Here is a 72089-nt window from a genome sequence, read left to right as displayed (position 1 = left end):
ATGAGTTCAAGAATCTGCATTTGCTATTTCCATCCCTGGCACTTCTACACAGACCTGTAGTCATCCAATGTCTTTGGAAATACATGTCTTTCTGGTTCACTGATAAATCTCCAGTGCCAAACATCCTGCCTGCTCCTCGATGGCACTGAATAATTATTATTGGGATGAAAGAGATAATTTATGAGTAGCTTTCTCCGTCTTCTGCTTAAGATGCTGTGTTGTTTGGTCTGCCAGTCTTTCTTCAGTTTCATGGCAGTCCTTATTCAACCAAAAATTTAAAAGGTTAATTTTCCAGTTGCCCAGAAACAGGGAACTAATGATGGATTTCCACTACTACACAAACTGGCAGTGCCTTAAATTGTTGTTTGAGAAGAGGCTCCATTCAGTCTTAGCCTTTGCAACCCTCCTTTCCAAACTGCCCAAGTTATTCATATAAGCAAGCTCAAGGGACAACTAAAATAAAGAAACGTTTAAGGCAAAAGTGACCTGATTTCTTTCAACCTTCCAGGGATGATTTTGTCGATAATAATGATAAAGAAGGGGAAAGGTCCACATTGTATTAATGAATGAGTCTACTTAATTGGGTCTTTACTCACATTCTACTATTCGAACAACTCAATGATTTTGAAAACTAGACTGCTTCAATTAAGTGTAGTTTTCCCATAATTGTCTCTTTGATTTGATGTAAAGAAGTGGGCAGTTTAGACTGGTACAATACCTTTACCTTGAAACATCTTAAGATGATTTCTGACGGAGAAAACAAAAAAGGAGGAGGGTAGCTTTGGTGTCAGAGATGAAGTTTACTCTTCTTACAGGAAGACAGATTTTAAACAATAAAGGCAGTTACCATATGAGTGTCAACCATGAACCAGGAAAAGAAGAATTTAGAAAATTCCGAACCCCCTTAGCCTTTTTAGGTCTTGAACTGATGAGAACTTTTGTAGATCATGTAGAATCACTTGCAGCCTACTTCCTGAATTTTAAAATTTATTTTATTTTAAGGGAAGTAAGGATTGAAATGCTTTACTACCCCCCTAGAGACTGTTTGGCTCTTACATAGCCCATAAAAAAGCAATATTTGGATGATTTAAAGGGAAATGAATCAGAAATTTAAAGTTCAGTTTTCCTTGTATAACACAAGATTTTTTTCTCTAGAGTCAGTAGGAATGGCCCTTAGGGTAAAACACGTTTTGGATTTTATTAAAACAAAACAAAAAAAACATTATCTATGCATTGGGGGACATTAATGACTATTCTAAAGTGTTTTTTTTTTTAAAACATTTAGACACTTTGTCTTTCCTATGGGTTAACAAGTGCTTCAACAACTTTTCTGATTCTTGTGGAAGGGACTATCTTCTTTCATAAAACTTGGTCAACTAAATTCTGTATTTCAGAGCTGCATGGAAATGTGATCTCATTTCTCCAGAGGGTGTGTTTATGAGCTTCCTCTCAAAAGTTATTTTAGGCCTCTTAGTTATATACCCTGAAGGGGTGATGACGGTCTAGTTCAGAGTGTCCCTGTAACTTGTTGGCAATATTTTGATTGTGGTTATTAATCATAAATTTAATATTTATTTCTTCTTACATCTAAAAAATATTTTCATCTAGGCCCTGGACTTGTATGAGTATTCAAAGCGGGTTAAGAAAGGGCTTCACCCACTACTGCTGTAAAAGAAATGAGTCAAGAAAGCTGGCTTTCTCTCCAGGCTCAGACATGACCTCCATGGGTGACCCTGGGCAAATTCCATCATGTTTCTGGGCCCCAGTCTCCTTGTCTGTAAATGAGGTTGGTTAGATCATATCTAGGATCCCTTCCACTGCTGATGCACAGTGTTGGCACATAGTAATTATTCATTAATCGGTAACATTTATTTTTATTGATTAGCTTTCTTCATGGTGAATATTGGGATATTTTAATTTTAGATCCCTCTGAGATATCGCATAGGAGCCCTGGTGGCACAGTTGATAAGTGCTTGGCTGCTAACCAAACGGTGGGTGGTTCAAACCCATCAGCCGCTCCTAAGGAGAAGAATGTGGCAGCCTGCTTCCATAAATATTACAGCTTCGGAGACCCTATGGGGACAGTTCTACTCTGTCCTGTACGGTAACTATGAGTCAGAATTGACTCAGTGGTAACAGGTTTGGCTTTTGGAGATATTCCATGTTCAAACAAATCTGGCTAATTATTAATAATCTTTGTACATATCTTCTAGGTGTCAGCACGGCGTGGTGGAAACAACTTAGGGTTCAACTCAAAAGTCTTGGACTTGTGTCCTGCCTCACTATTTATTAGCTGTGTTATCGGGAAATTTTCTCAAGTTTTTGAAGACTGAATTTTTTCATCTGTAAAATGGGAATGAAAATAATACTATTGAGCACAGTTCTTTGTGGCAAATAGGAGAATCTACTCCAGCTCGTTTAGGCAGAAAAGGAATTTGTCAGAAGTATCAAGCAACTTGCAGAATTCTCTGGAGGGTCAGAGAGTCAGACTTAGAAACACTGAAGCCAGGAACAACACCAAACCACAGTGTAGAATCTGCCTCAGTAAAAACGCCCTTGCTGCCAAGGCTTGGCAACAACTCTGCTTCTTACAAAGGCACTGTAGCTTGCATTCATACTTCTCGATCCTGGACGCCAGGAGCTTGGCCACTGAGTCCCTGTGGTCTTATTCACTGGGGATGGAGCCATGCGTGCCTATTCCTGTGTACCACGACCTTCCAATCACATAGGTGCTTCTGATTGGCAAAGCTGAGCTCACATTTGGTGTTAGCAGCAAGACAGCCTGGGTCAGTGTGTTATGTCTTCTACCTTGGAGAGTCACAATACCGGAAACTCTCCAAACTCAGAAAAGATGTTCAAAAGATATTGGGCAGCCTCAAACTACTCTACTCAAGTGAACATTGATGCCACAGGTAAGAGCTCCTAATACTACAAGAATGGTGATTGTTACCTTTTAAACTGTATTTTATTGTTCAAGCAAAAACAAGGTAGATGAAGTTTATAAGTAAAAATTGCCAGGAAATCTAGCAAAATGTGCTTCTTTTTTTATTTTGATTGTAAAATATGTTCTCATCATAAAAAATTCATAAAATACTAAAAAAATTGTAAAGAAGAAATAAATATCACCCCATAACACTACCAGCTAATTACTATTAACATTTTGGTTCATATATATATATGTGTATACATTTTTATATGTATACATATAATAGTTATATATGATTTTGTACTCAATTTTAGAAACAGTATGTTGTGGGCATCTTTCCATGACAGCAGATATTGATCAACATCATTTATAATGGTTGCATATTGCGCTAGTGTATGAATATGTAATCATTTATTTCACTAATCCCCTATTCATTGGTAGTTTCCAAGTTTTAGCTTTTATCAAGAGCCAAAAAAAAAAAAAAAAAAGACCAAACCCACTACTGTCAAGTTGATTGTGACTCATAGCGACCCCATAGGGTTTCCAAGGCTGTAAATCTCTAGGAAAGCAGACTTCCACATCATTCTTCCCCAGAGCTGCTGGTGATTAGGAACTGACCTTTTGGTTAGCAGTCCAGTACTTTAACCACTGAGCCATCAGTCTTCTGTTTTATCCAGAGAGTTATGTTGAATATATATACAGCCAAAAATATACTTGGAGTACCATATTTTTACACAAATAATGCACGCCTTCTATGTTTGTTGGAAACTCTGGTGGGGTACTGGTTAAAAGTTAGGCTGCTAACCAAAGGGTCGACAGTTTAAATCCACCAGACACTCCTTGGAAACTCTATGGAGCAGGGCTACTCTGTCCAATAGGGTCGCTGCTAGTCAGAATGGACTGGACAGAAAAGGGTTTGATTTTTTTTCCCACGTTTGCTTGCCAACCGCTCCCTCCGTCCAAGAGGTATTTCATAAGCGCTGCTATGCCAATTTTTTGTTACAGGTTGTTGTAAAAAATTAGCATAGTGCACTTACAAAAATACCTGGTGGTGGATAGGGGAGTTGGTAAACAAATGCAGAAGAAATACATTATTGGTGTAAAAATATGGTAATTATTTATGATCAACTTTTTTATAGACATAAAACTGCTGTTTCAAAGTTTATATAATTGAAAAGACTTTAGATAGATGCAGTCAAATTGGATTCTGAAAATTTGTACTGATTTATACTTCTATGTGTAATATTTGAGTGTCTTAGCATTACCAACTTTTTTATTTTGGTTAATTTGTTAGGAGAAAATATCTCATTAATGTTTAATTTACATTCCTTAGTTTACATCTTAAACATATTTCATTTGTTTTTATTTTCCACTTAAATTTCTGTATTTGTGAACTGTGTGTTTATGTCATTTGTCCACTAACAGGTTGGCACTTATATTTACTTGTTTTTAGAGCACCTTATATATAAAGATATTAAATATTTGTCATTCATATGTTCTCAAAATACCTTTCCCAAGATTGACATTGACTTTTTTTTGTACATATATGCTCATAGCAGCTTTGTTAATAATGGCCCTAACTGAAAACAATGTAAATACCCATCGACTTGTGAATGGATGAACATATAGTAGGACATCCGCTGATATATGCACGAGGTCCATAGGATGTATCAGACAAAATTCCCGAACCTTGAGGAACATATGTAATAAAAGAGGAAGTCAGACAATAAATGATAAATGTAACAACTAAGCAGATTATGACATTGACTTTTTTACTGAGATAAAACATAAGTGCACAAATCCTAAGAGTACAGCTTGATATGAATACATCACATAACAACCACTCAGATCTAAAAAAGGAATATTTCCAGCATTCCAGAAGGCTCCCTCTTGTTCCTTCTCAACTCAATGCCTGCCTGCAGAGGTAACCAGTATCCTGACACCATGGATTAGTATTATCTGTTCTTGAACTTCATAAATGGAATGCATATATGGAGAGAAGTCTCTGGCTTCTTCTACTCACCATTCTTTCTGGAAACATGATCCCTGTTGATGCATGTAGAGTAGTTCACTTCTCTGAGGCACAATTTACCCATTGGTAAAGTGGGGATAATAACAGTACTTCCCTCATACGGTGGTTGTGGAGAAAACTGAGTTAATGCAAGTAAAGCACTTAGAACAGTGCTTGGCCTTTGGTAAATAATACTTAATAAAATGATAATAAATACTTAATAAAATTAAAAAACCCAAGCCCTTTGAGGTCGAGTTGATTTCGACTTATAGCGACCCTATACCCTACAGGGTATATACCCTATGCCCTTTTAAATAAAATAATAGTTAATAAACGTTAGCTACTATTATTTCATGCTGCATTAGATTTACTAATTTTTTATTTAGAGTTTTGAGATCAATATTCATAAAATAAGTTTAAGTCATGCTTTCGCATTTGTTTGTGTATGTGTTAGTCTCGTCATGTTTTGGTATTGGGTTATGCTAATAAATGGTGCCTTCCTCCACCCAGTTGTTCATTCCAGAAGTTGTGGAATGAATCCTTACCACTCACATTTATCTGAGAATACTATCAAATCTGCCTCTTAGATGTAGCTCAGATCTGCTGACTTCTCCACTCAAATCCATGCCTCCGTCATCCTTCCTCGCATCCCCTGCCATAGTCATCTAACTGGTCTCCTGATTCCTAAACATATGCCACTACCTGTTGCACTTAGGAGGCTCTGCGTTATGTGTTATGGCTCTGCCTATACCTCCATCCCCATCTTGCACCAGGCTCCCTCTCACTCCAATGTCCTGGTCACATTCCCTGTTCAACAACACTCTCCCCCTACTCTCAGCTTAGCCAATCCCTATTCATTCTTCCTTGCTGAGAACTTTCCTGATGCCACAGTATCAAACAGATCTCCCTGTGTGATTGCTCATTTTATCATTTTTTTTTTCCCTTTCTTAGCACTCACAACATGTATAATTATGCATTTATTGGTGTGTTTGCTTAATATCTGCCTCTCATCCCTATGGGGTATTATTTTGTTTGCCACTTTATCTACCAAAATGCTAGGTAAATGCATATGAGAGGAGCTCGATATATATTTAGTGAGTGAAAGACAACCAAAGACACAAGGGAAAGATTAGTCCAAAGGACTAATGGACCACAGCTCCCACAGCCTCCACCAGACTGAATCCACCACAACTGGAAGGTGCCCAGCTACCAACACCAACTGCTCTGATAGGGATCAAAATAGAGAGTCCCAACAGAGCTAGAAAAAAATGTAGAACAAAATTCTAACTCATAAAAAAGTACCAGACTTACTGGTCTGACAGAGACTGGAGAAACCTCAAGAGTATGGCCCCCAGACACGCTTTTAGCTCAGCAGTGAGGTCACTCCTAAGGTTCACCTTTCAACCAAAGATTAGACAGGCCCATAAAAAAAAAAAAAATGAGGCTAAATGGGCACACAAGCTGAGGGGCAAGGATGAGAAGGTGGGAAGGGACAGGAAAGCTGGTAATAGGGAACCTAATATCGTGGGATTGGCAACCAACGTCACAAGACAATATGTGCACTGCTTGTTTAATGAGAAGCTAGTTTCTTCTGTACACCTTCATCTAAAGTACAATTTGAAAAAAAGAAAAAATGTATCGAATGAATGAGGGAAGGATGTCCAGTCTAGTGGCAGAGACTGACACATAGTAACAAAGAAAGGAAGAGCCAAAACAGATGTGTGAAATAGATATCTAGAAAGGGGGACACGGAGGAGGCAGAAACAAACTCTGCCAAGGTCACCAAATCGTCCTATTGTTAAGTTACAGAGAGTTGCCTCATTGATGAACTAACCCCCCCCTTGAATGCTGTTCTCTCACGGTTGACATGTTGACGACACTACATTACTGTTTAACGCACAGGGAAGGAGTCGGCCCATACCAAGCATTAGATACTCAAGTCCCAAGGGATTCAACAAGGCAAAAATCTTTCTGTGCTCTTGGCTCACACACACAGCACGAGGGCCGCTCAGAGGGGCAGTCACCCCCTGCACCCACAAGCCCTGTTTATTTTCTCCTTCAGTAGAGGGGGTAGCACAGGTCAGCTGAAATGGTGCATCCTGATTAGTATTTATTGACCCAAAATGTCATGCTGACAGACATGTGGACAGGCAGACAAAGATTTCTGTTTCAGCCGCCTCACATCTCTGCTCCAAGATTCTGACACCGCTGACATTTTCCCGCTCAGGTCCTGACTTCACCAGCTGCTCCTGGGGAGACTGGCGTGTCTCACAGATGGGGGTCATCACAGACAGTGTGGCTGTGTGCTTTCTTGTGATGCTGCCCACACCTCTACCAAATAGTGGTCTCAAGATGTTCATTTCCCCATTCCCCCGGCCCACACTTACACCATCAGCGAGACAGCCTTTATTTCAGTCCCTTCTCCACTAGCTCTTCAATCCCCTCCTTGGTTCCATCTCAAGGGGAGTAAGTGGCCAAATTAATGTACATTTTAAAGAGGAAAGTCCTGGGTCACACCAAGAATCATCTTTGCGTTAAAGAATTGGGTTCTACTTTCACTATAAAAAGTAATTGTGTGGTCACAAATGTGGCCTTTTTCTCTCTTAGTCCTGATATGTTCTCTTCATTTTCTGGTTTTTCTTTCCCATCTCTCCCATCAAAACTAAATTTATTTTTAATACTTTTTTTCTTTTACTTAAAAAAATTTTTTTGTTAAATATAAGTACCAAAGCCATACAAAGCCAATGTGTAAGCAAAAAAAAAAAAAAAAAAAAATTGTTTTAAGCCTAACAATCTTGTAAGCACTACTCATTTTGCCAGTCACTTAGAAACCCTTTATGTGCCCTCCTCTCAAATATAAGTCCTTTCTCCCCACAAAAGGAATCACTGTTTTAGCTTTTATTTTATTTATCATGCTTTAGGTGAAAGTTTACAGCTCAAGTTAATTTCTCATTCAAAAATTTATATACATATTGTTTTGTGACATTGGTTGCAATCCCCACAATGTGACAGCACGCTCCCCCTTTCCACCCTGGTTTCTCTGTGTCCATCCATCCAGTTCCTGTCCCTTCCTGCCTTCTTGTCCTATTTTTGGACAGAGCTACCCATTTAGTCTCATATATTTGTTTGAACTAAGAAGCATGTTCCTCATTTGTATTAACTTTTTGTTTTATAGGCCTGTCTAATCTTTGTCTGAAAAGTGGGCTTCGGGAATGGTTTCAGTTCTGGGTTAGCAGAGTGTCCGGGGGCCATAGTTTCAGGGGTGTGCTAGCATTTATTACAGTCACTTCCTTAGTTTGAGCAGTTTTTAATTGAGATATAATTCATGTACAATAAAATTCACCCATTTAACGTGTACAATTCAGCAGCTTTTAGTATATTCACAAGGTTGTACAGCTATCACCACTATCTAATTCCAAAACATTTTCATCACCCAAAAAAGAAACCATGCACCCCTTAGCAGCCACTGCCCCTTCCTTCCTCCTCCTACCCTGGCAACAATTAATCTTTCTGTCTCTGTGGATTTGCCTATTCTTCATATTTCATATAAATGAAGTCATAAGGACTGTCTTAGTTGTTTAGTGCTGCTATAGCAGAAATACCACAAGTGGGTGGCTTTAACAAACAGAAATTTATTTTCACACAGTTTAGGAGGTTAGAAGTCAGAATTTAGAGCACCAGCTCTAGGGGAAGTCTTTTTTTCCCTGTTAGTTCTGGGGGAAAGTTCTTGTCTCTTTTCAGCTTCTGTTCCTTGGCATCTTGGCGACCATCATGTGGAGTGGCATCCATCTTCCCCCATCGCTGCTTGCTTGCTTAACCTGCTCTTTTATATCTCAAAAGTGGTTGATTTAAGACACATCCCGCATTAATACTGCTTCATTAACATAACAAAGAAACCCATTCCCAAATGGGATTACAACTACAGGTATAGGGAGTTAAGATTTACAACACATATTTTGGGGGGAAACAATTCAATCCATAACAGCGGACTTGCATGTTTCTTTCACTTAGCATAATGTTTTTGAAATTCATCTACATTATAGCATCTATTAGTACTTCATTCCTTTTTATGGCTAAGTAATATTCCGTTGCATGAATATATCATATTTTATCTATTCATCTGTTTATGGACATTTAGGTTGTTTTCACCTTTCAGTTGTTGCAAATAGTGTCACTATGAACATCCATGCAAAAGCATTTGTTTGAAAACCAGTTTTCAATTCTTTGGGGTATATACCTAATAGTGGAATTGCTGAGTCATATGGTAATTCTATGATTAACTTTTTGAGAAACAACCAAACGGTTTTGCACGCAACTATTTGTGTGAATACATGTTTTCAATTCACTTAGGTATATATATCTAGTAGTGAAATTGATGGGTCCTATGATAACTCTGTTTAACTTTTTGAAGAATTGCCCATTTTTTTCCAAAGCAACTACACTATTTTACATTCCCACCAGCAATATAAAAAAAAAAAAAAAAAACCCCAAACCCATTGCTGTCAGGTCAATTCTGACTCATAGCAACCCTATGGGACAGAATAGAACTGCCCCATAGGGTTTCCAAGGAGCAACTGGTGGATTCGAACTGCTGACTTTTTGGTTAGCAGGCATAGCTCTCAATCACTGTGCTACTATGTCTCCACCAGCAATACAAAAACGCTTCAATTTCTCTGCATCTTTGCCAACACTTTTATTGTCTATTTTTCATTATGGCTATCCTATTGAGTGTGAGGTGGTATCTTCTTGTGGTTTTGATTTGCATTTCCTAGTGACTGCATTTTAATGTGTATCTTGAGCTCTTGTATATCTTTAAAGAATCTTCTTTTTTCCCCCCTTTTGTAAATTCTGTACACATTCCTAAAGATATTTTCCTTTTGTTTTTTATCCTCTCTAGTTTTCTTCTTTTGCCTCTCCTCTGCCCCGAGGATACCAGAGACAGCCCTAGAAGGTTCTGCATCCCTGCGTCCTTGATCGCCTCTTTCCGTGGCAAGAACTGAACAGCAGAAGAAGCAGCAGACCAGGGGTAGGAGTGGGGGTGGGAAAAGGGATGGGGTTCTTGGTTGGATAATCTGAAAAAAATTCCCTAAGTTACAGTAAAAGGCAGACACCCAGTGGAAATATTGTCCCAATCTGTTAGTACCAGTCTCTTTCTTCGGGTCCTGTTTTTGAGCAATTCTTCCTGTTATCTATAAGAGGTTGAGAAGTAACTGAAGGTCCTAGAGTTCACATTCCTTTGCCTTGGATACAGGTGTAGGGGAGAACTGAGAGAAGTAGTCTGTGGAAAAGTTGATAAGAAGTTCAAAGCTAGAACTGGCTTCAGTCACCTCTTCTCCTGACTGTTTTCCTCCTTCTCCAGGTCTTCTTCTGCTCTGGCACTGAGAGGGCTTCTGAGTGGCTCTCAAGTACGCTGTCAAAAAAGGACATAATAAACTTCCTAATCTTGTGCCTGAGGGACTCCATCATGTCCCCAAGGGCCATGTATGTTATGAAAAAGGCCGAAATATTACCTATGTTCTTAGCACAGTGCTGGGTGCTGGGGCGAGGGTACAGAAATAATAAACTTGCCCCCCCTTGTATATTCAACATTTTTGAGCACCTTAAGTGCTCAGCTGCTAACTGAAAGGTTGGCAATTTGAACCTACCCATCCTTTCCACAGGAGAAAGAACCCATGACCTGCTCCCTTAAAGATTACAGCCTAGAAAACCCTATGGGACACTTCTACTCTGTCACATTGGGTCGCTACGAGTTGCAATTGACTAGGCAGCACCTAACAACAACAACGCTATGTGCTAGACTCAGTCTTACCTGAAAGAGACCAATTTGGGGGAAAAAAACTAGAATCCAAGTCAACCTTTGATGCATTCCAAGTGGGTGGCCCCCATATGAAGTAGGTCCCAGAAAAGAAGAGGCAAATGGAGTACTGAAGTCATGTCCCCTTGAGGTACAGCTCCCCACCACTGGTCAAAGATTCTTAGACAGAAAACCTCAAGACCAGAGAGGGAGGAACATCGTTACTGTGATGTGGAGGTGAAAACAATGTTTTTGAGCTGTTGTACATTTTCGAAAAGTTCTCAGATCATACCATACAGGAGGCTATCTTATTCCACATGTTAGTAATATGTAGGCAACAAATAAACTTAATCCATCACCAACTGCTAAGAGGGTATTAACACTTTATAAAATAATCTTATTAAGCTCCGTGTACATTTTGCTTGCCGTTTCCTTTTTAGCCATCGTCAATTAGTTCTCCATTGCTGGTTTTAGTTTTCTACTTGATAAGCAAAGATTTTGAATCCATCTTGATTAAAGCAGAGAGGCCCCAGCTCCATCCTGCCAGCTTCCTTTGAAGTTCATGCAAACTCTATATTCAGATCAGCTGCCCAGGACACAGAGAAAGATGAGCTATGAGCTGTGACAACATGAGGGCGCCAGGCCAGATGCTTCAAGGCAGTTAGCTTCCTTCTGGGAATAGAACTGCTAGAGAATTTCATCTCTCTGGAATGGTTTAGGTGTGGTTGAGAGGAAAAAAATGAGATGATTTCTCAGGTCTCTTCCAGCCACTTATGTTAAACTACAGTCTCCAAATTAGACTACGATGTACTTATTGAAGCTGGTGGCAGGCTTTCCAGGGCTCAGGATGGCCCAGAAGTCTGGATTCTTCCAAGATGTCCTATTTGGAAAACTGGAGGATCTGTTCATTATGCAGAGGATATCAACAAAAGGGAAGCATAGGATATTGTTACATTTATACCTTGGTTTTTGTGGGTTTTTTTTCATATTTGTGCAACATCTATTCTGTCTTCTGCCTTTTTACGGGATTGCCCTCTTCTTTGATTTTTCTTCTCTCTCTCCCCTGCCCCTTCTGTCTCTGCTAAACCAATATTTGCCCTCCTTGCCTCTTCCTTTTCCACTTATTTTTCCTCTCTATTCACAATTTCACGTAGAAATCCTGGCTCTGATATTAACATATTTTAAACAAGACAGTTTACCTTTTGGGGGGAACAATTTTTCTTCTGCAAAATATGATTCTTCAATTTCCCTCTAATTCCATAATTCTGTGGTGCTTTGAAATACCTGTTTTATTCAAAAAACCAAACCTTTTCCTCAGCCCCCTAAAATCCGTGGAAGGTGACCACCTTGTGGCTGCCAGACCACGTGATAGCTCAACCCCGTTTCCTTTCTCTTTGAGGAGTCTTTTACCCTGTGTCAATATTGGAAAGTTAAATGCAGTCTTTGGCACTCCCCTTCCTTCCTTCCAGCTCCTACCCTGGTCCTAGAAGCCTGGGGATAACAGTGGTGTGTCTCTGCAGCAGCAGCTTCAGAAATTCCATCAGCATCGGAAAGCTCAGATCTAGGAAAGAAGGATAAAAAAGAGGAGAAAGTTGGAAAACACAATTAAAAAAAGAATGATTTTTTTATGAGGCTTGAACTCCCCCAAATTATTATATTAAGCTCAGATTGCATGCCCTATTTTCTATGTCATGTATTTTCACGCTATTTCCTGGATAGAATATCTGAGAGTTCCCCTCCTCCCACCACCAAAGGAGAATAAGCTTTTGTTTCCATATGGTACACGCTAGCAATCCTGGCATTTAACCACATTTATGTAAACATGCAGAGATACCTATAAATTATTGAGCTTATCCCAGTTTGGATGTTTTAGCTATGTATTATAATCATTACAGCTGTTCTTACTTTAGCCTCAGAAGATATTTTGGTCCATTTACATGGCTGATTAGTCATTTAGACTGTACACTACATTTATTAAATTGTTTTAGGGTAGGAAACATAATAGATAGTCACTGGAGACACCAAACATCTACATATAAGCCAACAGGTCTGCAAACTGAGCACTCACGCCCCAAGTACAAGCTGACCCACAGTCACCCAGGGCCACCAGATGACTTCAGGAGGAACTGGGCTCTCCCCACAGAGTATCTGATTGAGGAGAAAGAGAAGCCAGGAGAACTACCAGTCTCACTTTTTTACATCTGAGCCTTATCCAACAGATCTAACACTTGTGGGTAGTGAAGGGTCCCCAGTGGGCCTTAATAATTGTGTTGTAGGAACGTTGGCAGTAAAGTCTAAACTGGGCTTTCTCAACTCCCCTTACCCCCACTCCAGGTCTCACTGGTTAGTCTGGGCTAAGAGCAGATCCCCTGAAGCTCCCAAGGAGCAGGAAATGCTGGGCTGTATGTAGCCTGGTACCAGGAATCCCTGGGTGGTGCAAAGGGTTTATGTGCTCTGCTGCTAACTGAAGGGTTGGGAGTTCAAGTCCATCCACAGACACCTCAGAAGAAAGGCCTGGCAATCTACTTTAGAAAATCAGCCATTGAAAACCATATGGAGCACAGTTCTACTTTGACACACGTGGGGCACCATGAGTTGCAATTGACTCAATGGCCACTGGTAGCCTGGTACAAACATCTGGGCCATCCTGCAAGGGGTGCCCTAAAGCAGCTGGTGCCTCCCAGAGCCCTTTCACTCTGATACCTGGGGGAGTTATTCAATTAATATTATTTATAATTAACTATGCAGTTTATTCACACAGTATCTTAAGCTTTGGGCACTTCCCTCTCCCCCCTCCAATTGTGTGTGTGAGTAATTTTTTTTTTTTTTTATCCTCACAACCACCAAGTGAGGTAGCCTGTATAATAAAGTGAAATGATTTTACTAAGTTTAGGTGTGGAATCACGATAGAGGCTGGGTTAGAAGCCAAGCACCTTGGTTCCTAATCTCCTAATCCTGTGCTCATTTGACAAGAGTGCTTTACAATGAGGATAATAATAAACAGAAAACACTTCTGCTATCCCTTTTATTTTCATTTTCCTCTTTAAAATTTTGACATGTTTTATTTATGTCAGTTCTGCAGAGATCAGTTTTCATGAAACTCTAGCATTTTACTGGCTGTCCTCCATGCTTAAACAATGTTGGGTAAAATCTCCAGTCTTGTTCTGATTTATTCAGCAGATGGAGAGTTATTATCAATATTTCTTCGGAGTTTGAGGGGGTAGTTTTGGATGATAAAGTTAGTTTCCATTTATCATCATTTTATCCCCAGTGCTGGCTTTGGGGGCTCTTATTTTTGTTGTATGGATGTGAACCGTGAGGTTGCATTAAACTTGGTCTGTTTTCAAAGCCAGAAGAATGGAGGCCAGAATGCAGAGATATATGGTGGCCTTTGGCAACTTGGTGGAAATTTCTACTTAAAGGAAAACCAGCATAGACTTCAGGTCTTTATTCTTGCCTCTTTAGAACTGGAAGAGGTCATATAGAACATTATTAATTGTAGTTCATGGCTCTTGTTTTCACTGATGCAGAAAATGAAACTCAGAGATGTCGGGAGATTTGTCCGAGAACACACAACTACTTGGTTGGCAACGTTAAGACTAGACGTCAGGTCATTTGTTCCAGGTCTGAGGCACATTCTCTGAAACCACAGGGCATTTACCTCCCAGGATTTCATACCTGAGAAACTTTGAGGGGATTCCATGTGATTAATTCATTTCAGCTTAACACTCCTTGAGGCCATCGTGGGGAAAACCCAGTTAGATGTTGTGTGGAGCCCTACGCAACTTTAAAGGGCTGACTGGCAAGCCAAGCAACCTCCATTCTCTCCTCAGTTTTGTTCTGAAGGGCTCGAGGATCAGGCCTGGGATGTTGCGATAAAAACCTGTTGCTATCAAGTCAATTCTGACTCACAGCGATCCTGTAGGACAGAGTAAAACTGCCCCATAAGGTTTCCAAGGAGTGGCTGGTGGATTCAAAATGCTGACCACTTGGTTAACAGCCTGAACTCTTAACCACTGCTCCACCAGATCTCTCGATGTTGCAATGTCTGCGTTGAAAAATCCACATTAAAGGGTAAAATCCTCAATTTGAATGGATGGGGCTCACTTTTCCCTTATTTCCTATGGTGAAAAAAAAGGAAGGACATAGAGAGGCTTTCCTACCAAACCACAGGAAGATTAAAGGACTACAGGAGAAGGAACATGCTTTGGATGTGGAAGCCGGAAAGTTCTTGGGCCCAGAAAGGAGGCTTCTCATTATTAATGGTGGCTGTGCCGCAGCCTTGGCTTAGAAATGAGAAAGACCGCCAGAGGTGGGAGAGATCCATTGTGGGTCTGTGTTGCTCTGACCACAAGCGTGTGCTTTGGAGACCGTACCCACCGACAGTTGGGCAGGAGCAGGAATCCTCTTTGCCCAAGCTCACTGCACCCAGGTCTGACAAGATTCCCTGTTGGGCACCTTCTCCCTGGCTCAGAGGCAGTGATCATGGTGGGGGAGGGGAGTTGAAATTGCTAAGAATAGCCATAGTCTTTGAGACTTGCTCTTTTCAAGGAATCAGTGGAATTAGAAATGAGATATTAGCTCTAATCAGTCACATATGTTTGGGTTCTTAGCTCCTAGAAAGGAATTTCTGACAGCAGCGCCTTACCCATGGGGCAAATGCATGCTAGCAACATGGACGGGCAGCAACACCTGTGGATCTAGCAGGCCCCTCTTCTGTCCTCTGAAGGGTCCAGGACAAAAGGACACCTTAGCGTACACTTTCCGTCTGTCATCTGGTCTGATCTAAAGTGGCCAGCTTCTGACTAATCATCTCTTATATGGCTTTTCAACAAATAAAGAAGTATTTCAATGCCAGCATAGACCCAGATTGAGCTCAGAATTGGGGATTAGAGGAGAGTTTCACCCCTTTTGTCTGATTTGTCTATGTTTCTGAGATGTGGGGGTGTTTTCAGAATTACACACATAATGAGAGGGTGGGCAGTTTTGTTTGACTTTTTATTTTGTAAAAAATGTAAACCAAACAAGTAAGTTGTAAGAATTGTCAAATGAATGCCCGTGTGCCGTTCATGTAGATTCAGGATTGGTCAGCAGGTTTGAGCCAAGCATCTTGTTGATGTGGTCCCCTGACCACCTACAGCAAATTCACCCCTAGACCTCTTCACTCAGAACCTCAGGCAGCCTGGGATGCTGCACTTTGCAAACTATGCCGATACTATGAACCACAGCTCCTTCTTGAGCCTCACACTGGGCCAGCTGTCTAGTCCTTTACCCTGTGTTCTTAGTGTTACCAACTCTACAAACTCCCAGTGAATTATCAGAATACAGTGTTAATTGATAGTCCACTGTTTACAGCTCAAAAAAAAAAAAAAAAAAACTCAAAGAAAATCAGCCCCCCTTCTTGTTCTAAAACAGAACTCCTAGCTACTATGCATGACCCGTATTCAAACTCAACAGACCTGCAATAAAAGTAAAACCTCATGCTCAGGTCCTTGCCAACTTTTTAATACTTAAGTTTAATTTACGATTCACATTGAAGGTTGGTTTTATAGTCCTGGGCCTGTTCTTAACTAGGAATGTCCTCTGTGAATTTATTTGTGTCTGGGTAATGGGCGTGAATACATGCACATACACACAAAACACTAGTAGAAATTCTAAATGTCAACATTTAAGTATTCCAAAGGGAGCAAAGAACAAAGATAAATTTCTGGAGAGGCTCAAGCTACAAGGCCTAATCTACAGTTGTTTATGTTTTGTGGTCTGCATTACGTCACTCAAAACAAAAGGAGCTAAGGAAACAGGGATGGGCGAGATGGAGAAGGACAGGGATTGGTGCTCAGGGAGTGTACAGCAGATTAGGTGTTGGCACGTTAAAACATAGTCAAGCAGCAGAGTCAAGGCCAAAAAAAAAGTTGCACCCCATTCCCATATGCTCTTTTAGGTCAGCGAACGTTTCTCATACATATTTGTATTCCTTACGGCATCATGCACAAGGCTTTGCACAGAGCAGGTGCTTGACATTTGCTGCATGCTCATATGAAAGCCGTCTCTCATCTTTGCTTTTGAAGGTCTCTGACACCTGACAATTTCAAGGCGTGTTCTCTCATAGACTAGGAGGCTAGGAGTCCAAATTCAGGGTGGCTGTGTTGGCTCTGGGGGAAGGTTCTTATCGTCAATCTTTCCCTGGTCTAGGAGCTTCTCAGCACAGGTACCCAGGTCCAAAGGACATGCTATGCTCCTAGCGCTCCTTTCGTGGTGGTATGAGGTCTTTATGTCTCTCTTCTTCCTTCTCTCTTTTATATCTCAAAAAAGATTGACTTAAAACACAACCTAATCTTGTAGACTGAGTCCTACCTCATTAACATAACTGCCGCTAATTTCACCTCATTAACATCATAGAGGTAGGATTTGCAACACACAGGAAAATCATGTCAGATGACAAATGGTGGACAATCACACAATATGGGTAATCATGGCCTAGTTAAGTTGACACCCAATTTTTGAGGGGACACAATTCAATCTATAACATATGGTGTGAATGGAGACGCCAGAGTCATGCAAGGGACAGTTCTCATTGTGCCTTAGATGCCTTCTGAAAGGACTGCTGTGGCCACCCTGAGCACAGCCTTCCTGGGTTAGCAGGTTGGATTGCTGGCACTTACATTTGTCCTCCCATTGTTGTCGCACACACAAATGCTACTCTTCCATACCTTTATGGTGCTTTCCAAGAGAAGCCTAGGGGCCACTTTCCTGTAGGAAGTTGGCCCTCCTCATCCTCCTCAATACACTTCATTGTCTGCATTTTATGCCCATCCTGTAAATATAACAGAAGTTGGAAGTATTTGGGACCCTGTGTAAGCTGAAGACATTTACTTTATTGAGGCTCTAACAGGAGGCCTTAGAGTTATGGCTCTTGTAGAAATGCAGGATAAATATGATATTTTGGGCACACACTTTTTCAATTATGGGCAGCTCAAACCCAGTATTGCTCCTCATCCATCTCAATCTGAAGGCTGGTGGGGAGGCTGCTCCTAAACATCTTTGCACACTTAATCTCAAAACCTACTCATGCAGCTTCTAAATTTTGAAGAATTAATCAAATCTAAGCCTTGCAGAAGTGCACACTCTGATTTATATGAGTTTTGGCAAACAGGCATACCAAATAAAAATCTTCTTAGTTGGAAATGACAGACCTAGGGGAATGAGGGCTGGAGAATCATACCAGGCAATCCTGTTTGGATGAGCAGGTGGCAGGCAGCTCCTAGAACTCAGGGAACTCTAAATTTGGTGTCCTATTAAAACAGGAACCTCTAGATAAGATGGCAAGGATTGGTGTGTTTTCTGTGATGAAGGGAGACTCCAGAAAGTCTTGTCTCAGAGGAAATGGCACCAAGCTGTGCAGAAGGCTCTATCAAAGGGACTAGAAGCAAAAGACAGGAAGCTGAATTGGGGCTGGCTTGGGAGCTTATCTTCTAGGAAGATGCCCAGTTGACCAATGATCAGAGCCCAAAGAGGCCAGTGAATTCAGACTTGAGCAAAGCCATCACTATCCAAGAAGGCCCAGTATAATGAGTCAATGTGGCAGCAATCAGTATTGGATAGTAACACAAAGTTAGGCCTAGTGACAGAGTCGTGGCTCTGGGTTACTATTCTGTTGTAAGCATTTCCCTACAGTGAGTTAACTTCTGCCTTGGCCTTAAGCTTGAGCACACCTAAGCTTGCCCCATAAGAGCACTGAAAGCAGAGGCCTTCTGGCTGGCAGTACCGGGGGCAAAGCCATCCTCCCCCTGCTCCCCTGACATGGGAGGGAGACTGATAAGACTCAGACAGGCTGCCAGAGCCTTTGCTAAGTAGGCTGGGGCTCAGGGAAGAGTTTCAACCTCACAGGAAAGTACTCAATAGGAAACTGAGGCTGAAGCCCAATCATACAAGTTAGGCTGACTGATGGGAGATAAGGATAGCTATGGCTTGTCAGGTTCAACAGCAGGTACACCAGATATGGTGGTATAGCAATAATACTGGCCTGAGTCAGGCTGGCTTCAGAACTGGGCAGGGCTGGGCTCAGCAGATACCTGGGAGGAGGAACTCTTCCTTTCTAGGACATATTGTCCAAAGAAGCAGCTTCCTCTGTTGATGCAGAGGGGTATTTTAAAATCAGCCAAAACCCAAACCCATTGCTGTCGAGTCAATTCTGAGTTAGCAACCCTATAGAACGGTCCCATAAGGTTTCCAAGGCTATAATCTTTACAGAAACAGACTTCCACATCTTTCTTCCTCCGAGCAGCTGGTGGGTTTGAACCACGGACCTTTCAGTTAGAAGCCAAGCATTTTAACCATTGCGCCACCAGGGATCCTTTTAAAATTAAGCCTAGGAAATACTATTTTAAAATATATATTTTAACAATACCTGGTATGCTTTGCTTTACATTTTCTTTTAAGATCTTTTATAATAAATAACTTGATTCTCTTAACCCATACCATTGTTGTTGTTACTTGCTGACCCCATGTGTGCAGAGTAGAACTGCTCCATAGGGTTTTCAAGGATGGGACCTGAAATTTTTCGTTAAGAGACAAAGAAACACGAGAGTGAAATCATGCACCCCCTTCTATAGTTGTCAACAGGAATTCAGAGCATGGTTCAACCTTGTGTGCTAGGTGTCTGCCTGCCTTCACTAAGTTCATTGCTCTCTGAAAAACAAGATTAATATGCATGAAATGACAGGGATGCATATAACCCAAAGCAATAGCTTTTATGGATCAGATGGTGTATGAGGATTCAGAGGAATGAATGCTAAATGAGGCTCCTGGTCTTTGGGAAAGGCATAAAGGACCCAAGTGTGTGTAGGTTATGATTGGCAGAGAGACAACAAGGGTACCCACAGTCAGAAAGGCACAACTGCTCACGAGATGTTAATGGGATGGCCTGCAGCAGAAGGAGGATAGAGTGGGGATGGATGGAAAAGAAAGGAGGGAACTTTCCTCTTTAATCTTTCGCTTTATCCAACCCAGAAGACTCATCAGAGACTTGGAATATTTCTTAAACCACTTCTGAGGCTTCATATCCACTCAAAGGAAAAATTGAGGAGACAGAATGATTGCAGTGTTTGCGTCTGGTCATTAAATCCAGGTCAGTAAAACAAAATGGCTTTGGTCTAGAATTTGGTTGATGTTGGCAAAGTTTTTGCATTTGTCTCCTGACAGTTCCATGTTGCTCTATCATTAAAAACAACAATGACAATAATAAGCAAACCTTTACTCTGTGTGCCAGGCACTGATTCAGGCTCTTCCAATATATCAACTCATTTAATCCTCACATCAACCTGATGAAGTAGGTACAATCGTTATTTCTTTTTCATAGATGAGAAAACTGGGGCACAGACAAGTTAAATAATTCTGAGCTCACACAGGCTGACCTGAGTTCATGCTCTTAACCGCTATTCTTTCTGCCTCTCATAAGTTACCAGCAGGGTGACGACTGGATGATACAATGTTCAGGCTTCAGATACCAAGGCCCAGCTCACAAGTGTTTTATTCTGCTTTGTTTATTATCACGTGTTCTTATGGGGACCTTGGGCTGTCTTGAAGGAATGATTTGAAGCTGTCACCTAGTCAGAGCACCGCTTCCCTCCTGGCATGGTTGGAGGTCATAGATGGTGAGCTGCAGAGCCTGATGACCTTTCTGCACTGGACTTTGCATTCCATAATTGACCCCACATCCAATTACAAGCTATGTGACCTTGAGCAATTTATTTAATTTATATTCATTTGCTTTAGCTGTAAGAGGAGGCTTACACATGTATCAATCTCACAGGGTTGCTTTGAGAACTGAAGCAAACAATACTTGTGGAAAATAGTTTTTTTTTTTTTTTTGCAGTAAAGCACTGTGCAAATGTTAATTACTCATATTACTTGATGTCAAAAAGACAGATACTGAAATAGTACCTGTGTGTTTAATACTTGCTCTTTGTGTTGTAGAAAATTCCTGGTATCCAGCAATCCAAATGCTAATGAATGGCTTGTTTTCTACATGTCGTGAAAGCCCTCATTTGATATGATACTTCTAAACTTGACATATAGCCTTGTGTGATGATTAAGGTTGTCTGTCAACATGGCTGGGCCATGCTTCTCAGTGGTTTGGCAGTTATGATGTAGTTTGGCAGTTATGTAATGATGTAATCCCCTCCAAGATAGAATCTGCTGTGAGTAGCCAGTCAGTTGAAGGGAAGTTTCCTTGGGGGTGTGGCCTGCATCCAACATATGTGGACTTTCTGACAAAGCTCGGTGACTTTTTCTCTACTGTGGATCCTGCATTTGACTCGTCATCATCGGATCTTCGGTTCTTAGGACTTCAGCCAGCAGCCTACCAACTGACCTGCCAAACTTGGGTTCGTCAGCCACTGCGGTTAAGGGAGTCAGGAGAAGCCTCCAACCTGACGCCTGACTCATGGACTTAGGACTTGCCAACCTCTACAACTGCATAATTGGTTTCCTTGATATAAATCTCTGTCTCTCTCTCTCTCTACATACATACACTTAACTGGTTTCACATCTCTAGAGAACCCAGCCTGAGAGGCCTTGTATACAAGAGTAAAAGGAAACTTAACACTTATTGAGTAACTTCTTATGCCAAACACTTGACATTGTCCCATTTAATCTTCACAGCCCAGTTTGAGGTAGTTATTGTCCCCATTCTACAGATCAGGAAATAAAAACAGTGTTAACTTGTCCAGAGCCAATTAATTGCTAAGTGACAGAACTTGGATTTGAGTGACGTGTCCAGTCTGACTCTCATGCCCATGCTTTGTTCCACCACCCTACACTGTAGAGCACATAGTTTGGTCCTTAAATGAAACAGGTTTTGGGGTTGCTGCCTTGTTTTCATTTATTTTCTCTGGTAACTTCCTCAACCTACTGCCTTTGATGAAGGGCCGAACTGAGATGGCCATGCTTATAACATGTGACTGCCTGACCACAGCTAATTCCACTGAGCCTGATCTAAGCTTGACCAGGCAGATTCCTCTTTCAGAAAAGTGAATTGGGATGCTCAGTGCTTCAGCCAATCATCTGTGGGAAACAGGCTGAAAGGACAAGTAGAGCCAGGGCCTGAGCCCATGACATAGCAAGCCAAATTCAGAGGCAGGCTTGAGAATGGGGGAGCAGCCCCCACAAGTCAGGAGAAGAACCTGATGTCCTGGGAGGAGAATGGAGCCACAACAGAATCAAAGATTAGGGACCCTGTGGCTCAGACAGATTGAGGCAGGAGAAGAGGTATCTCAGCCGCTTGTGACCTCCCAGTTCCCAGCTCCAACCCACATGAGATCTTGATATGCTCAGAACAAACTCCTTTATTTAAACTAGATGGGCCCTACCGTCAAATACCCTTGACCAAAACAGCACACATTCAGTAAATAACTGCCGAATGATTGGCTGGTTGGTTTATCTTTTATCACATCACTAGGTGTCTCCATCTGGAGGTACCGCTTACCACTCTCTACTGATTTCAGTGTGATTCTTTGATCTGTAGGTCCTTCTTGCCGGCTGGGTCCTTTGGCCATTGTTTTGCATAGATGGCCAAGTGATATTTTAAAATCAATCATTCACCCAAGAACACTGGCCAGATGCTGGAGCAGAGGTATTTGAGAAACATGTATGGAAGTTTTAGGGTAAATATTTTAGGTGGTCTGAATACCTGTGAATAAATCATATACTGACATACCCACCCCAAAAACCATATACTTTATTTCTGTTTAATTAAAAAATTAAATTTTGTTATAGGCTGGAATTTTTTTGTTCCATTTTTGGGTTTTTTATTTTGAACAGTAACAACAAAACAAATTTTTTTGTTTTGTTTATTTGCTTTTTTTACATAAACCAGAAAGGAGTGGACAGAAAAGTAAAGAACAATCTTTCTTGGGATTAGCAAAAAAGCAGAGACAAATTACAGGCTTCCTTAGAGGAAAAGTGGATTTTAAGTGTCAGGGAGATGAATACATTATTACCTTCATACTGTAGAAAAGAGCAATTAAGTATTGCCTTTTAAAGCAGTGTAGGGAAAAGAGGAAAAGCTTGACTCTAGGAGGTTAACTCGTCTCTATTTTTAACTCAGTTAAAACACCCATGCTTATTGCAGCTCTGTTTACAATAGCAAAAAGCTGGAAGCAACCATGGTTTCCATCAACAGATGAATGGTTAAATAAATTGTGGTATATTCACACAATGGAATACTACGCATCGATAAAGAACAGTAATGAATCTGTGAAACATTTCATAACATGGAGGAACCTGGAAGGCATTATGCTGAGTGAAACTAGTCAGAGGCAAAAGGACAAATATTGTATAAGACCACTATTATAAGATCTTGAGAAATAGTATAAACTGAGAAGAACACATACTTTTGTGATTACGAGGGGGGAAGGGAGGGAGGGAGGGTGGGAGAGGGTTATTTGCTGATTAGTTAGTAGATAAGAACTACTTTAGGTGAAGGGAAGGACAATATTCAATACATGGAAGGTCAGCTCAACTGGACTGGACCAAAAGCAAAGAAGTTTCCGGGATAAACTGAATGCTTCAAAGGTCAGCGGAGCAAGGGCAGGGATTTGGGGACTATGGCTTAAGGGGACTTCTAAGTCAACTGGAAAAATAATTCTATTATGAAAACATTCTGCACCCCACTTTGAAATGTGGCGTCTGGGGTCTTAAATGCTAACAAGCGGCCATCTAAGATGCATCAATGGGTCTCAACCCACCTGGATCAAAGGAGAATGAACACCAAGGTCACACGATAACTATGAGCCCAAGAGACAGAAAGGGCCACATGAACCAGAGACTTACATCATCCTGAGACCAGAAGAACTAGATGGTGCCCGGCCACAACCCAACCGATGACTACCCTGACAGGGAGCACAACGGAGAACCCCTGAGGGAGCAGGAGACCAGTGGGATGCAGACCCCAAATTCTCATAAAAAGACCAGACTTAATGGTCTGACTGAGACTAGAGGAATCCCGGCGGTCATGGTCCCCAAACCTTCTGTTGGCCCAGGATGGGAACCATTCCCAAAGACAACTCATCAGACATGGAAGGGACTGGACAATGGGTAGGAGAGAGAAGCTGATGAAGAGTGAGCTACTTGTATCAGGTGGACACTTGAGACTGTGTTGGCATCTCCTGTCTGGAGGGGAGATAGGAGGGTAGAGAGGGTTAGAAACTGGCAAAATTGTCACGAAAGGAGAGACTGGAAGGGCTGACTCATTAGGAGGAGAGTAAGTGAGAGTATGGAGTAAGGTGTATATAAGCTTATAAGTGACAGACTGACTTGATTTGCAAACGCTCACTTAAAGCTCAATAGAAATTATTAAAAAAAAAAAAAGGCTTTTGCCAGCAAAGCACCTACAGAAATAATCTCCAACTAATCTGTAACTGAATTAGGGATTTTTTACCTTTACACTTTTTAATACAAACTAATATGTAAACTCATCCTCGATGTAAACATTTTAAATAATACAAATAAAGTGAAAATCCCCCTTGGAAAAAAAAAACTTGGGGGGAAAAAAAAAGTCTTGCTCCAAATTTTATTTGCTAGTCTTTTAAATGTTAATTTATGTTAATGAAAGTAAATCTTCTGTGTTATTACTGAATAAATGTTTTATTTTTGTGAATGGAAAGCCATATCATTAGGAGAGTGTGTTAAAGACTCTCCATGTCTCGGTTACTCAGGCCCAAGGCGATCCAGAGTGTTTGGACGTCACGGCTGAAATCCAGGTGGCAGGTTCCAAAGTCAGCGCCTGGGCAGGAAAGGAGCATCACCTTTGGAAGACAAGTCGTGTTGACCCATACCAGTAAAATGATGGCAGAGATCACAATGCCACTTTCCAACACGTCGAATTTACTTCCAGTGTGAATTTTGAGAAGGCAGGATTGCCAGCTGTGGAGAAATGGAAAGTGCATTGAACTTGGGGGCCAGAGAACTGGGTTGCCTTTTGTCATTCCTTTGCTGTGTGATCTTGGGCAAGCCATTTAATTTCTGTAAGTCACATTTTCCTCATCAGTAAAATAGTAATGACAGGACAGAAATTTTTTAAGAGTCTTCATTTTTTAGGAGTGTGGAATTGAATTTTCTAGAGAGGTTGTGGATTGAATTAGTAAAACCGTATGTTTGAATTTGTTGAGCTTAATTCCTGGAAGTCCCTGGGTGGTGCAAATGGTTAACACACTCAGATGCTAACCAAAAGGTTAGAGGTTCAAGTCCACCCAGAGGTGCCTCAGAAGAAAGGCCTGGTGATCTACTTCCAAAAATTCAGCCATTGAAAATCTTACAGTAAAAGCGTTTGATAAAATTCAACACTCTTTCTTTTTTTTTTTGTCCTTTAGATGAAGATTTACAGAGCAAACTAGTTTCTCGTTAAACAGTGATTAAACATACTGTCTTGTGACATTCGTTGCCAATCCCACGACGTATCAACACTCTCCCTTCTCTACCTTGGCTTCCCCATTACCGACTTTCCTGTCCCCGCCTGCCTTCTAGTCCTTGCCCCTGGGCTGGTGCGCCCCTTTAGTCTCTTTTTGTTTTATGGGCCTGTCTAATCTTTGGCTGAAGGGTCAACATCAGGAGTGACTTCTCTACTGAGTTAAAAGAGTATCTGGGGCCTTATTCTCGAGGTGTCTGCAGTCCCTGACAGACCAGTAAATCTGGTCTTTTTTTTTTTTTTTTTTTGGTGAGTTAGAATTTTGTTCTACATTTTTCTCCAGCTCTGCCTGCAACCCTTTTCTGTGATCCCTGTCAGAGAAGTCAGTGTTAGTAGCCAGGGACCATCTAGTTGTGCTGGACTCAGTCTGGTAGAGGCTTTGGTAGTTGTGGCCCATCAGTCCTTTGGACTAATCTTTCTATTGTGTCTTTGGTTTTCTTCATTCTCCCTTGCTCCAGATGGGGTGACACCAGTGGAGTATCTTAGAAGGCCACTCACAAGCTTTTAAGAACCCAGACACTATTCACCGAAGTTGAATGTAAAACATTTTCTTTATAAACTCTGTTATGCCAGTTGAGCTAGGTGGTCCCAGAGACCATGGTTCACAGAGCCTTCAGCCCAATAGTTTGTTCCCTCAGGGTGTTTGGATGTTCTATTGGAACTTCCTTGATCTTGCCTTGTACAAGTTGTGCTAGCTTCCCCAGTGTTGCGTAGTCTTACCCTTCACCAAAGTTACCATTTATCTACTGTCTATTTAGTGTTTCTCCCTCCCTACCTCTCCCCTCCCTCGTAACCATCAAAGATTTTTTCTTTTTGTGTGTAAATCTTTTCATGAGTTTTTTAAGTAGTAGTCTCATACAATATTTGTCCTTTTGTGATTGAATTATTTCACTCAACATAACGCCCTCCAGATTCATCCATGCCGTGAGATGTTTCGCAGGTTCATCACTGTTCTTTAGCATTGCGTAGTATTCCATTGTGTGTATGTACCATAGTTTGTTTACCCGTCCATCTGTTGATGGGTACCTAGGTTGTTTCCATCTTTTTGCTGTTGTGAACAATGCTGCAATGAACATGGGTGTGCTTATGTCTATTTGTGTTACCACCCTTATTTCTCTAGGATATATTCCTAGGAGTGGGGTTGCTGCATCATATGGTATTTCTATTTCTAGCTTTTTAAGGAAGTGCCATATCATTTTCCAAAATAGTTGTGCCATTTGGCATTCCCACCAGCAGTGCATAGGACTTCCAATCTCCAACATTTGTTATTTTCTGTTTTTTTTGATTCATGCCAGCAATGTCAGGGTGAGATGGCGTCTCCTTGTGGCCTTGATTTGCATTTCTCTAATGCCTAATTACCTTGAGCATTTTCTCATGTGTCTGTTAGCCACTTGACTGTCTCCTTTGAAGAAGTGTCTGTTGCTATCCTTTGGCCATTTTTAAACTGGATTATTTGTCTTTTTGTTGTAGAGGAGATGGATTTTCCTGCAGATTTTAGAGATTAGACTTTTGCCAGATTTGTCCTAGCTAAAAATTTTTTCCAGTCTGTAGTTTCCCTTTTTACTCTTTTGGTGAAGTCTTTTGATGAGCTTAAGTGTTTAATTTTTAGAAGATTCCAGTTGTCTAGCTTATCTTCTGGTGTTTGTGTATTGCTAGTTATGATTTGTATCTTGTTAATGCTGTGTGTCAGGGCCTCTAGCATTGATCCTCTTTTTTCTTCCATGATCTTTATAGTTTTTGGTTTTATATTTAGGGCTTTAATCCATTTTGAATTTTTTTTTTGTATGGTGTGAGGTATGGGTGCTGTTTCTTTCTTTCTTTTTTTTTTTGCAGATGTACACCCAGTTTTGCCAGCACCAATTTGTTAAAGAGGCTGTCTCTTCTCCATTTGATGGAATTTGGGTCTTTGTTGAAGGTCAGGTGACTGTAGGTGGATGGATTTACATCTGGGTTCTCAATTTTGTTGCACCGTCAATATGTCTGTCATTGTACCAGGCTGTTTTGACTACTGTAGCTGTATGGTAGGTTCTGAGGTTAGGTACTGCAGGTTCTCTTACTTATTCTTCTTCTTTGACAGTGCTTTACTTCTGCAGGGTCTCTTCCCTTTCCATATAAAGTTAATGATTAATTTTCCATATCTTTAAAGAATACTGTTAGCATTTGGATTGGGATTGCATTGTATTTGTAGATTGCTTTGGGTAGACTTGACATTTTCACAATGTTAAATCTACCTATCCATGAGTATGCTATGTTTTCCATTTATGTAAGTCTCTTTTAGGAAACCCTGGTGGTGTAGTAGTTAAGTGCTATGTTTGCTAACCAACGGGTTGGCAGTTCGAATCCACCAGGTGCTCTTTGGAAACTCTGCAGGGCAGTTCTACTCCGTCCTGTAGGGTCGCTATGAGTTGGAATCAACTTGACTGCACTGGGTTTGGTTTTTTGATTTGGTAAGTCTCTTTTGGTTTCTTGGCAGTAGTGTTTTGTAGTTTTCTGTGTATAGGTCTTTTATACCCCTGGTTAGATTTATACGTATTTTTTTTTTTAGGGGCTATTATAAATGTATTGTTTTCCTCGTTTCCTTTTCATAGTTCTCATTATTGGTGTGTAGGAATCCAACTGATTTTTGTATATTTATCTCGTATCCTGCTAAATGTTTCTACTAGTTCCAGTGGTTCTCTCATGCAGCCTTTGGGTTTTCTACATATAGTACCATATCATCCACAAAATAGGGTCAGTTTTACTTCTCCCTTACCAATTTGATGCCCTTTATTTCTTTTTTCTTGTCTTATTACTCTAGCTAGGACTTCCAGCACAATGTTAAATGTTGTTGTTGCTGTTAGGTGCCATCAAGTCACTTCCAACTCAGAGCGATCCTATGTACAACAGAATGAAGCACTGCCAGTCCTGTGCCATCCTCACAATCACTGTGACTCTTGAGCCCATTGTTGTAGCCACTATGTCAATCCATCTCTTCCATGGACTTCCTCTTTTTTGCTGACCTTCCACTTTATCAAGCATGATGTCCTTCTCCAGAGACTGATCCCACCTAATAACATGCCCGAAGTATGTGAGATGTAGTCTTGCCATCTTCACTTCTAAGAAGCATTCTGTTGTACTTCTTCTAAGACAGATTTTTTCATTCTTTTGGCAGTCCATGGTATATTCAATATTCTTTACCAACACCACAATTTAAAGGTGTCAATTCTTCTTCGTCCTTCCCTATTAATCATCCAGCTTTCTCATACATATGAGGCAACCGAAAACACCATGGCTTGGTCAGGTGCACCTTAGTCTTCAAGGTGATATCTTAGCTTTTTAACATTTTAAAAAGGTCTTTTGCAGCAGATTTGCCCAATGCAATGCATCTTTTGATTTCTTGACTGCTGCTTCCGTGGGTATTGATTGTAGATCCAAGTAAAATGAAATATTTGACAACCGCAATCTTTTCTCTGTTTATCATGATGTTGCTTGTTTGTCCAGTTGTGAGAACTTTTGTTTTCTTTATGTTGAGGTGTAATCCATACTGAAGGCTGTGGTCTTTGGTCTTTATTAGTAAGTGGTTCAAGCCCTCTTCACTTTCAACAAGCAAGGTTGTGTTATCTGCATAATGCAGGTTATTAGTAAGTCTTTCTCCAATCCTGATGCTCCAATTCTTCATACAGTCCAGCTTCTCTGATTATTCGCTTGGCATACAGATTGAATGAGTATGGTGAAAGGATACAACCCTGACATACACCTTTCCCGACTTTAAACTACACAATATTCCTTTATCTGTTTGAAGGACTGTCTCTTGATCCATGTACAGGTTCCTCGAGAGCATAATTAAGTGTTCTGTAATTCCCATTCTTCTCAATGTTATACATAATTTGTCATGATCCACACAGTCAGATGTCTTTGCATAGTCATTAAAACACAGGTAAACATCTTTCTGGTATTCTCTGCTTTCAGGCACGTTCCATCTGACATCAGCAATGATATCCCTGGTTCCATGTCTTCTTCTGAATCCAGCTTGAATTCCTGGCAGTTCCCTGCTGATACGCTACTGCAGCTGGTTTTAATGATCTTCAGCAAAATTTTACTTGCATGTGATATTAATCATATTGTCTGATAATCTCTACATTTGGTTGGATCACTTTTCTTGGGACTAGGCATAAATATGGATCTTTTTCAGTCAGTTGGCCAGGTAGCCACCTTCCAATTGTCTCCCATAGACAAATGAGCACTTCCAGTGCTGCATCTGTTTGCTGAAACATCTCAACTGCTATTCCATCATTTTCTGGAGCCTTGTTTTCTGACAATGTCTTCAGTGCAGCTTGGACTTTTTCCTTCAGTACTATCGGTTCTTGATCATATGCTACCTCCTGAAATGGTTGAACATTGACCAATTCTTTTTGGTATAGTGACTCTGTGTATTCCGTCCATCTTCTTTAGATGCTTCCTGCACCATTCAATATTTTCAATATTAAATAGGAATGGTGATAAAGGGCATCCTTGTCTTGTTCCTGTTCTCAAGGGAATGTTTTCAGCCTCTCTCCATTAAGAATGATGTTGACCATTGGTTTTGTATAGAAACTCTTTGTTATGTCAAAGAATTTCCCTTTTGGACCTATTTTATTGAGAGTTTTTATCAGGAATGGGTATTGGACTTTGTTGAATGCCTTTTCTGTGTTGATTGAGATGATCATGTTATTCTTTTATTTCATTTATGTGGTGGATTACTTTGACTGATTTTCTAGTGTTGAACCATCCTTGCAAGGGTATGAATCCCACTTGGTCGTGGTGTATTATTATTATTTTTTTAAACGATGCTGAATTCTGTTGGCTAGAATTTTGTTGAGAATTTTTCCATCTATTTCATGAGAGATATTGGTTTCTAAATTTCTTTTTTTGTGGTGACTTTGCCTGGTTTTGGTGTCAGGGTTATTCTGGCTTCGTAGAATGAATTCAGAAGTATCCCTTTCTTTCCTATGTTCTGAAGTAGTTTGAGTAGTGCTGGTGTAATCTCTTCTCTGAATAATTGGTAGAATTCTGCAGTGAAGCCATCGGGGCCAGGGCTTTTTTGGTTTGGAGTTTTTTTTTTTTTTTTTAATTAACTTTTCAATCTCTTCTCTTGTTATGGGTCTATTCATATTATCAACTTCAGTTTGTGTTAGTTCGGGTAGGTGGTATGTTTCTAAAGATTTGTCCATTTCCTCTAGGTTTTCAAATTTGTTGGAGTATAGTTTTTCATAGCACTCTGTTATGATCTTTTGTAATGTCCCCCATTTTATTTCTTATTTGGGTTATTTGCATCCTTTCCTGTTTTTCTTTCGTCAGTTTGGCTGTTGGGCTGTTTTTGCTGCTCTGTTTCTATTTGAGTTATGTAGCTAATGTTTTGATTTTGTCCCTTTCTTTTTTTATGATGTTTGCATCTATTGCTATAAATTGACCTCTGAGCACTGCCTTTGCTGTGTCTCAAAGGTTTTGGCAGGATATGTTTTCATTCTTGTTTGATTCTAGGAATTTTTAAATTTCATCTTTGATTTCTTCCATTATCCAGTGGTTTTTAAACAGAATGTTATTCATTTTCCATGCATTTGATTTTTTTTTTCTTGGTCTTCCTGTTATTAATTTCTACTTCGATGGTGTTGTAATCAGAGAAGATACTTTGTATTATCTCAGTATTTTGGATTTTATTGAGGGTTGCTTTGTGGCCTAAGATGTGGTCTATTCTGGAGAATGTTCCATGTGCATTGGAAAAGAATGTGTACTTTGCTCCTGTTGGGAGGAGTATTCTATATATGTCTATGAGGTTAAGTTGGTTGATAGTGGCCTTTAGATCTTCTGTATCTTTGTTGTGCTTCTTTCTAGTTGTTCTGTCCTTTACCAAGAGTTCTGTGTTGATGTTTCCTACTATTATTGTGAAACTACCACTTTCTCCTTTCAGTGCTATTAGAGTTTGTTTTATGTATTTTGGAGCCCTGTCCATGGGTGCGTAGGTATGCATTATGGTTATGTCTTCATGGTGCATCCCTTTAATCATTATATAATGCCCTTCTTTGTCTTTTATAGTGGATTTTATTTTAAATTCTATTTTATCGGAGATTAGTATCGCCACTCCTACTCTTTTTTGTGTAGCTGTTTGCTTGATATATTTTTCCATCCTTTGACTTTTAATAAATTTATGTCTTCATTTCTAAGGTGTGTCTCTTATAGACAGCATATTGATGAGTTCTATTTTTTATCCATTCTGTCACTCTCTCTTTATGGGTGCATTTAAGCCATTTACGTTCAGTGTGATTATTGATAGGTTTGAGTTTATTGCTGTCATTTTGTAGTGCTTTTTTTTTTTTTTTTTTGTGGTCCTGATGTTTTCTTTGTTCCTCTTTCTTTTCTGTGTTGAATTCCTTTTTTGTGGATTTTTTTGTTTCTTTCATTTTTATAGATTTTGTGTTTATTGAGACTTTATATTTTTCTTCTTTATTTTAATGAGTAGGTCTGTTAACTTTCTTTGTGTTTACCTTCAAATTTACCCCGTCTTCCTAAGTTTAAACCAGTCTTTTAATTCTTGATAATGCCTTGACTTCCTCACCATCTGAAAGTTCTATATCTGTACTCTTTAGTCCCACTTTTATTGTTCCGATGTTGTCATTTACAAATTGACCTCTCTGGTTCCCTTTAGCAAATTTTTTAGTTTTGTTTTCTCCTTGAGAGTTCATTACCTAGGTTGGTATCTTGCTGATCCTATCTTACGTGCTAGATTCAGGTTGTTGTCTGATGTTGTTGGATCTCTAATTGAAGGACTCACTTTAATAATTTTTGTAAGTTTGGTTTGGTTTTTACATATTCCCTTAATTTCTGTTTATCTGGAAATGTCCTAATTTCGACATCATATTTGAGTGAGAGCTTTGCAGGATATATTATTCTTATTTGGCAGTTTTTTTCTTTCTAGATTTTATATATGTCATCTCACTGCCTTCTTGCCTTCATGGTTTCTGCTGAGTAATCAGACCTTAGTCTTGTTGTTTCCCCTTCGAATGTTACTTTTAATTTTTCTCAAGCTGCTCTCAGGATTCTTGCTTTGTCTTCAGTTTTAGCAAGTGTGATTATGATATGTGTTGATGTTTTTCTTTTGGGATCTATCCTGTATGAGGTTTGTTGAGCTTCTTGGATGGCCGGCTTTTCATCTTTCATGATATCAGGGAAGTTTTCTATCAACAAATCTTCAGTGATTCTCTCCCTGTTTTCCATTTTCTCCCCGTTCTGGAACTCTCATCACATGCATATTTTTCCTTTTGATTGAATTCCACGTAGTTCTCAGGGTTTCTTCAGCTTTCTTCATTCTTTTCTCTGATTTTTTCTTAAACAAAGTGATATCCAAGAATTTGTCTTCAATTTTGCTGATCCTGCCTTCCATTGTTTCAAATTTACTCCTGAAACCTTCTATTGCACTGTGCATTTCTGAAATCTTGTTGTTTATCTTTTGGATTTCTAATTGTGGTTTTCATATGGTTTCTAGTTGTGAATTTATTTTGACGTTTTGTTCCTGTACTATTTTCCATGATTTTTGTCTATTTTTTCCTTATGTTTGCCTGCATTTCCCTTCATCTCTTGGAGAACCCTCAATATTAGAGTTTTGAATTCCCTGTCAGGTAGCTCCAGTGCCTTTTCTTCTAGCAGAAGGTCATCTGGTGTTTTATTTTTGTCACTTTCTGGAGCCACCCTGTCATATATATATATATATATATATATATATATATATATATATATATATATATGTTTTGATATTGTGTGCTGTCTCTGGGACATTCAGGAATTATTTTCTTCACTTATTGATTGTAGATTTCATTGTTTTATCCTGCTTTTTGTTTTATTTAGTTACATCTGGGCAGGCAGGCTGGGTGTATATTGTTACTTGCTCACCTGTTGGCACAATACTTCTCACCACCTTGTCCAGGTGGGCAGGGCCAGTCACTCAGCTATGGTGCAGCAGGGTGGGTCCAACAGAGGTGGAGGGTTGGGGATGGGTTGTTTGTAGCACAAACTTGGGGCAACGGGGCAGGGCTTGGGGGGCAGTGCAGGGCAGGGTACAGGGGACTGTATAGGTACTGACAACACCCTTTCTTAATAAAAGTGCTTAACAAGAGAACAATATGATTAAAAGCATTACAAAAAACCAACTGCGACATTATACTCAATGGTAAAAGATTGAGAACTTTTCCCTTACGATTGGCAACAAGACAAGGATGTCCACTCTCACCACTCCTGTTAAATGCTGTATTGGAAGTCCTAGCCAGAGAATTAGGCAAGAAAAAGAAATAAAAGTTATTCATATCAGAAAGAAAGAAGTAAAATTATCTCTATTCATAGATGACACAATCTTATATATAGAAAACCACAAAGAATCCACAAGAAAGTTTCTAGAGCTAATAGAGGAATTTAGGAAAGTTGCAGGGTACAAGATCAACACCCAAAAATCAGCTGGATATCTATATACTAGCAATGAGAAATCTGAAAAGAAATTAAGAAAACAGTTTCATTTACAATAACATCTGAAAGAATAAAATACCTAGGAATGAACTTAACCAGGGATATGAAAGACTTATACAATGAAAATTATAAAATTCTGCTGAAAGAGATTAAAGAAGACTTAATTAAATGGAAAAACACCCATGTTCATGAATTGAGAGACTCGATATTATTAAGATGCCAATACTACTGACCTATAGATTTAATGCAATTCCGATCAAAATTCCAACAACCAATTTTACAGAAATGGAAAAAAAAAATCAATCCTCAGTTTTATATGGAAAGGAAAGAGGTCCAAATAACCAAAGCAATTTTGAAGAAGAACAGCAAAGTAGGAGGGCTCACCCTTTCGATTTTAAAACACACTCTACAGCTATAGTAGTCAAAGCATTCTGGTACTGGTGTAATAATAGACTCATAGACCAATGGAATAGAACTGAGAGTCCAGAAAGAAACCCACACATCTATGATCAACTGACTTTTTATAAGGGTGCTAAGTCCAATCCTTGAGGAAGGGAAAATCTCTTTAATAAATGGTGCTGGTAAAATTGGATTTTTACATGCAGAAGAATGAATCAGATTCATACCTCACACCATACACAAAAACCAATTCCAAGTGGATCAAGGACCTAAATGTGAAAACCAAAACCATAAAATTCTTAGAAGAAAACAAAAAGATGTGTTTGTGGGGCCTAGTGTTTAAAATGGATTATCAGATGTTTTAACAAAAGTAAGAACTGTAAAAGACAAACTAGAAAAATGGTACCTCACGAAAATTAAATACTTTTGTCCATAAAAGGACTTTATCAAAAAAGTGAAGAGAAAACCTACAGACTGGGAGAAAATCTTAGGGAACCATATATCAACAATGGTCTAATATTCAAAATATTTATAAACCTTCTGCATTTAACATCAAAAAGATAAACAACTCAATCAAAAAATGGGCAAAAGATTTGAACAGATATTTCACCAAAGAAGGTATTCGAATGGTCAACAAGCACATGAAAAAATGCTTAAAGTCATTAGCCATTCCAAATTAAATGAACTGCCGTTAAGTTGATTCTGACTCCATTAGGGAGATGTAAATCAAAACCACCATGAGATATCACTTCACTCTCATTAGGATGACTAAGAAAAAAAGAAAACGGAAAATAACAAATGTTGTCGAGGATGTACAGAAATTGGAACTCTTATCTATTGCTAGTGGGAATGAAAACTGGTACGTCCAGTGTGGAAAACAATTTTACCATTCCTTCAGAAAGCTAAATATAGAACTACCATATGACCTAGCAATCCCATGCCTAAGTATATGTACCCAAGAGATCTGAAAGCAGCAATGCAGATGCATACATGTACACCAATGCTTATTGCAGGACTACTCAATAGCCAAAAGGTAGAAACAACCTTAGTGTCCATCAACGGATGAATAGAAAAACAAAATGTGGTACATGCATACAGTGGAATACTACTCACCCATAAAGAGAAATGAAGTTCTGACCCATGCTACATCATGGATGAACCTCAAAAACCTTATGCTCAGTGAAATAAGTCCATCACAAAAAGGACAAATATTGTACAATCTCACCTACATGAAATAACAAAAATAGGCAAATATATAGAGACCAAAGTTTATTAATGGTTACCAAGGATGGGAGGGAGGGGGAAAAGGGGAGCCATTGTTTAGAAAGCAGTGAGTGTTTGCTTATGGTGATGGGAAATGTGGCAACAATGACGCGTGGTGGTTGCACAAGATGATTAATACCACTAAATTGTATACCTGAAAAAAGTTGAACTGGCAAATGTTGTGTTATATAACTTTCACAACAACAACAACAATAAAGAACCCTAAGCAGAAAAAAAAAATCTTACAGAGCATAGTTTTACTGTGACACTAGGAGTTGAATCAACTCGACAGCAACTGGTTAGCATAATGCTAGAAGCAAAATGAGCACTCCAAAAATGCCTGCTCCTTCTTTCATTTGTTCACTCAGTACTGAGCACTGACATGGCTATGATAAGTTAGGCCCTGCCAACACGATCAACAGCATCCCACTGCTGCATCGTAGCTCATCCACCATCTTTCTGCTGCTCAGTGGGTGGAAGAAGGCCCGAATGACTGATGCTACCTGAGCAGGTGAAGACCATGTCTCTTGGGACTTCAGATATGTAGGAAGCAATGGACTCTTCCACATTTGGGTTTCAAACTAAAATCTCTAAACAAGACAAAGCTAATTTAGAGAAAATAAGCTGGAATGATTTAGTGATTCAAAAGATCAGTGTCTGAGAAACAGAAAAAGTCCACTGCACCAGAAATATCTGGAAACGGAGGCACAGAGCTGAGGGTGGGCCTGGTTTGGAGGGTGTCAACACCAGGATGGGGTGTGGAGGTGGTGGGGGGGGGCAGGAAGTAGAGAAGGATGCCTCCACATTCATTTTTCAACTGCAAACTGCTTTGTAAGGGGGATACCCCATTCAGGATCAATAAGCATTTCTCAGCTGATATTCGTTAAAGCACATAAAAGTGTGGAAGCAATCATATCATGGGGGGGTTTCCACGGAGGCTCTGGTGCACTTAAGTGGGAGAATGAAAGCTGCTCTAGAGAACTCAGTAGAGCGATGAAGAGAAAGAGCTGTGAGCATCTCAAGAAGGTAGAAAAACATAATATACACAAATAGGAGGAGAAAAAGAAGAGAAAGAGCAACAGGAAACAGCATATTTCCATTCATTTCACTTCTGAAAACACAATGGTCTTGAAAAAAAAAATCAGGAACTGGCTCACACTGTATGACAATTTGTTTTTAAAAAATGAGTAAATAAGCCGGGTGGCTTTAGCTTTCAACTTAAAAAATACAATTCTCCACTTTTCTTATTCACTGTCTTCACCAATACGGACTTGACAGTAGAGAGTAGATCTACAGAGTTAATACTCTACTGGACAAGTATCATTTAGTACTGTACCCACTGAATTTAATCTGTGTCTAGTTTGGGACCAGATGAAACTGGACAGATTCTGACCCAAAGCTCAGAATATGGGCTGTCTTCCTTCTCCTTTTGCATGGGCTAGAGAAATGATGTTAAGTTCCAATCAAGAAGATAGAAATATATGTTGGGAAACTAAAAGAAAGGTGGCAAAAGAGGATACTACCTGCTGCAAGTTTTGCTGTGTCATCTATTCAATCTTTCTGAGTCTTAGTTTTCTCATCTATAAAACGAGGATAATAATACCTATCTCATAGGTGGTTGTGAAAATAAGATTTCACAAGGACATGGGGCTTGTTGTGTAGTAGGTACTGAGCAACAGTTGGTTCACTTTCTCTGTAAGACCCCTCTGCCCAGTCCCACAGGTGCCACACTGTTCTTTGGTGAAGTGATTATTTAAATATAAAATCTGAAACAATAAAGATCATGGAAGAAAAAATAGGGACAATGTTAGGAGCCCTAATACATGGCATAAACAGTATACAAAACATTATTAGGAATGCAGAAGAAAAACTAGATAACTGGGAGCTCCTAAAAATCAAACACCTATGCTTATCCAAAGACTTCACCAAAAGAGTAAAAAGACTACCCACAGACTGGGAAAAAGTTTTTAGCTATGACATTTCCGATCAGCGCCTGATCTCAAAAATCTACATGATACTGCAAAAACTCAACTACAAAAAAACAAATAACCCAACTAAAAAATGGGCAAAAGATATGAATAGACACTTCACTAAAGAAGACATTCAGGTAGCTAATAGCTGTATGAGGAGATGTTCACAATCATTAGCCATTAGAGAAATGCAGATCAAAACTACAATGACATTTCATCTCACTCCAACAAGGCTGGCATTAATCCAAAAAACACAAAAGAATAAATGTTGGAGAGGCTGTGGAGAGATTGGAACATTTATACGCTGCTGATGGGAATGTAAAATGGTACAACCACTTTGGAAATCAATTTGGCGCTTCCTTAAAAAGCTAGAAATAGAACTACATATGATCCAGCAATCCCACTCCTTTGAATACATCCTAGAGAAATAAGAGCCTTTACAGGAACAGATATATGCACACCCATGTTTATTGCAGCAGTGTTTACAATGGCAAAAAGATGGAAGTAACCAAGGTGCCCATCAATGGATGAATGGATAAATAAATTATGGTATATTCACACAATGGAATACTATGCATCGATAAAGAACAGTGAGGAATCTGTGAAACATTTCATAACATGGAGGAACCTGGAAGGCATTATGCTGAGTGAAATTAGTCAGTTGCAAAAGGACAGATATTGTATAAGACCACTATTATAAGAACTTGAGAAATAGTTTAAACTGAGAAGAAAACATTCTTTTGTGGTTATGAGAGGGGGGAGGGAGGGAAGGTGGGGGAGGGGCATTCACTAATTAGGTAGTAGATAAGAACTACTTTGGGTGAAAGGGAAAAACAACACGGAATACAGGGGAGGTCAGCACGATTGGGCTAATGCAAAAGCAAAAATGTTTCCTGAATAAACTGAATGCTTTGAAGGCCAGCGTAGCAGGGGCAGGGGTCCTGGGGACCATGGTTTCAGGGGACGTCTAAGTCAATTAGCATAATAAAATCTATTAAGAAAAGATTCTGCATCCCACTTTGAAGAGTGGCATCTGGGGTCTTAAACAGTAGCAAGCAGCCATCTAAGATGCATCAATTGGTCGCAACCCACCTGGATCAAAGGAGAATGAAGAACCCCAAGGACACAAGGTAGCCAAGAGACAGAAAGGGCGACATGAACCAGAGACTACATCATCCTGAGACCAGAAGAACTAGATGGTGCCCAGCTACAACTGATGACTGCGCTAACAGGGAACACAACAGAGAACCCCTGAGGGAGCAGGAGAGCAGTGGGATGCAGACCCCAAATTCTCATAAAGCCAGACTTAATGGTCAGACTGAGACTAGAAGGACCTCAGTGGTCACGGCCCCCAGACCTTCTGTTGGCCCAGGAACCATTCCTGAAGCCAACTCTTCAGACATGGATTGGACTGGACAATGGGTTGGAGAGGGATGCTGGTGAGGAGTGAGCTTCTTGGATCAGGTGGACACTTGAGGCTATGTTGGCATCTCCTGCCTGGAGGGGAGATGAGAGGGTGGAGGGGATTAGAAGCTGGTGAAATGGACACGAAAAGAGAGAGTGGAGGGAGAGAGCGGGCTGTCTCATTAGGGGGAGAGTAATTGGGAGTGTGTAGCAAGGTGTATATGGGTTTTTGTGAGAGAGACTGACTTGATTTGTAAACTTCAATTTAAAGCACAATAAAAATTATAAAAATAAAATAAAGGAAAGGAACTGCATTTCATTGACAGGTTTGATTTCTTTGACAGACATGTCTAGGTTGGCCATGAGTATTCGTCTCAGGAGGGGCCAAGTTGTGAAATAATGTTGTTGCTGCTCGGTGCCATTGAGTTGGCTCCAACTCATAGTGAACCTACATACAACAGAATGAAACACTGCCCAGCCCTGCGTCATCCTCACAATCATTGCTATGTGTGAGCCCATTGTTGCATCCACTGTGTCAATCCACCTCCTTGAGGGTGTTCCTCTTTTTCCGCTGACCCTCTACTATGGAATGGTATATAGGAATACTGTTACTCTATATTATTGCCATTCTTACAATAAGAAAAGAAACTGCCACTTCTTAAATACCTGCTGGCTGTGGGCCAGCATTTTACATACACTGCTTCATTTGCTCCCCATAACAATCCTATGGAGTAAATGTTATTTCTTCCGTAGACAAGAAAGTCTCTGGATGGTTAACAGCCTTGTTGAATCTTTCAAGAAGTGGTAAAGAAGAGCTGCATAATGCTGTCTTTTTAATTTTGAAGCATGTGGTCTTTCCCCATCATTATGTTGTTGTAGTTAATTGCCGTTAAGTTAATCCTGACTCATCGCAACTCCATGTGTTAAAGTAGCACCATCCCATAGGGTTTCTTGGCTGTAATTTTAACGGAAGCAGATCACCAGACCTTTCTTCCGTGGTACTGCTGGGTGGGTTCAAACCACCAACATTTTTGTTAGCAGCCAAGCACAAACCATTTGTGCCACCTGGGGACCTTTCACATTGTTACAGGGTGTTTTGAATCATTAATCTTTATGTCAAAATGGGACATAAAGCTAGGGCTCTGAACTTAAAGCCTCAGCTTTCCTAACTGAAAATTTTCCTCTGTAAAGTCAGCTTCCAACCTCCAGCACCCTGGCCCCCGAGATGAATCTATGGGTCAGAGGTAGGAAAGTACTCTCTGTTCCTTCTGAGGCATCTCCCAAGTCTATGGTCCTGCAACCCCAGGGGACTCCCACTGGGCTTAGCCTTGAATCATCCCTTACCCTCCATCATGGATGCTAACAAGGTTGTTGATTCCTCCTTCCTAATATGTCCTGTATTCCCTCCTCTCTGTCTAAGCTCGCTGTCACCTCTCTCCTGTGCTATTTCAATAGCCTCCTAACTTCTCTTTGCCTCCAGGCTTTCCCCCATTATAAAGCCTGCTGGAGATCAATCTTCCCCCAAACATCATTTTGCAAATGTTAACTCTCATTTAAAAACATTCCATTGATATGATGCAGCCATTTAGGCTGATACTGGAGAAGAATATTTAATGACATGATGTGGAAAAAATGTTCAGAGTATGTTATTAAATTAAAAAAAAAATCCAGTTTACAAAATACACCAAAATGTTAATATTGATAAATATGTGTGGTGGAATTACAGAGGACTTTATCTTATTTTTGCTTATCTGTAATTCTTAAAAATTTTTTTTTGCAATAAACATTATCCTTGTAATTAAAGAAAAAAATAGAAGTTACTATAAAAAGAATGAAAAGGCATTCCGGGTAGTGAAAAATAAGACAATAATGATATTCCAATTTTTATCATTCTATCGGCAAAAAAAAACTAAGAGTTATATTAGCCAGTGTTGTCAAGGATGAGGGAAAGGGTATGCTCATACAACGTAGGTGGGAATTTAAATTGAAGAAGTCTTTGTGGAAGATAACATGCAGAATTTATTAAAGCGAAAGGTTTGAATAAGCTTTGACCCAAGAATTCTAATTTTATAGCAAGATGGTTCTCAAAGTCTGGTCAGGACCAGTAGCATCAGCATCACCTGAGAACTTGTTAAAAATGCAAATTCTTTGGCCCTACCCCTGACCTACTGAATCAGGAACTCTGGGGTGGGACGCAGAAATACGTTTTAACGAGCTCTCTGGGTGATTCTGATATGACGCTAGAGTTTGAGAACCTCTGCTATAGAAATGCCCTTCCTAAGGAAATACCCTGTGTGAGCCAGGGTACAAGGGTAGCTGAAAAATGATATACACTGCTACCTTATTTGTAATATTGTAAAATTAAAAACAGTCTATATGTTCAATCTAGAAATAGCGAAATAGATTACTAATGTATCCTGTGAAATACTATGCAATGGTTAAAGAGCAAAAGTATTGGCATGGAAAGATAATTAGGACATATTACACAGTAAAAAAAAAAAAAAAAAAAAGAGGAATTTGCAGAAATATACATCTATAATATTATTAACTACAGTCAAAGAATACTTTATATACTTATGTGCTAATTTTATAAATACATATTCATGTAATAAAAACCTGTTGTTATCCAGTCGATTCCAATTCACAGTGACCCTATAGGACAGAGAAGAACTGCCCCATAGGGTTTCCAAGGCGGTAATCTTAACAGAAGCAGGCTGCCACATCTTTTTTCCTTGAAGCGGCTTGTGAGTTTGAACCACTTACTTTTTGGTTAGCAGCCAAGCACGTAATCACTACTCCACCAGAGCTCCTTATTCATGTAATGCTTATGTAAAATGAAAAATTGTCCCATTGGCTCTGATTGCCTAGAAGGCAGAATCTAAACTTCTTAGCCTGGCAACGAAGGTCCTTCATTATCTTCCTCAAACCTGATTCTCTGTTTCCACCTCAGTATTTCCACCAAGAAATTCTGCTTCTACCAAACTATTCTGAGAATGGCTTATGTTAATATAACAATCATACTCCATGATTTCATATACACTTTCTCATTTAATACTTATTCTTATTTCCACTTGTATTTGAGGAACCAGAGAAATATAAAAGTGACTACTTGCCCATAGTCATATGGACAGTGACAGGAAGCCTTTGAACCTGAGGTCCAGGTCCCCTTGTTCCAACTCTGGTGCTCATCATTTTACTTCTTCACAACTCATGTCAATTGTTCCCCCCCAAACTCAGAATAATCCCACTTCTTTGCTTTTGTTCATGCCATTGTTCTTAATTAGCATGCTCTGAATCAAGTCTTCTGTCCTCCATGAAGCCTTCCTTGGGAGCCCTAGTCATAGGAGATCATCCTGAGTCCCAACACCTTGTAGTTAAACCCTCTCATCAGATGCTGACATCACCACCACTCATCTGCCAGTTTTTCTTACTGTTGTGGCTTGTGTGTTGCTGTGATGTTGGAAGCTATGCCACTGGTATTTCAGATGAGAGTGGGTCACCCATGGTGGACAGGTTTCAGCAGAACTTCCAGACTAAGAAAGAATAGGAAGGACCTGGCAGTTTACTTCTGAATTTGAAAGAGGATGTGGAACAAATGATATCATTGCTGATATCAGATGGATCCTGGCTGAAAGCAGAGAATACCAGAAGGATGTTTACCTGTGTTTTATTGACTATGCAAAAGCATTCAGCTGTGTGGATTGTAACAAATTATGGGTAACATTGCAAAGAATGGGAATTCCAGGACACTTAATTGTGCTCATGCAGGATCTGTACATAGACCAAGAGGCAACTGTTTGAACAGAACAAGGAGATACTGAATAGTTTAAAACCAGGAAAGGTATGCATCAGTGTTGTATCCTTTCACTATACTTATTCAATCTGTATGCTGAGCAAATAATCCGGGAAGCTGGCCTATATGAAACAGGACTGAAGGAAGACTCATTAACAACCTTTGATATGCAGATGACACAACCTTGTGAAGAGGACTTGAAGCACTTACTGATGAAGATCAAAGATATGAAGATCAAAGACTACAGCCTTCAGTATGGATTATACCTTAACATAACCAAACCAAAAACCAAGGAGAGCCTGGTGGATTCGAGCTGCCAACCCTTTGGTTAGCAGCCATAGCACTTAACCACTGCACCACCAGGGTTTCTACCTCAACATAAAGAAAACAAAAATCCTCACAACTGGACCAATATAAACAGCATTGTGATAAATGGAGAAAAGATTGATGTTATCAAGGATTTCATTTAACTTGGATCCACAATCAATGCCCATGGAAGCAGCAATCAAGAAATCCAATGACATGTTGCATTGGGCAAATCTGCTGCAAAAGTCCTCTTTAAAGTGTTAAAAAGCAAAGATGTCACTTTGAGGATTAAGGTGCACCTAATCAAGCCATGGTATTTTCAATCACCTCATTGTGCGTGCAAAAGCTGGGTAAATGAATAACGAAGACAGAAGAAGAATTGATGCCTTTGAATTATGGCGTTGGCAAAGAATATTGAATATACTATGGACTGCCAGAAGAATGAGAAAATCTGTCTTGGAAGAAGTACAGCCAGAATGCTCCTTGGAAGCAAGGATGGCAAGACTTTGTCTCACATACTTTGGGTATGTTATTAGGAGGGACTGGTCCCTGGAGAAGGGCATCATCCTTGGTAAAATAGAGGGTCAATAAAAGAGAGGAAGACTCTCAACGAGATGGATTGACACAGTGGCTGCAACAATGGGCTGAAGCATAGCAACCATTGTGAGAATGGCGTGGGACTGGGCAGTGTTTTGTTCTGTTGTACATAGGGTCACTATGAATCAGAACTGACTCGATGGCACCTAAGAACAACAACAACATCAGATGATGAACCTCAATCACCTATACTGCTCTGTAGCACTTCCAGTGTATCCCCCAGAGAGACTGTGAACACCTTGTGGACAGGGACCACTCTGTTCTCAGTATTTAACATACAGTAAATGGCTGCAGTTAATGGAAATGATCATAAATTTCCACTAACACACAATTTGCTATCACTGTGCCAAAGATTTGACTTACATATCAGCGGTGACAGCAATCAGAGCAGCAGGCTCCAGCAGACCAGTCCTTGGAGCTCAGAAGTTGGGATGGGGTGGGAATGAGACTTCTCTGGGTAGACTTTTTCATATAGTTTTGACTTAAGTCAAATAAATGAGCTCTATAAATGTTTTACTTATTCACAAAATAAAATTAAATGTGAAAAGGTAAAAAATAAATAAACCTCAAAACTGAATACAAACAGAAAAAAATGAATCTAGCTGTATATCAAAATGATAATCTCACTGCATAGAGAAAAGAATTATTTCAAGTAAAATTCGGAACACAGTTCTCTGTGTGTACTTTCTCAGTGGATAAAAAGAAATTCAAAAAATTTTTAAATTTACTTGGTTATTTGTTAATTATTATAATGCTATTGTTATGTTGAAACTGTTCTATTAAGTTGTTGAAGAAAGCAAACCAGTAAATATACTAACATCATTACGTGATAGGCAGAATAATGCCCCCCCCCCAAAGATGTCCATACCTGGAATCTGTGAGTGTTGTGTTGCATGGAAAAAGGAACTTTGCAGACGGAACTAAGATTACCTTAAAATGGAGAGATTAGCCTGGATTATCTGAGTGGGCACAGTGAAATTACATGAGCCCTTAAAAGTGAAAGAGGGAGGTAGAAGAGTAGGTCAGAGAGAGGCAACAAAGGAAGAAGAGGCAGGAGAGATTCAAAGCATGAAGGGGACACAACTCACAATTGCTGGCTTTGAGGATGGAAGAAGGGGGCCTCAAGCTAAGGTGCGCAAGAAGCCTATAGAAGCTGAGAACAGCCCTCAGCTGACAGCAAGGAAATGGGGGCCTTAGCCCTGCAAGCACAAGAAACTGAATTCTGCCAACAGACTGAACAAGCAAGGAAACAGATTCTCCCCTAGAGCCCCCAGAAAGGAAAGAAGCCCTGTGGATACCTTAATTTTAGCTCGGTGAGACCCATGCCAGACTTCTGACCTACAGAACCGTAAGATAATAAATGAGTGTTGTTTTAAGCCAGTAAAATTTGATAACTTGCTATTGTAGCAATAGAAAACTAATATACATTAGGAGCCAAGATTTTCACCTTAGGACAAAAAAGATTTAAATATTAAATTTGAATTGAAGAGATTACTTGGGAAAATATATATATATGTATACCAAATCCTTTGTCGCACAGTGGATTCTGACTCAGGGCAACCCCACATAGTTCAGAGTGGAACTGTACTTCATAGGGTTTTCAGTGGCTGTATTCTTATGGAACTAGATCACCAGGGCTTTCTTCCATGGTGCCACTGGGTGAATTCAAATTGCTAACCTTTCCATTAGTAGCCAAGAACAAATTATTTGCACCATCAAGTGATACACGCACACATATTTTCCCCTCTAACCTTGTAAACTTGAAAGAACCTAAAAGCAATAACACCCCTGCATCTCTGCATCAACGAGAACACCTAGCACCAAGATTTTGATTTCTACCTACCATTTCTCAGTGAAAGAAATCAAGGCTCCTTGAAGAAATGACTGCTTCTGGCTCTGGAGTAGGGCAAACACAAGTGAGCCTCAGGAATCTTGTGCCAGAAAGAAAGAAAATGCTTAAAGGTTAATGGGGTCATATCAAAAGGACACAGGATCCTGCTTGAAGGGGTTCCCCCAGGCCAAGTTTGGAATAATTTGAACATTAAAAATAACAAGAAATAGAATGGATTAAAAGCCATTGAATTTTTCAATCCATGAGTCCATACGATACTGAAAAAAAGCACTTAAAAAAGAATGTCCTCTAATAGAAGTAGAAGGAATTATAGAATTAGAAAATCACCATTTGCAGCCCCTAATACAATAAATTGACTTAGGCAAGAATCATCAACAGATGCTAAAAACCACTGGGTAAAAGATTTTTGGGTAATAGGACATTCACACAGCCTGGATATATTATCCCACAAGTAATTTACTAACTACAAAGGGGTATGGTATTTTTATAATGGAGACATTGGGCAGCTACTACATTGACTAAATCATAAAACTTAGTATCACCAGAGGTGGAGCCAAGATGGCGGAATAGACAGACGCTTCCAGGGAGCCCTCTTTACAACAAAGACCCGAAAAAAACCAGTGAAACGAATATATTTGTGACAAGCTAGGAACCCTAAGCATCAAAGGCAAGCTTAGACAACCAACTGAGGGGCAGGGGGAGGAAAGACCGTTCAAAAGTGGAGTGGAGTTACCAGACCTGAATCGCAGGGAGCCCTCAGGCACCATATCTGGAGCGGCGGTGGCAGTGGTGGACTGATACTAGCATTTCGCCGCAGTTTCCTTGGGGAGAATCAGCCAGGCACACAGCCTACTCACACCTCCGGAACCTGAGGAGAACGGCGGTCCTGGCAAAAGCTAAGTACTTGTGTATATTTTACAGCACCCCACCTCCACCCCCAAGCTGGCTTCAGCAGCTGAATCCTTGGGCCTGAGACAGACCCTTGGTGAGCACCTAGAGCCATCCTCCCAGCATTGGGGAAGGAAAACATTTGCAACTGAGGGGAAAAGATAATTTGTTAGCTCCATTAACTGGGGGAGTTCAGGACAGAAGCGGCTCCTGTCCAGGCATAACCATCCATAGACCTTGAAAGCTTTTCACTTCTGCATGGACCTCTGTGGGCCTATTTCTGGAGAATAGGCCCTTGTTGGCAAACTCCAACCATTTCAGCTGTGCGGTGGAGAGGGTGGTATTTGATGTTTGACATTGCTTTGCCTATTAAATAAGATCCTCTTCTACCCACATCAGGGACCTAAGGACTGGTAGCTCCACTCAGGTCACCCAGCCACCCACAACAGGGGTCCAAAGATAACTGGTACCTCCCAGTCCTTATAACCAAAAACTTTGAGTGCCCATCGTCCATCTGCAGAACCCACCCACCACCACGCTGTAGGGAACAGGGATGCGTTTTCCTCAGAGACACTTGGGGGTTCTCAGCCCCCAGCCTTGTTCAGAGCGTGATCCCCTGCTGCAATCAGATACCGGTATATATGCCAATCACCCCTGCCCCTCTAAAACTGTAGGACAGAGCCTGTACCACACACTTGATGAACAGCTACCTGGAAACCTGAGCTGAATTCATACAAGAAAAATGGACTCCCAGGCCGATATACATGATAACAGCTGTAGCCAGCTGGGGACAGGACACCAGAGCTCCAAAGGCAAAAATAATCAAGCTAGCTCACTTAGGCAACCCTTAGGTGTATACCAAAACAAAACAAAGCAAGCAGCTACGACATAGTAAGCAAGCATAAACTAATACAATAACTTATAGATGGCTCAGAGACAACAGTCAATATCAAGTTACATAAGGAAACAGACCACGATCACCTCAACAGACTCTCAAAACAAAGAATCCAGGGATCTTCTAGATGAACATGCATTTCTGGAATTACTTACCAGATGCAGAATACAAAAGTTTAATATACACAACCCTTCAGGACATCAGGAAAGAAGTGAGGCAATACGCAGAACAGCCAAGGAACACACAGATAAAGCAACTGAAGAAATTAGAAAGATTATTCAGGAACATAATGAAAAGTTTAATAAGCTGGAAAAATCCATAGATAGACAGCAATCAGAAATTCAGAAGATTAACAATAAAATTACAGAATTAGACAACTCAATAGAAAGTCAGAGGAGCAGAATTGAGCAAGTAGAAGTGAGAATTTCTGAACTCGAAGATAAATCACTTGGCACTAATATATTTGAAGAAAACTCAGATAAAAGAATTTAAAAAATGAAGAAAACTTAAGAATCATGTGGAACTCTATGAAGAGAAATAACCTATGAGTGATCGAAGTACCAGAACGGGGACGGATAACAGAAAATTCAGAGAGAATTGTTGAAGGTTTCTTTGTAGAAAACTTCCCTGATATTGTGGAAGATGAGAAGATATCTATCCAAGATGCTCATCAAACTCCACATAAGGTAGATGCTAAAAGAAAGTCACCAAGACATAACCAAACTTGCCAAAACCAAAGATGAAGAGAGAATTATAAGAGCAGCGAGGGATAAACGAAAAGTCACCTACAAGTGAGAGCCAATAAGAATAATCTCGGACTACTCGGCAGAAACCATGCAGGCAAGAAGGCAATGGGATGACATATTTAAAAAATTGAAGGAAAAAAATTGCCAGCCAAGAATCATATATCCAGCAAAACTGTCTCTTAAATATGCAGGTGAAATTAAGACATTTCCAGATAAAAACAAGTTTAGGGGATTCATAAAAACCAAACCAAAACTACAAGAAATACTAAAGGGAGTTCTTTGGTTAGAAAATCAATAATATCAGGTATCAACCCAAGACTAGAACACTGGGCAGGGCAACCAGAAGTCAACCCAGACAGGGAAATCCAAAAAAACAAAGCAAGATTGTAAAAAAAAAGAAAGCCCCAAACAGGGTAACAATTATGTTATTATATAAAAGAAGACAACATTAAAATAATAAAGAGGGACCAAGAAATGTAACCATACACCTTCCATATGGAGAGGAAGATACAGTGATACAAAGAAATAAAAGTTAGTTTTAAATTTAGAAAAATAGGGGTAAATAATAAGGTAACCACAAAGGAGACAAACTGAACAATACTCTGGTCAAAAAAGACTGGATTATAGAAGACATTAAGGATGGAATAAAGAAATTCAGAGAATCCAATGAGAATGAAAACACTTCCCATCAGAACTTTTGGGACACAGCAAAAGCGGTGCTCAGAGGCCAATTTATATCAATAAATGCACACATCCAAAAAGAAGAGAGGGCCAAAATCAAAGAATTATCCCTACAACTTGAACAAATAGACAGAGAGCAACAAAACAAACCCACAGATGTCAGAAGAAAACAAATATAAAAATTAGAGCTGAACTAAATGAACTAGAAAACAGAAAAACAATTGAAAGAATTAACAAGACCAAAAGCTGGTTTTTTGAAAAAATCAATAAGATTGATAAACCACCGGCCAAACTGACAAAAGAAATCAGGAGAGGAAGCAAATAGCCCAAATAAGAAATGAGATGCGCAGTATTACAACAAACCCAACTGAAATTAAAAGAATCATATCAGATTACTATGAAAAACTATACTCAAACAAATTGGAAAACCTAGACGAAATGGATGAATTCCTAGAAACACACTACCTACCTAAACTAAAACAAACAGAGGCAGAACAACTAAATAGACCCAGAAAGAAAGAAGAGATTGAAAAGGTAATCAAAACACTCCCAACAAAAAAAAGCCCTGGTCCGGACGGCTTCACTGCAGAGTTCTACCAAACTTTCAGAGAAGAGTTAACACCACTACTACTAAAGGTATTTCAGAGCATACTAAATTAGGATGGAATACTACCAAACTCATTCTATGAAGCCACCATATCCCTGATACCAAAACCAGGTAAAGACACCACAAGAAAAGAAAATTATAGACCTATATCCCTCATGAATGTAGAGTCAAAAATCCTCAAGAAAATTCTAGCCTATAGAATTCAACAACATATCAAAAAAATAATTCACCGTGACCAAGTGGGATTCATATCAGGTATGCAGGGATGGTTCAACATTAGAAAAACAATTAATGTAAACCACCACATAAATAAAACAAAAGACAAGAATCACATGATTTTATCAATTGATGCAGAAAATGCATTTGACAAAGTTCAACATTCAGTCATGATAAAAACTCTCAGCAAAATAGGAATAGAAGGAAAATTCCTCAACGTCATAAAGGGCATTTACACAAAGTCAACAGCCAACATCACCCTAAATTGGGAGAGCCTGAAACCATTCCCATTGAGACTGAGAACCAGACAAGGATGCCCTTTATCACCGCTCTTATTCAACATTGTGCTGGAAGCCCTAGCCAGAGGAATTAGGCTAGACAAAGAAATAAAGCGTATCCAGATTGGCCGGGAAGAAGTCAAAGTAACTCTATTTGCAGATGACATGATCTTACACACTGAAAACCCTAAGGAATCCCCAAGAAAACTACTGAAACTAATAGAAGAGTTCAGTAGAGTTTCGGGATACAAGATAAACATGCAAAAATCAGTTGGATTCCTCTACACCAACAAAAAGAACATCGAAGAGGAAATCACCAAATCAATGCCATTTACAGTAGTCCCCAAGAAGATAAAATACTTAGGAATAAATCTTACCAGAGATGTAAAAGACTTATACAAAGAAAACTACAATACACTTCTGCAAGAGACCAAAAGAGACTTACATAAGTGGAAAAACATACCTTGCTCTTGGATAGGGAGACTTAACATTATAAAAATGTCTATTCTACCAAAAGTGATCTATACATTTAAAGCAATTCCAATCCAAATCCCAACAACATTCTTTAATGAGTTGGAGAAACAAATCACCAACTTTCATATGGAAGGGAAAGATTACTGAAAAAGAAGAACAAAGTGGGAGGCCTTACTTTACCTAATTTTAGAACCTATTATACCACCTCAGTAGTCAAAACAGCCTGGTACTGGTACAACAACAGATACATGGACCAATGCAACAGAATTGAGAATCCAGACATAAATCCGTCCACATATGAGCAGTTGATATTTGACAAAGGCCCCAAAACAGTTGAACGGGGAAAAGGCAGTCTTTTTAACAAATGGTGCTGGCATAACTGGATATCCATCTGCAAAAAAATGAAACAAGACCCATACCTCACTCCATGCATAAAAACTAACTCAAAATGGATCAAAGGCCTAAATATAAAATCTGAAACAATAAAGATCATGGAAGAAAACATAGGGACAATGTTAGGAGCCCTAATACATGGCATAAACAGTATATAAAACTTTATTAGAAATGCAGAAGAAAAACTAGATAACTGGGAGCTCCTAAAAATCAAACACCTGTGCTCATCCAAAGACTTCACCAAAAGACTACCTACAGACTGGGAAAAAGTTTTTAGCTATGACATTTCCGATCAGCACCTGATCTCTAAAATCTACATGATACTGCAAAAACTCAACTACAAAAAGACAAATAAACCAATTAAAAAATGGGCAAAAGATATGAATAGACACTTCACTAAAGAAGACATTCAGGTAGCTAACAGCTGTATGAGGAAATGTTCACAATCATTAGCCATTAGAGAAATGCAGATCAAAACTACAATGACATTTCATCTCACTCCAACAAGGCTGGCATTAATCCAAAAAACACAAAAGAATAAATGTTGGAGAGGCTGTGGAGAGATTGGAACATTTATACGTTGCTGATGGGAATGTAAAATGGTACAACCACTTTGGAAATCGATTTGGCGCTTCCTTAAAAAGCTAGAAATAGAACTACATATGATCCAGCAATCCCACTCCTTGGAATATATCCTAGAGAAATAAGAGCCTTTATACGAAGAGATATATGCACACCCATGTTTATTGCAGCAATGTTTACAATAGCAAAAAGATGGAAGCAACCGAGGTGCCCATCAATGGATGAAAGGATAAATAAATTATGGTATATTCACACAATGGAATACTATGCATCGATAAAGAACAGTGAGGAATCTGTGAAACATTTCATAACATGGAGGAACCTGGAAGGCATTATGCTGAGTGAAATTAGTCAGTTGCAAAACGACAGATATTGTATGAGACCACTATTATAAGAACTTGAGAAATAGTTTAAACTGAGAAGAAAACATTTTTTTGTGGTTATGAGCGGGGGGAGGGAGGGAGATAGGGTGAGAGAGGAGCATTCACTAATTAGGTAGTAGATAAGAACTACTTTAGGTGAAGGGAAAGACAACCCACAGCAGGGGGAGGTCAGCACAATTGGACTAAACCAAAAGCAAAAAAGTTTCCTGAATAAACTGAATGCTTTGAAGGCCAGCGTAGCAGGGGCAGGGGTCCTGGGGACCATGGTTTCAGGGGACGTCTAAGTTAATTGGCATAATAAAATCTATTAAGAAAAGATTCTGCATCCCACTTTGAAGAGTGGTGTCTGGGGTCTTAAACACTAGCAAGCAGCCATCTATGATGCATCAGTTGGTCTCAACCCACCTGGATCAAAGGAGAATGAAGAACCCCAAGGACACAAGGCCATTACGAGCCCAAGAGACAGAAAGGGTCACATGAACCAGAGACTACATCATCCTGAGACCAGAAGAACCAGATGGTGCCCAGCTACAACCGATGATTGCCCTGACAGGGAACGCAACAGAGAACCCCTGAGGGAGCAGGAGAGCAGTGGGATGCGGATCCCAAATTCTCATAAGACCACACTTAATGGTCTGACTGAGACTAAAAGGATCCCGGTGGTCATGGCCCCAAGACCTTCTGTTGGCCCAGGACAGGAACCATTCCTGAAGCCAACTCTTCAGACATGGATTGGACTGGACAATGGGTTGGAGAGGGATGCTAGTGAGGAGTGAGCTTCTTGGATCAGGTGGACACTTGAGACTATGTTGGCACCTCCTGCCTGGAGGGGAGATGAGAGGGTGGAGGGGGTTAGAAGCTGGTGAAATGGACACGAAAAGAGAGAGTGTGGAGGGAGAGAGCAGGCTGTCTCATTAGGGGAGAGTAATTGGGAGTGTATAGCAAGGTGTATATAGGTTTTTGTGTGAGAGACTGACTTGATTTATAAACTTTCACTGAAAGCACAATAAAAAGTATATATAAAAAAAAAACTTAATATCGCCAATAGTGGAACAATGTGACATTATGTGTGTCTTCTGACATGAGGCACACCTGGTATGGGGTACACCTACAGAATATTTTTGCCAAAAAATATTTAACTTGAATTTAATGATATAAAACAACTACGGAAATCCAGAATGTGGCACAATCGATAGACAACTGGTGTGGACTCGTCAAAAATGTTAATGTCATTAAATAAAACTAAAAAAAAATCAGGAGTATCATTCTAGACTAAAAGAAACTAAAGAAACAAGAAAATGCAATACGCAACCTTGATTAGATTCTGGATTTTTACAATTCATAAAAGAAATTTTGGGAGCAATTGCGGAAATTTTGGTGTGAAATGTACATTAGATAATATTACAAAATTCATCGCTAATTTTTTCTTAAGTGTGATAATAATCCTGTTATTATTATGCTGCTTTGGTAGTGAAATACAAGGCCCCAGGAATTGATGGACTACCCATTGAGATGTTTCAAGAAATGAATTCAATGCTGGAAGTACTCACTTGTCTATGCCAAGAAATTTAGAAGAGAGCTGCCTAGCCAACCGACTGGAAGAGATCCATATTTGTGTCCATTCCAAAGAAATGTGACCCAACTAAATGCAAAAATTATTAAACAGTATCACTAATATCACACACAAGTAAAATTTTGTTGAAGATAAATCAAAACTGGTTACAGCAGTACATCGACAGGTAACTGCCAGAAATTGAAGCTGGATTCAGAAGAGGTCATGGAACAAGTCATATCATTGCTGATATCAGATGGATCTTGGCTGAAAGTAGAGAATACCAGAAAGATGTTCACCTGTGTTTTATTGACTATGCAAAGGCATTCAACTGTGTGGCTCATAGCAAATTACGGATAACATTGCGAATAATGGGAATTCCAGAACACTTAATTGTGCTCATGAGGACCTGTACATAGACCAAGAAGCAGTAATTGAACAGAACAAGGGGATAGTGTGTGGTTTAAAATCAGGAAAAGTGTGAGTCACAGTTGACTCCTTCCCCCATACTTATTCAATCTGTATGCTAAGCAAATAATCTGAGAAGCTAGACTATGTGAAGAAGAACGAGGCATTGGGATTAGAGGAAGACTCATTAACAACCTGCCTCATGCAGATGACACAACCTTGCTTGCTGAAAGGGAAGAGGGCTTGAAGCAGTTACTGATGAAGATCAAAGACCACGGCCAGTAATATGGATTACACCTTAACGTAAAAAAACAAAAATCCTCACAAATGGACCAATAAGCAGCATGATGATAAACAGAGAAAAGATTGAAGTTGTCAAGGATTTCATTTGACTTGGATCCACAATCAACACTCATGGAAGCACCAGCCAAGAAATTAAACAATGGTGAAGGGTAAGACAGTACACAATACTGGGGAAGCCAACACGACCGGTACAAGGCAAGGTCATGGTAGCTCCATAGACACATCCAAACACCCTTAGGGACTGAAGTTGGGCTGAGGGCTGTGGAGACTATGGTCTCAGGAAACATCTAAGCTCAACTGGCATAACATAGTTTATAAAGAAAATGTTCTACATTCTACTTTGGTGAGTAGCATCTGGGGTCTTAAAAGCATGTGAGCAGCCATCTAGGATATTCCACGTCTCACCCCTTTGGGAGCAAGGAAGATTGAAGAAAACTAAAGATATAAGGGAAAGATTAGTCCAAAGGAGTAATGCACCACATGTACCATGGCCTCCACCAGACTGAGTCCAGTACAACTAGATGGTGCCTGGGTACCACCACTGGCTGTTCTGACAGGGATCACAAAAGAGGGTCCCGGACAGAGCTGGAGAAAAATGTAGAACAAAATTCTAACTCAAAAAGAAAGATCAGACTTGCTGGCCTGACAGAGACTGGAGAAATGCTGAGATTATGGCCCCCGGACACCCTTTCAGCTCAGTAATGAGGCCATTCCTGAGGCTCACCCTTCAGCCAAAGATTGAACAGGCCCACGGAACAAAACACGACCAAAGGGGCATACCAGCCCTGGGATAGGGACTGGAAGGCAAGAGGGAACAGGAAAGCTGGTAATAGGGAACCCAGAGTTGAGAAGAGAGACTGTTGACATGTCATGGGGTTATTAACCAGTGTCATAGAACAACGTGTGTACTAACTGTTTGATGATAAACTAGTTTGTTCTGTAAACCTTCAGCTGAAGTACAACAACAACAAAAAAGAACTTCAAAAAAGAAAGAAATCAAACAACACATTGCATTGGGCAAATCTGCTGCAAAAGACTTCTTTAAAGTGTTGAAAAAAAAAAAACAACAAAGATGTCACTTTGAGGACTCATATGTATGCAAAAACCGAACAATGAATGAAGGAGACTGAAGAATTGATGCCTTTGAATTATGGTGTTGGCGAAGAATATTGAATATACCATGGGCTGCCAGAAAATCTGTCTTGGAAGAAGCAGCCAGAATGCTCTTTGGAAGCAAGAATGGTGAGATTTCATCTCACATATTTTGGACACGTTATTAGAAGAAACCAGTCCCTGGAGAAGGCCATTATGCTTGATAAAGTAGAAGGAAGTTCAGCAAAAAAGAGGAAGACTCTCAATGAAATGAATTGACAGAGTGGCTGCAACAATTGGTTCAAGCATAACAACAATTGTGAGGGTGGCGCAGGACCGGGCAATGTTTTGTTCTGTTGTACATAGGGTCGCTATTAGTCTGAACTGACTCGACAGCACCTGACAACAATAACAAATTATTTTAGAGAAAGAACCCTTGTGGCTCAGTGACAAGGAGCTCAGCAGCTAACCTAAAGGTCTGTGGTTCAAACCCATCAGCCACTCCACGGGAGAAAAATGTGACAGTCTGCTTCCATAAAGATTTACAGCCTTGGAAACCCTATGGGGCAGTCCTGCTCTGCCCTATAGGGTCGCTATGAGTTGAAATAGACTCTACAGCAATGGGTTTATGGGATGTTAGAGGAAGTCCTTCTTCTTAGGAGATGCATGCTGAAGTATTTGGTTCAGTGCTATGACATCTGCAAGTTATTTAAACTAGTTCGGAAAAAAATATGACTCAGTCAGCCATGGTGGGAGTATTTACACCATGGCAATTGGCAAATGCTACAAATCAGGGCTTCCTTACCCCCAAGACTGAGTTTATCAGCACACCACTGTATAAAGAGGAAATGTTAACAAGTGGTCAAACAGTTTTCAGTATGGTATTCTTTCAACTTTTGCAAAGTTTTGAAATTTTTCAAAGTAAAAGTTGGGGAAAATGAGGAAATAAAAGCACTTTCTTCCCAGGAATCCTGAAAACCACAGAAAGGATATGGCAGACAGGGAAGCCACAGGGGCAGTAGCTCCCTTGGGATTTGCCAAGCGAATTTTGGTGATGGCAGATCTGCCAACTGGGGTCCTCTGCAGTGAGGCTGGCCTGAATCAGGTTATGTGCAGTGTGCCCATACCCATTGCCTCCACGACTCACAGAGACCCTATGAGGACAGAGTAAAACTGCCCCACAGGGTTTCCAAGGCTATAAATCTTAATGGAAGCAGATTGCCACATCTTTCTCCCATACAGTGGCTGGTGGGTTTGAACAGCCAACCTTTTGGTTAGCAGCCAAGCGCTTAACCACTGCACCATCATTTTCTCCCTTCCCTCTAGCCCTGCAGCTGATGGATTGCCCAGGTCTACACCACTGCTTCCAGGGTGTGTAGGACCCTACGAGATGTTTCCGACTGTAATTTCTCTGAAAGAAAATATCTATTGCAAGGATAGTTAGCCTGTGACTTCTGTTGTAACCGAGGCAATTGTGAGTGATAGTCTACCCTTATCCTATTCTGGGCTCATCATCATTTTTCAAGGTCTCTTCCTTTCCATATGTCTTTCCATCACTTATTCCCTGTTCCTCCACATCCTCTCCTTCTCTCAGGAATGTCCTCCCCCGGCCTCTCCCTACATCAATTCTACCCATCCTCTGGGACAATCTCAAGACCCCTCATCCACAAAACCTCCCCACAATAATCTCTCCCCGTCTTTGTCATACCTCACGGCACTGATGTCTACAATTACACCCTATCATATACTGTGCTAATATTAAGTAGTATGGCTAAGCCTGACTTTTCTAAGCACATGGATGGCAAGGACTAGATTAGATATATACTTGATATGTAAAAAACACTCCTTTCTCCCAAAGATAGGTTAGGATACAATATCTATTAGATTGAATTCAATTCAATTTCTTCCCTGTTCCTTTCTTCCCAGTTATTTTCTTTTCCATCTTCTGCTCCTTCTCTTCCTTTCCACTTATCCTGAAGTATGTCTTCCCAGGCACACCAGGGTTCTCTTTAGCTTACTTCTTCCTCCCTTTTCTCCCCCTAGTTGGCTCACAAGGCTGAAGTAAAGGCTGGCCCCTGGCTTTGGGCCTCTTCTCAGCTGGAGGGCCTCTCTGGCTCTTGGAACTTTTGTGCACCTAATTCCATGGCAAGAAGAAAAGCTGCCTCTGAAAAAATGTAGATGCATGATACATCGTCTTCATCCAGGCTATCCACCCCAATGATTCCCAGCCTCACAAATCACGCGTGCGCTGAGGCGGGACGTAACCCTCAGACATCTGCATCACACATTTTTTTTTTTCTCTTATCCCCTCTCTACCCACTGCCACCTGCCTTGAATTCTCTCAACTGATTCTTGTGGTAAAATCTCACACATTTTCTCAATCTGTATGCAAACCTGGTAGGATTGACAGCTGAAGAAAGCTGTGCATTGCCTGGGCTTAAAGTTATCTGTTCTTCCTCAGAGGGAAAATCTTTGAGCTCTGCGACAGTGCCTCGAAGCCATGGCCCTTGTCCTAGACTCTGCCCCAGCCCAGACAAGCGCCTGACCCCTGCTAATATGCAGGACCTTTAGCAGGCAGAGAGTGGGGGAGAGCGTAACCAGAGCCCCCACATGCCGGTGATTCATGTTCTCTGAAGGGATCAGAGTGTTATTAGAAACCTCGCCTGCCAAACGCGCGGCAAATGTAACCAATTTATTAATGCTGAGAAACCAATGTGTGAAATTGGACCAGAAGGAGAGGGGCGGCCCCTCTCCCCACTTCCTGCTCTCTGGTAGTGGCAAGGGGAGGCCGGTGTACAAAGGGTTCTGTCTCCTGCCAAAGGATGTTCCTGTCCTAATTGTATGTAATAATGACAACAAATATTCCTGGTCTGAGCTTCAAAGGGCTGGAAGATAATCATATCCATTGTCTCTGGTCTAGGCTATGATGCCTCTCCCTGCAGCTTGCAAGTTGTAAAAGGTGTTGGGCAGGAGTTTTGGGACCTTGGTCTTCCTCTGTCCCAGCTCTGCTCCTCCCTATTGAGACCAGGTGAGAACGGGCCAGTGAGACCATCCTAGCAGGGACCAGGTCTAGCAAGGAAGTCTGATTAGAAAAGTTTTTCATTAGAGTCTTGATATAATAGTTCTTTTATGAAGGAGCAACACTTGTTAACTGAACACAACATTTTTAGTTGATTATGGATATGATTATTTGAAGATGTTGATGTAGTTCCCATGCCCAAATGCTAAATTAATTTCTTCCGGACATGAGCTTGATAAATTACGTTGCCATGCACTGAATGGCATAATGTGCCCTTAAGGGCAGAGCTACCTTCCATTTTCAGGGAGCTTTCCCTCCTCCTCCCTTTCCCAGTGCTAGTTTCTCAGGTCCTCAAGGCTGCTGTGTGCTGTGAGGCAGGGGTAGATGTCTTCACATTTGGAGAAGAGGGTCAATGCCAGCCTCGCTGATATCTGGAAAGAAGGTCCCATCTTTATTTGAATTAAAACCCAATCCCACCTCTTTTGCTCATTTTGATTTCTAGAAGAACTTCCCTAGATCCTCCTTCTTCTCCTATAAGCTGTTTGTTTTCTCCCCAAACCTCTTTGGGATGATGAATCACCCTCTAAGACACAATCAGAGCCCTGGTGGTGTGATGGTTGAAAGCTCAGCTGCTAACCAAAAGGTCGGCAGTTTGAATCCACCAGCTGCTTCTTGGAAACCTTATGGGAGAGCTCTACTTTTTCCTATAGGGTTGCTATGAGTTGGAATCTACTCGATGGCAACGTTTTTTTTTTTTTCCCCCTGTGAAACAATCACCAAAACAATGCACTCAAACATAGTGATGATCAAGAAGATGGCCCAGGACTGGGCAGCATTGTGTTATCCATAAGGTCATTATGGAGCCAACTTGAGAGCACCTAACAACAAGAAACAGCCTTTAAGACAATGAAATTATATTTGTGTATTTAAAAACATTTTTAATGTCTGAAAAAAGCAAGGCAGTTTTGTTTTTCCTGCAATGTAGCAGCAGTGAAGGGTCCTTAAGCACTTGGAATTTGGGTTGTCCTCTAAGATTTGTATTAGTCAAGTTCTCACTCATTGGTGGTGATTAGCCATCTATTATAAGAATAACACCAACTGCAAAAATAATAACAACAACAATAATAATGATGTCAAGGGATTAACCACGTAAGTGTGAATCCAGTCAAAAGTTAGGCTGAATGATCTCCCAAGAAAACATGGCTGAAATTTAAGTGTAATTTAGTAAGAGCAAATGGAATCAAATATATTCTATTCCATCTGGAGAATGACCATAAACAGAGGTTGGCCCTGAAGGATAAAAAGGAAAATCTGAAGAATGCCTATTTTAATCTGTTTAGAGGTGAAGAAGCCATTTTTAAATGACTTGGAACATTGTGGTTTTCTTGGTAAAAATTTTCCTTTAGTGAAAGGTCACAGACTGGCAGCTGGTAGGCCCAGTCTGGCCCACAGAGTATTGACTCATGGTATTTAAAAAAAAAAAAAAAAAATTTTAATTAGTTGTCAGCTAGTTCCACATAAAAAAAATCCAGATTTATAGCTTTTCCTGGAAAATTGGGAAGCTCTGGATTAACTGTGCTGGCACTCCTGCCTGGCAACAAGAGGCTGGAGTTATATACTAACAGCTGCTCCCTTTGAAAGGGCATGTACTCTCTAGTTTGCCACAGTCCCCACTATTCCCTATCATCGCCCACTCCCTGATCTGTTCCACTCACCTGTGCTACACCCTTTTAAACCTTTATTGTTTTTTGATTATGTGACCCCTACTGAGTAAGCAAGTCTTCAGTTACTTGAGCTGAAATTCGCTTAAGATCCCAGACTCTCTTTGTTCTGATTCCACGCTCAGTGTGCAGTCTCCTGAGAATTTGGCTTCCCAGTTACTTGCCTGTGAGGAAAGAATGCATTGACCTGCTGCCCTAAGCATCTTGGTCTGCATAAGGAGGTGGCACAGAGTAATGTAAAAGGCTTAGGCTTTGGAGTCAGATGAATCCGGTTCCAATTCTGGCACTGACTCTTACTAGATAAGGTCATCACAATGCCTCTTGATACCCTGCCAGTTATCCTGTCCTGGAAATGTTGCCCTGGGTCATCCTGGGGAATGCAAAATTCAAATATTCAAATTGCAAAACATTTTTATAATCAAAATTGCTAACGCTAAATCACAATTTACAGGAGGCCCTCCAAAACAAGCAAATTTAAAACACTTGAGTTTCTCTAGAGAGAGTAGACGTTCCAAAAGGATAGAAAGTTGTGGATCAGAAACATAAACTCTGTGATGGTTATCCGTTCTAGAGAAGTGGAGGGAGAAATGGTAGATAGAACATGGAAAGAGAATTTAGTAGACTTGTATTCTAAAGAAGTGCTTTTTCTTTCCTTTATTAATTTCAAAAAGTCATTCACTGTTCTGAGTCTCCAAGATAAAAAATTCCTCCTTACATACCTAATCAAATCTTTGTAAGGATCAAATGAGATAAGGTGGGGAAGACACTATGTAAACTGTTAATGTACGGAATTGTTAGTATACAAACTTTTATAAGCCCCAGTGAATGCAAAAGTGTAAGTAATAGAAAACTCCAAGAAATCCACACCAGGAGTTTCTAGCCTGCTGGGGTAACATTCACAACCAAGAGATTAGTGCCAGGCTTGATACATCCCATAACTACCAAAGCCAGGAGTGCAAATCAAATCAGACTCTGGCATGTGAAATATACAGTAACATCCAGGGATAATGAAGTGAAGGGGAAAAAGTCTCAGAAACACTGTAGGTGGAAGGATAAACTGGAACAAAGAAGGCAATACCTATAGAAATTTTTAAAGGAGCCCTGGTGGCACAGTGGGTAAGCATTCAGCTGCTAACCAAGAGGTTGGTGGCACAAACCTACCAGCCCCTCTGAGGGAGAAAGATGTGGCAGTCTGCTTCCATAAAGATTACAGCCTTGGAAACCCTATGGGGAAGTTCTACTCTGTCTTATAGGATCGCTACATGGTCACTATGAGTCGGAATCGGCTCAACAGCAAACGACAACAACATAGGACCTTTTCATGTGCATACCTGTTGACTCAGCAATTCCTTTCTAGGAGTTTGTCCTACAGAAATACTTGTACAAGTAGGTAATGTTTTATTGAGGGAAAAAGCAAATTTCAGTACAATATATACCAAACCCATTGCCACTGAGTCAATTCTAACTCATAGTGACCCTTCAGGACAAAGTAGAACTGCCCCCTAGAGTTTCCAAGGAGCGGCTGATGGATTCAAGCTGTCCACCTTTTAGTTAGCAGATGAACTCTTAACCACTACACCACCAGGGCTCCACAATATACACAATGTGACTGTATCTTAAAAAAAAAAAAAAAAAAAAACTAAGTATACAAATGAACCTAGAAAAATACAACACATATATACAGATCTAATTTTTAACATTGATTCCTAGTGACATGACTAGCAAATCAATGGGAATGGTCGTGCCAGAGGTCACAGTGCTGCTGCTTCTAACATCCCAGACCTGTGAAAGCAACATGCCCAAGGTGGTATGAGCTTCAAAAGTTATCACTCTGGGACGGAGAATGACGGTCGTCAGCCTGAGCCCATCTATCACCTTAGCTTGCCTGGACAGACCTATCCATGAGACATCTTTTTTTACTTTTCATTTCATGATGCATAAAGAATATGTAGGAAGATTCTAGGAGTGACTTTAACTTTATTTTAACCATAGAACGTGGTTCTGACAGGGTGAGGGAACTTTCTTTTCCTCGTGCTTCTCAAAGAGCAGGCTGAGGTGAAATCTGTGCATTGACAAGGGAGATGGTTAGAGAGATACGGCTTCTCCCAAGACTGGAGTTGAAACCCAACCTCAATTAAGTTAAGAAATCCTCAATTAAAGCTGTCTAGCCCTCTTAGCCCTATCAGCTTATAAGAGCTGAGAGGGATCCCCTCAGGACCCAGAACAGGAGCATTTTGTAATAAAATTCCTTAAACATTTTCACTTCTCTATGGTCCTAAAATAATCCTTTTGCTGGAAGGGTCATTTTCCCTTCTGAATGCCAGCTCTGGATTTCTCATCTGTCAAATACTACACAAAAGTGTTAAAAGCACTATATAAGGAAAATACACTGTTTTTACCCTACTTGTGATGTATCAGGAAAAAAAAAAAATTAGATTTTGAGCCAACCAGGCTTACTTCCTGGCTGTCTTCTTGTCAGGAGTGTACCTTTACATAAAAATAAAGGTGATAGTAATAATCATACCTGTCTTACTATTTTGCTGAGAAAGGTAAATAAGAAAATGCCTATAAAAGCACACTGTAAAATATCATATAGATGTTATTTTTGTTGTTACATTGCATGAATGAAATAACAGCATTGCATTTTCTGCTTTTTAAGATACGTTTATTTTTAAGTTGGAGAAAATAATAAAAATAGCCAGCCTAGTACATAACCACACCCTATATGTCCAGTTGTTGTTAGCTGCCATCACGCTGACTCATGGTGACCTCATGTATAGTAGAATGAAACTTTGCCCAGCCCACCATGTTCATGATCATCAGTATGTTTGAGTCCACCACTGTGTCTATTTAATATATGTTCATTTTCTGATCAAAATCACAAATCATTCATAGGTCACCCTTAAATTTCTGAAAGATTGCTTTTCTCTCTGAACATGAATAAAAGATTTCTTCTCCAAATAGAAAATTTTGCATAAGTTTGCTTTGCAATAGAGATAATAATTCATAATAGATAGGTGTGTGTATGTGGTGTGTAGAGAGAAAGACAAGAAGAGAGGAACAAATGCCTTAATTAATGAAAAAGTGGGGTGGGAATCTGGGCTTTTGTTGAAGGCAGTTTTGGACTGGCCAGTGGACAAAATTCCGATCTGAGTTCTGGTCTGTGAGAATCCAGTTCTGATTCCTTGCCCCACTGCCCTTTTTCCTGGCTGCACGGTTTGAATGATTAAATCTGAATTCCTAAACAAGGCTCCAGGGCTAAGGGGGCTGTGGTACGAATGATAAAGTTTGTAAGTGGGTGGCAGGCAGGCAGAATCATGTATCCTGCCATGCTTGTGGGCATTTAATCCAAGTTAGCTGTTCCTCGTGTGCCCAAATCCCAGGGACACCAATCAGGGACATTTTCACGTCGTGTTCAGCCTGGTCTGTTTTTCTGCAACGTGCCCATCTTACGGCAGTAGGAGCATGTACACACTAACACTTACTCATCTAATTACTCCGTCAATACCCATTGGCCTCTGAGGAGGTCCTCCTGCTTAGCACTCAGAATAGAAAGAAGTCCTTTCCTTCAACAGGTGGACAAAATAGCCAAGAAAACAGACATTTAACACACAGCACACCCAGAAGCCATAAAGGAAACCTGTATATTACATCTGAGGACTTAAAATTTATAACATCTATAGGGGGTCGCCATGACTCCACAGCAGTTAAGAACAACAGCATATGGCAAAAATAAGTAAAGAAACATACCATAACCCCAAAACACCATAGCCAAAGTTCAAGGACAAATAACACATTGGTAAAAATATTCAAAACAAACCTGACAAATGAGGGGCTAATTTCCTTAAATTTCAAAGGAATTTTCCAAATCAAAAAGGAAGAGACAATAAATAAATAAGTAGAATAGAAGCAGGTAGTTCTCAGAAAAAGATGAAATATTGAATGACCTGAGATATATGAAAATATGCTCAACCTCACTGAAAAATTTTAAAATGCAAACCAAAACAACAAAAAGGAATCATTTCATCAAACAGGTAGGCAAACATTTAAATACTTCTTATTGGAAAGAAGATATAAAAATAAGCAGATTCTACTGTTGGTGGGTATCTAAATCGGTGCAAAATTTTTGGCGTGTAATTTGGCAATGTGTTTCAAAATTGCGAATGTCCTTTGAATCACCGGTAGGAGTTTATCCTGGAGATACACTTACAAAAGTACTAAGACAGGCGAGTGATATGAAAAATCTGGAAATAATCCAAGTATTCATCAATGTGAAATTTATTAAATAAAATTATGTTGCACTGCTATATTGGAATGCTATTTGGCCATGTGAAATATTAAAGTAGATGTCTATGTGTTGAAACGAAAATATTTTCTCATACAAGTGAAGCAAGCAAGATGCAGAGCAACAGATTTAGTATTATCTCATAACAACAATATTTGTAAATGAAAAGGATATTATATATATACATACATACATATGTACATATATATACACACACATATATTTAGAAACCCTGGTGGCGTAGTGGTTAAGTGCTATGGCTGCTAACCAAAAGGTCAGCAGTTCGAATCCATCAGGCCCTCCTTGAAAACTCTGTGGGGCAGTTCTACTCTGCCCTGTAGGTGGCTATCAGTTGGAATCTACTCGACGGCAGCAGGTGTGGTGTGTGCGTACATATATATATGTATACTTGTTGTTGTTTTGCACCACCAAGTAGATTTCGACTCCTAGTAACCTCATGTGACAGAGTAGAACTGCCTCATTAGGTTTTCTAGGCTGTAATCTTACATGGAGCAGATAGCCAGGTCTTTCTTCCAAAGAGTGGTTCATGGGATCAAACCATCAACCTATTGGTTAACAACTGAGTGCTTAATCATCATGCCATTAGGGCTCCTTCATATGTAAACTTAAACATGCAAAAATATTTTCTCTGAAAATTTACACAAGAAAGTGTTGACAGTTGGGCAGAAAGATCTGTTGGAGGGTTATAGTGTGATGCTTTTATTTTACACCTCTCTATACCCTTTTGTGGAAATCCTGGTGGCGTAGTGGTTAAGTGCTATGGCTGCTAACCAAAAGGTCAGCAGTTTGAATCTACCAGGCGGCTCCCTGGAAACTCTGGGGGGCAGTTTTACTCTGTCCTGTAGGGTCTCTATGAGTCGGAACTGACTTGATGGCAAACGGTTTCTTTTTTTTTTAATACTCTTTTGTTCTATGCGGCTACATTACTTTTATTTAAATAAAATAATTTTAAAAAGTTAGAAGCACAGGACAATATATTCTATGATAATCAGAGGTGGTGTTTGTCATGCGAGCACTGAGGACAGAACCTATACCAGGATAAAGAGAAGAGGAACATTAAGGATACCTTCCTGGATCAAGGGATACCTGAGCTTAACTTTTTTTTTTAATTGTACTTTAGATGGAGGTGTACAGAGCAAATTAGTTTCTCGTTAAACAATTGATACACATATTGTTTTGAGACATTGTTTACCAGCCCCGTGACATGTCAGCACTCTTCCCTTCTTGACCTTGGGTTTCCCATTACCAGATTTCCTGTCCCCTCCTTCCTGCTTTCTCATCCTTGCTCTTGGGCTGGTGTGTCCATTTAGTCTCATTTTGTTTTATGGGCCTGTTCAATCTTTGGCTGAAGGGTGAACCTCAGGAGTGACTTTGTTACTCTCAGGGTCTCTCCAGTCTTTGTCAGACCAGTAAGTCTAGTCTTTTTTGTGTGTGTGTGAGTTAGAATTTTGTTCTATATTTTTCTCTCTCTCGCTCTGTTCAGAACCCTTTATTGTGATCCCTGTCAGAGCAGCCAGTGGCGGTAGATGGGCACCTTCTGATTGTGCTGGACTCAGCCTGGTGGAGGCTGTGGTACTTGTGGTCCATTAGTCCTTTGGACTAATCTTTCCCTTGTGCCTTTGGTTTTCTTTATTCTTCCTTGCTCCAGACTGGGGGAGACCAGTGGAGTATCTTAGATGGCCGCTCACAATGAGCTTAACTTTTAAGGAGAGAAGCTGTTAGTTGAAGATCAGGGTGAGGCTGCTCTAGGTAAAGGAAATGGTATTTCCAAAGGCATGGAGATGACAGAAAAGGAGAGACAGGTTTTCAGCATTAAAAAAAAAAAATCTGGCAGTTGGAGTGTAGAGTGATTCAAAGTATATGACAAAGTAGAACTGCCCCCTATCAGGGCTTCCAAGGAGCAGCTGGTGGATTCAAACTGCCGACTTTTTGGTTAGCAGCCAAGCTCTTAATCACTGCACCACCAGGGCTCCAGACAGTACAGTCTAAAACAAACTAGGGTAGACGGCTGTTGGAATGTGGGATGATCAGTTCTATGTGTCAGCTGGGCTAGCCCCCAGTTATTCAATCAAACACTAATCAAGATGTTGCTGTGAAAATTATTTTTTAGATGTGATTAAAGCTCATAATCAGTTGACTTTAAGTAAGACAGATTATCCCAGATAATCTGAGTGGGCCTGATTCAATTAGTTGAAAGGCCTTAAGAGCAGAGCTGAGGCTTCCCTTAAGAAAAAGAAATTCCACCTGTGGGCAGCATTTTCAGATAGCGTCAGAGTGTTCCAGACTGCCTTTCCTGAGGGTCTGCCATGTGGGTTTCAGATTCGCCTAGGCAGTTCCCACAGTCATGTAAGCTAGCTCCTTGCAGTAAATCTCTTAATACACATCCCCTGCTGGTTCTGCTTCTCTGGTGGAATCCTGGCTGATATAGGTGTCACAGAGTGCGGTAAATAAAATTAATAGTGAAAGGCAAACATATTTGTGGTCTAACACAGTAAATGTTCCTTGAGCATAGTTTTGTTTTCTTGCCTGAGCAGCATGAATTGTCCTCACATGTTCCTCACTGAAACTATCAGGAGTTCCACCCCTATTGCTCTCTCTTATATCCTGTCCCAAATAAGCTCTGTTGATCTGTTTTGTGGGCCCACTCAGATAACACAGAATGACCTCCCTGTTTTAAGGTTAGCTGGTTAGCAACCTTAATTCCATCCGCACCTTTGATTCTTCTTTGCTGTGTAATTTAACAGTCACAGGTTCTAGAGATTGGGACATGGAAATCACTGGGAAGAAACCATTGTTCTTTCTACCACAAGGTTCGTTATGGTGTTTTGGATTTGAATCAGGCCTTGCTAATTATAGGAAGTTATGAGGAGAAGGCCATAGAAGCAGCGGTGACTAAAGTTAACTAGCATCCAAGAAGCACAATGACCTCTTGACAATGTGGAGTGTGGTATAAACCTATGGGCCAAGAGCTGGGCCGTTAGGGTAGGTGGCTCACATCTTTGAAGAAATACTCATCAAGCCATGGCCAGCGGAATCCAGGACACCAGTCACCTGGGAAACCAAATAAACATAAACATACAGCCATCCATCACTGCCATCTGGAAGAGATTCAGTAGCGAGGGTCTTCCTGTTAGGCCCTGCTCCTGTATTTATTTGCGTAGCTGGAGATCCCAGACCAGCCTTTCTGTCAACGATGCTTCAGTGAGGAGCACGGGCTGAATCTCAACCTGGAATTAAAACATACCACCTTTCTGTGTGAATGTGGATGTAAATATTGCCAGCAGACAAGCCACTCGAGAGATAGGCACCCAGATTTCCAAGTCTTAAACAATCTCTGTAGGTTGAGAGCATGTGAAGCGAGACCCTGTGTGCTCGTTGGCAACACCATCTTTAGAGAAATTTTGAATTCTCAGTGAATGCTGTCCTGTATTCTGTTCTGTCCAGGAGCTGTGGGGTAACCCTTGCCTCACTGTCTCTCCTCTGGACAATGATTTCAGGTAGAGATGTGCAGGGAAAAGGTGGTTTTAGTTGTGTTCACTGTACAGGGCGATACACTAAGTTATATGGGCTGTCCTCCCCAGGGACCTCACTGTTGGTCAAGAGTGTGCTTTCAGTTGTTACTCTAGCAGTGGTGATACATTTGCCCTACTCCCTTTACATGCTTTTGCCCTGTCCACCCAAGTGATTCAAAGCACATTTACAAGGCAGCTGGCTGGAGCTTGCAGTGGCAAGTCTGAGGCATGGATCAGAGCAAAGTTAAGTGAACTGTACAGGAAACAAACCTATGACCTTGGCCTCCTTAGGGCTATATCCTTATAGACCCAGCTAATAGAGCCCCCTGAAAGTCGGCCCTCCATCCAGATCCACAGGCAATGCTGAAACACTCAACGGTTCTTGTCTTCAGTGAGTAGGAGAACATTTGGGCCAAGCCAGATTTCCTGGTATCATGGTTTCCTCTTACCTTCAAGATACTTTTGGGATGGTGCAAACAGCAGCTAAGCTCTCAACTACTAACTGAAAGGTTGGTACTTCAAACTCACCCGGAGGCACCTTGGAAGAAAAGCCTGGTGCTCTTCTTCCAGAAGGAAACCCTATGGACCACAGTTCTACTCTGCAACACACGGGGTTGCCATGAGTCAGAATCAACTCAGTGGCAACTGGTTACTGATTTAGTCTGATGATACTGAGCCAGAACCAAACACATTCTTTATGACTGTGGAGTGGTGCTGGATGCAAGAGAGGCTCTTCCATCCTCATTCACGGTCACAGTGTGAGTTCCCAAAAGGCATAGACTACGCTCTATTCAGCCCTTGGCACAGAGTACATGCTCAAAACATTTTGATGAGATGAATTCATAAAAAATGGAACAATTAGGGAGGTAAATAAATTTATCACATATATCCTGACTTTGCTAAAATGTGGTTCTCAAAATCTTCACGTTCCTTATCATTTGTTTCATGACTGGGAAAAACCTTGGGTGAGTGCTGTCTAATAATAATTTGATACTAGCTCCAAATGCAAACCACGTATGTAATTTTAAATTTTCTAGTAGTCATTTTAAAGGAGCAAAAAGAAACAGGTGAAATTAATTTTAGTAATAATATATTTTATTTAATCCAATATATACAAAATATTGCAATTTCACATATGTTATTAAAAACCCACCGTTGTTGTCGAGTTGATTCTGACTCATAGCAACCCTATAGGACAGAATAGAACTGCCCCGTAGAATTTCCAAGGAATGCCTGGTAGATTCCGACTGCCAACCTTTTGGTTAGCAGCCATAGCACTTAACCACTATGCTACCAGGGTTTTAGAAAAGTTATTAATGAGCTATTTTACATTCTCTTTTGTACCTACTTTAGTAGCACATCTCACCACATTTCAAATAGCCACATAGCTCATACGACTAATGTATTCAACAGCACAGCCCCAGGAACTACCCACTTACATTGGTCAACATTGTTATTAATTAACCTATGAATAACTCTTCACAAAGAACTTCGATTTTATTAACTCTTTAATAATTACCGTGCTGAGAAGTGCCATTATCGCCACCTGGAGAAACTGAGGTTCAATCTGGAGGTAATATGTGAAAGATCTAGGACTTGAAACCAGGTGTTCTAACTCCAATGCTTTCCAACACAACGCACACTGCCATTACTATAGAAAACCTCAACAGAATTCAAAGAACAAATGGGACTGCTTCTAAAATGACTCCAGTGTGATGATTCCTCATTTTAATTAGTTCATCATGATATAATTAATTGAGGTCAAATGGTTTAGGTGAACACTGCCACATTATAAATGGCATTACTGCATAAGGCTGGCCCACAGTTCAGTGATCCACAGACTTCAGTTTGAGAACCACTGACTGACCCTTTCCTAAGTCCTTCAGCAGCTGTCCCAACTCTGGCTGTGCACCTTCTGATTCTGAGAAGAAAAGCAAGACTTGTGGAAAGACACATTTCTCCTGTGCAATTTACATGCAACTCATTACTTTCCGTTATTGTCTTCATTTCAGAGCTCTGAGGAACTTGCCTGAACGTCAGTCCTGCTTCTGGAAAGAAAATGGGCTCATCTTCAATTTTTTATTTCTGATCTCTGAATAGTAGCAGTATTTGATAACATTTCCACATTTTATTTCCAGCTACCAATGGCCTCAACTCCCATCCTGGTTATGCTCTCAGATAGACTTAATTCTGGTTGCTTTGCTGCATTAAGCTTTGTACAGTCTGGCTAGCATACAATACCCCTTTACTTGGAACTCTTATGCTGTGATTTTCGTCTTGAAATCCAAATCATCTTTGGAAAAGGCAACCAGTTTCTCACCCAAGCTATGTCCAAACAGTTCTGGTCCCCAGACCGTATCTGGCATGAAAAGAGGCTCAGTGTAGCACACAATAGTTGACTGTAGTCTAATTTTAGACCAGATGGTTCTGAAGACCATGTCTCTTCTCTGTTGATCCCACCTCCTACTCCCAGTCAGACCAACTCCTCAGGGAGAAACCCTGACAGTCATCAAGAACATACGGGACTAAACACAAAGATTTTCCTAAAACAGTATGTAATCCTGTTATCCTTCTGATTAAAACATTTTGGTGGGTCAGCACTCTCTACGAGATGAAGTCCAGGCTTTTTAATCACACAATAAAGTCCTCCAACTTAGGACTCTTTCGTACCTCCTCAACCTCTTCTCCTATCAAACCTCATACCCTCTGCTCCAGCCGCACCACTATCTTTGCAGTTCCTAGAAAACAGCAGGTAGGTTCAGACCTATGATCTCTATGCCTGAATGGCCTATTCTCCTACCCTCTTCATTATCTACCTTGCTAACACTTCCCAATGTACAGAGTCTCATTTGAACCCTTTGGGCAGAATTAATCAATCCTTCCTTCATGACTTCCAATACTACCCACACCTCCATACAGAGGCAATAACATGTTGCTGCACTTTCTGTTTGCATGGCTAACAAAAGACACTTGGGGGCAAGGACTGCGTCTTAGTTATCTTTGAATCTCCTTTGCAGTTAAGATGTCTAGCGTGTGAATAAGCATTTTATTTAATTAAGAAGGGAAGAGGAATAGACAGTTATTACAGAGGTAGAGTTACACTCCCCTAGGAAAAAGGTTATAATTAACTTGTCCCTCAATTTAGCTTCTCCCTCTCATATCTATGAGACAATTAGAATTCAGAGAATGATAGAGCTTCTGGGACTTTTTGGTGGTCTGGTTTGGTTTTGGGTTTTGGCAGGTAAAGGTGGACCTGGAGAAAAGAAAACAAATTGCCGATTGTGTTGCATTTCTTCTGGGCTTAAGGACAACTGATGAAAGGAACCCTCAGGCACCCTTTTAGGTTTTCCATCTTAGCTAGCAGAACAGGAAAGGAAGCAGGATTCAAAGCAAAAGCCTTCCTTAGATATATGTTTCCATTTGACTGAAGCATTTCCTGTGCTGAATATTATGGAAACATCGTGTACAAAGTACAGTAAAGTGAGAAACTCAAAAAATTTCCCCTTTAAAAGTAGGAAAGAGAATTCCTGGATCATTCTTTGGTGCCACAGTTTCAGGATGACCCAAGGAAATGCTGCAGAATCTGAAATTATCAGGGTGATATACCTCAGACTTAGAGAATCTAGGGAAGACATCACTCACCAACCTTTAGAAAGATGTTGCATGTCATATGGGACAGACTTGATCATTTGGGGTCTTAGCGATAGGAATTATCAATAACAACAGGAAAGTGGAGTTCCCACCTCCAGTAATACCTGAGCATTTATTACTAGACCAATCCACACTAAAAACTATATGTATACACACATACACATGCACACATACATGCATACAAACACTCCGGCCAAATATGTTTTTAAAAAGCACCACCTAAACTTACTGGAAAGTGATTAAAAGCAGAAGATACTGGAGAGAGTCAATACATGGAAGAAGGAAACGGCACTGGGTGACTTTCCAGATTTTACAGCTTTTATCTGAGGTAGGCTCTAGTCTGGGCCACGCAGAGTGGTAAAACTCTAGTATAAAACCCACAGTGTTACTAGTTAGAAGAACCAGAGTATGAGGCAACTACAGCAACTCAAAAATTAAGGAGGGGAGTGGGGCCAAGATGGCGGAATAGTCAGGCAGTTCTTGTGGTCCCTCTTACAAAAAAGATCAGAAAAATCAAGTGAATTGATTATACATGACAATCTAGGAGCCTTGAACATTAAAGACAAAGTTGAGAAGTTGGACTGAGCAGCAGAGGGAGTGAGAGACAGTACAGAAGCAGCGAAGAAGTGCCAGACTTGAGATAGCCAGAACCCAGCCGGATGGAATGGCAGGGTTTTTTTTTGTTTGTTTGTTTTTTCCCTAAAGCTGCAAAACTGGATAGCACATGGGCTAAGGGAAGCAGTAGTGCTCAGGATGCACTTTACCACGTCAAGAGAGACCAGGCAGTGGAGAGTCTGCACAAACCTCTGGAGCCAGGGGGAAGGGGTGCTGGATCTGTGAAAGTTAAGTGCAAGTGTCTAACTTAAACTGTGAGGGATCAAATTAACCCCTTCCCCTCTGAGGCTTTCATAGTGGAGAAGTGCCTCTTTTCTCCTCCCCCTCCCCACTCCCTGCTCCACTCCAATACCAGTCCAGTAGTACTGAGCAATTGCCATGCCCCCTAAACTGGAAATAGGAGCTATCCAGGCTTGCAGCTTTAGGGAAAAAACAAACAAAAAAAAACCTGCCAACCCCCCTAAGCTGGGTACTCAGGACTAAATGTGCCCACAAACCAGTCTCATGGCTTTAAAAAAT

The sequence above is a fragment of the Loxodonta africana genome, chromosome 3, assembly GCF_030014295.1.
Source record: "Loxodonta africana isolate mLoxAfr1 chromosome 3, mLoxAfr1.hap2, whole genome shotgun sequence".
Lineage (NCBI taxonomy): Eukaryota > Metazoa > Chordata > Mammalia > Proboscidea > Elephantidae > Loxodonta > Loxodonta africana.
This window is presented reverse-complemented; position numbering follows the sequence as displayed.